At 42.4% G+C, this 69,868-nt stretch overlaps 7 protein-coding genes across 10 annotated transcripts; 4 read left to right on the top strand and 3 right to left on the bottom strand.

The window, feature by feature from the left end:
- Positions 1-3,254: 3,254 nt before the first annotated feature.
- On the bottom strand, positions 3,255-10,877 carry ccdc13 (coiled-coil domain containing 13). 2 transcript variants are annotated; one of them, XM_084006814.1, is made up of 13 exons: positions 10,829-10,877; positions 10,170-10,371; positions 9,781-9,935; positions 9,559-9,701; positions 9,296-9,364; positions 9,078-9,191; positions 8,894-8,998; positions 8,570-8,746; positions 8,317-8,493; positions 7,431-7,637; positions 7,210-7,310; positions 6,885-6,947; positions 3,255-5,374 (listed from the first exon to the last, which is right to left on the bottom strand). In XM_084006814.1, exons 2-12 carry the CDS (start codon positions 10,349-10,351, stop codon positions 6,935-6,937), a joined length of 1,443 nt encoding a protein of 480 aa, XP_083862940.1. In that variant the 5' UTR covers positions 10,352-10,371; positions 10,829-10,877; the 3' UTR covers positions 3,255-5,374; positions 6,885-6,934. The 2 variants fall into 2 exon arrangements, with proteins under 2 accessions (XP_083862940.1, XP_083862939.1); XM_084006813.1 differs by lacking the exon at positions 3,255-5,374 and adding an exon at positions 6,640-6,788.
- Positions 10,878-12,627: 1,750 nt separating this feature from the next.
- higd1a (HIG1 hypoxia inducible domain family, member 1A) lies at positions 12,628-16,245 on the bottom strand. The gene is made up of 4 exons (XM_084007847.1): positions 16,121-16,245; positions 15,549-15,623; positions 14,254-14,388; positions 12,628-14,116 (listed from the first exon to the last, which is right to left on the bottom strand). The coding sequence occupies exons 2-4, from the start codon at positions 15,616-15,618 to the stop codon at positions 14,043-14,045; spliced, it is 279 nt and encodes a 92-aa protein (XP_083863973.1). The 5' UTR covers positions 15,619-15,623; positions 16,121-16,245; the 3' UTR covers positions 12,628-14,042.
- Positions 16,246-20,187: 3,942 nt separating this feature from the next.
- LOC311011871 (5-beta-cholestane-3-alpha,7-alpha-diol 12-alpha-hydroxylase-like) lies at positions 20,188-22,778 on the top strand. Its single transcript, XM_084007055.1, has one exon. The coding sequence runs from the start codon at positions 20,237-20,239 to the stop codon at positions 21,767-21,769; it is 1,533 nt and encodes a 510-aa protein (XP_083863181.1). The 5' UTR covers positions 20,188-20,236; the 3' UTR covers positions 21,770-22,778.
- A 6,027-nt stretch (positions 22,779-28,805) lies between these two features.
- Positions 28,806-39,101, top strand: gjc2 (gap junction protein gamma 2). Of its 2 annotated transcripts, none has more exons than XM_084006819.1 (2): positions 28,806-28,980; positions 36,708-39,101. In XM_084006819.1, the coding sequence occupies exon 2, from the start codon at positions 36,737-36,739 to the stop codon at positions 37,985-37,987; it is 1,251 nt and encodes a 416-aa protein (XP_083862945.1). In that variant the 5' UTR covers positions 28,806-28,980; positions 36,708-36,736; the 3' UTR covers positions 37,988-39,101. The 2 variants fall into 2 exon arrangements, with proteins under 2 accessions (XP_083862945.1, XP_083862944.1); XM_084006818.1 differs by lacking the exon at positions 28,806-28,980 and adding an exon at positions 34,681-34,834.
- A 797-nt stretch (positions 39,102-39,898) lies between these two features.
- Positions 39,899-42,236, top strand: iba57 (iron-sulfur cluster assembly factor IBA57). Its single transcript, XM_084006823.1, has 3 exons — positions 39,899-40,360; positions 41,081-41,430; positions 41,568-42,236. Exons 1-3 carry the CDS (start codon positions 40,011-40,013, stop codon positions 41,951-41,953), a joined length of 1,086 nt encoding a protein of 361 aa, XP_083862949.1. The 5' UTR covers positions 39,899-40,010; the 3' UTR covers positions 41,954-42,236.
- Positions 42,237-42,248: 12 nt separating this feature from the next.
- jmjd4 (jumonji domain containing 4) lies at positions 42,249-44,651 on the bottom strand. Its single transcript, XM_084006815.1, has 6 exons — positions 43,977-44,651; positions 43,696-43,861; positions 43,477-43,602; positions 43,110-43,377; positions 42,846-42,992; positions 42,249-42,749 (listed from the first exon to the last, which is right to left on the bottom strand). Exons 1-6 carry the CDS (start codon positions 44,227-44,229, stop codon positions 42,420-42,422), a joined length of 1,290 nt encoding a protein of 429 aa, XP_083862941.1. The 5' UTR covers positions 44,230-44,651; the 3' UTR covers positions 42,249-42,419.
- snap47 (synaptosome associated protein 47) lies at positions 44,191-51,233 on the top strand. Of its 2 annotated transcripts, none has more exons than XM_084006817.1 (5): positions 44,191-44,211; positions 45,024-45,545; positions 45,718-46,226; positions 46,533-46,657; positions 49,435-51,233. In XM_084006817.1, exons 2-5 carry the CDS (start codon positions 45,049-45,051, stop codon positions 49,579-49,581), a joined length of 1,278 nt encoding a protein of 425 aa, XP_083862943.1. In that variant the 5' UTR covers positions 44,191-44,211; positions 45,024-45,048; the 3' UTR covers positions 49,582-51,233. The 2 variants fall into 2 exon arrangements, with proteins under 2 accessions (XP_083862943.1, XP_083862942.1); XM_084006816.1 differs by lacking the exon at positions 44,191-44,211 and adding an exon at positions 44,759-44,867.
- Positions 51,234-69,868: the final 18,635 nt, after the last annotated feature.

Genomic DNA, 69,868 nt, shown 5'->3' with positions numbered 1-69,868 from the left:
TTGCTGCCGTGTCGGAGTCCAACGTCTTCATGTCAACGCGCGGCGCGCCAAGAGGCAGGTGGTTGATGACCTGTGCAGTCAGTGCGCATGTGCAAACGATGAAACGTTTGGGGGAGGGGGAAGCAGTGGGACATTGTGTCACTGCCAGCCCTGCTCGCTGACTGACTGACTTCTGTTTAGATCCACAGTTTTGAATTGTTTAATTTACGATAAAACTACAGATTATGATATTTGTTTGTTGTAAACAATACAATTGGACCAATAATGTTATGTAAAAGCAATAAAAGAAATGAAGTAAAAACTTAGAGGAGCATTTTCCTCTGAAGTGTAAGGCTGTAGAAATAGGAAGTAACTTAACAAGAAAAAATATTATATGTAATTATATATATTATATGTAGGGTGTTTAAGTATAACAGTAAATGCACATAGTTACATGTAACTAAGTACATTTACTCTTGAAAAGGCACAAGTTCCCAGGACTTGGTTTTTCTAAATGAATACAACTTGAGCATACTGAGTTTGGAAGGTTTTTCAACCCCAAAGTACAAGTAACTTATTCAAAATGAGTGTTAGCAACATGTTAATAAAAACTGAGTTAGGTACACTTAATACCTTTTATTGAAGCCAATGTTTAGATTTACAGTGTGGCCACTGGGGTGGCTGGGGGTGGCACCGGCTACCCCTGGGATCTGATTGGCCACCCTCCCTGGTTACCCCACCAGAGGTGTCAATCAGTTTGTTTGGATTAGTTTCAAAACTTGAACCTCCTTGGACTACTACACAAAACATTTGCACCCTTGTGAATACTTGTGTTCAAGGTGCCATAGATTTTGTGTTCACTACATAGTTCTTACATGCTACACTGTTCAATATGTATTTTTTGGGTATATAAATTGTTCGATTTTTCATAACTTTGCCTACCATTACAATCAAAGACTGGAGGTCATTTTAAAAAAAAAAGTACTTTCAGTGTGCCACCCTTCCACAGTCTACAGTCTATGCCCCTACCTGGCCTCTCCAATCAATTCTAGACACGCCCCTGCTCAACAGTGCTTTTCACAACATGGTCTTTCATACTATTTGCCTAAATTGTTGGATAGAACAAGTAAAAAAACATTGTAGAAATAAAATTATTTTTAAAAGCATGAAGACAAATATATATATACACACACACATACAAGACAAGCAAATACAGTCCAACACAACAATCTTTAATAATTTCAAAATTCTATTTGATAGATACTTATGCGTTCATGACATAGATAGAAGCATGCACAGATCTAAAGTAAACAGAATGATGTGTTGGTCAAGAATGGGTTAAAAAGGACACTGAAGGTCAATTCACTTCTCTGATTCTAATACAGCGAGTGAAAAGGCCTCCTCCAGTGGGACACTGTGAGTGTCTGACATTTTGGTTCCTGTAGCCGCCTGATGTGCTAGATTCTGTGTGATAGAAGAAACACACTTGAAGCCATTAGTGTATCAGTGGGTAGAGGACAATTAAGGTGGTGGAGCTTATTGCCTGAAAAATGCGGGGTATTTTCAAAAATGTGTTGTTGTTTTTTTTACAGACTATCTTTAGTGTCAGCGAACAGTTACATAAGAAATAGAGGCAGACAGCTGACAGCATGTTCAGGATGCAGCAGCTGACAGAAATAAACAAACCATATGTACGTTTCCAGACACAGAGCTCTGTTTTAATAATGCTTCTCATTTAGGATTGTCTGGAAAACTTTCGAAACATCTTGAAATATCCGAGCATCTTATGTCCGGCAGCCGTGGGGGGATTATGTGTTCAGTCGTGTGTGTGTGTGTGTGTGTGCATCTGTACATCTGTCTGCCCACGGCTAACCTCGCATACTACTGGAACCATCAGCCTCGTATTTTTGGGGCTCATTTGGGACTGTACGCTCATGTTACAGTGATTCACACTCTTAAGTCAATCAAACATCACTCTTCCATATTTCATTTTTTCTTTATCGGGTCTGATAATATTTGATAACGACCTATAGCACTCTACATGAGAGTACATGAGCCTGTGCAGACATAACGAGAGCTAATTAATCATCGGATAAGATTGTGTGTCAAGACAAAGCTTTGTGCGTTTATATTAATGAAGCATAACGGGCATTTCTCTGTTGGCCTCCTGGGGGCGTCGAGGTGGCTCGGGTGGTCATCCACATTTGCATCCCAATTATTTCTGCCTCTCTCTACTGTGATCCATCGGATAAAGGTTAAAACTAGCAAAAGCAGCAGCCTGCGATCAGCGGCGCTTACGCACACATCTCCAGGAGGCGGCATATTCCACAGGCAGTGATGGTGTTCGTGAGCAAAATGTCAACGCCATGGTGTCAGCATGTGCAAAGGGACTTATGTCTTCTTCAAAGGGACTTGCACTCAGGCTCTGTTGAATCTGGAAGGATCTCCACACCAGTGATGATGGACACACATGACACAGCCAATGATTCAAACATCCAGCTCGGGTATTTGGATTTAAATATATATATTTTTTTTGCAAACGTACACACTGTGTGTCTTTCTTCCTTTATGAGTCGTCAGACGTGAAGTGGACGGTTTCCTGAAGATTATATATTATTTCTGCTTCGACATACTGTGGAAAGCAATTCAATTTTTGAGTCAAGAGTGACAGCCATTGGCGGGGGGAGTTCTGCAGCTGGAATATTCTAGGGATGTCACCTTCACAATATATTGCTGAATTCTTTTCTATATGAATAATTCAAATAGACAACATCAGGAACATCGCAATATAGGTCATCACAATGGCAAGTGTTGCAAAGATCCAGCACGGCTTTGCTTTGTGCTGATTAGGCATTCTGCATATGTTTGATTTGCGTCTTTGGCTTCAGACCTCGTTATTGCAGTACAATAACGAGTGGAGGACTTGTCAGAAAAACGTGCTTGATATGCAGTACATGACCAACCACACAAACCGTCCAGCTGAAATCAACAAAATTATGTTATCAATGCCTCAATGCACCTCAGCTGCTGTTTAACATAAGCAAACAACGTCAAAAGTTTGAACTAAAACAGCGAGAAACACAGATGAAAAGTAAACGAATAAATTAAGATTAGATAATCTGCTGACAGAAGTCATCATCCTGGATGACTGAGGTGAACGCCTCCATACTTCATTTTGGATATTAATGTCAGCAACAATTTTACTCATGCTGTAGACTTTGATCAACATTTCAATTGTTTGAAAAAAACACACACAAATGCTTCTCACTGCTTTGCCACTGTCTTAGTGAAGATCACAGCTCATTACTTTATTTCTACTTACTGTAAATGAGCACATTAGGACACCGCTGTTTATTTTCTTTCCATTACATGTAAATGAGAAGCACTAGGAGATGAATGGACTCATAGAGGCACAAACCGTTTTCTGGCCTGAGTAAAGTTCACAGATCCCTCATATACTGATGGCTAACTTTAACCTCTGCGTTCACAGCTCCACTATTTACTTTATTTTCTGGATGCAGTCAATGGTCTGCAGGAAGCATTGGTCCAGAACGAGGGAATACCTCTGAGGAGAAGGATGGAGAAAGGAGTCATTCAAACCTGGAATGACAAATAGGTGAGGCTGTTTACGTACGCTGTGTTTACATAAGTTTGTGTTTGGTTTGGTGGGTTATTGGGCATTTTGGAATAAATCTACACCTTACTGCGTAATACAGCTACATAAGACAATATTAAAATTGTTTGGCCGAGTGTAATTTATTTGAAAGTGATGACACTCTTTAATGGCCGAAGTCAACAAGAGCAGTCACATTAATCTGTGGCAATATTGGTTTTTAACTGGAATTACACAGGAAAAGGAGTAGTGAACATGCAGCAATAAACTTGATTTAAAATCCAATAGCTAGTAAGATCGGCCCCCTTCCTATCACCTACTACAAAATAAAAGCTTCGGCTTAAATATTTGGGAAAATACTCGACATGCTCTCCTGCCCTGCCTACATTTTTATATGAGGTTGTGTTATGGCAGATTTAAAAAGCAACCAAACAAGATTTTATGAAGTTAAACATTTTCCCTGGAATTGGACGCACTTAGGGTCCATGACAAGTATTCGCTCCATCAACACCCTTTCTGACGCACATTGCTCCATTTGATACACATTTGGCAACCCTGCAGGGCATGTGGTCATAAAGCGAATGGTATCTCGTCCGTTTCTCCAATGACACATCTGACTCCGCTACATTAAAGGGTGCCTCACCTTCTATCCAGGAGGTATTCAACACAAGCTGTTTTTTGTTACTCTGAGCATAAAGGCTTTCTTCATCACATCCAAACTCTGATATTTTTGTCTTGTGGCACTTTCTCGCTCAGTCCAATGGGGACCTGCCAATCTCCCACAGGGTACTGGAAGAAATAGTGCGGTATTTGAAGCAGCACACTAACTCAGCCATGGTTTTAAATTAAGCGTGATGTGGAGTGAGAGGAGAAGGAGGAGAGGGGTTGGGGATGGGCTTCTGCTAAAAAATCCTTTTGGCTACATCGGAAAAAAAAAAACTCGGATGTTAGTATGAATGTAGAGACTCCCAGCAGGCTGCGCGTGTCCGAAGCTAAGATCGCGTATGCTGTACTGTACATACGTGCCACATGCTCTGGGGAGTGTACGGAGGACTACAGTGGGAGTTTGTGCAGCATGAGCCCGCGTTCACTTACAACCACTATTCCCACACAGCTGGTTTCAAGTCAGAAATGATTAGCAGTAATATTTAAAAGGAATGGTATCGTTTTTGGGAACTTAACTTAGGCGTTTACTATTTGGCTTGGCCTGTCACGCATGTATGTACAACCATCTGGGGCCAAAAAAAACTCAAACGCTAGGAAGGTCATAGCCATGAATGTAAACAATGTATTCCAAACATTTGGTCAAGATTTGGTTACCCGTTCATTGATTAAATTGGACGTACCATTAGCTTACAAAAATGCTTGAAAAAGACATCGTTGCTCTCTATACCTGTAATGCGCTTAAGGTTAACATACGTAGATTTAACAAAATGTGACAGTGACATTTATAAAATAGCAAGCAGGCATCAAACATCTCTGTAATCAGTAGGAGCACTTGTCTGATGCTATCAGGGTTAAGCTGGTAGCGCTGTACTCAAGCAGTTAAACTGAGGTCGCCGGAACGCACAAAGGAACCGACACAAGCCATCTTTAAAGGACTCGCGTGGAGAAAAACATCGAGATCCGTGTGATGTTTGTGTGGCAGAAGAGGCGAGCCCGTTTCCTGCAGGCTGCTGTTTGTCACATGTGACAGGAGAAGGTAGGGCTCAGCTGGACGTGAGGTTGAGCAGGGACCTGCCAGTTCCCCTGGTTAGTGTCTAGTCTGGGCTGTCACCGAGCCTGCAGGAAAACATGCTTGGCTTGTCTCATCACGTCACTGCCGAGCTGCGGGGTCATGGTGGAGAGTGCTCTTTAGCAAAGCCCTCAGCGCCACTGTTTCCTCCAGCTAAATGACCAGCCACACAAGTGCAGCACGAACATGTCTTTGCAGCCCAAACATGCGGCTTAGAGTAAGCATAGTCCATGGGCGCCGTGTACATTGCCACCAATCATTATTTCTGTCGTCTGGTGTGTATCTTATAGTTGAAAGATAACAAAAAGGCTTTGTTTTCAGGCAAGGCATCTGCAGTGTTGCCACAGTTAAATAAATAAATGTTTACAAATGCCAACCGATTTTGGACAGTTGGACAGTATCTTCAGTCAGTCTATTCAGTTCCTGTTGCTGAGCTACTCCTGACACCCTGAGGGACTCAGACCTCTGGGAGAGTCGTGACAGCCCGAAGTGAGACAGAGTCAGAGACAAATATATGAAATTATTCAAATCTGCTTGGCATTGCCACATCGCATTGTCACTGACATTGGCATACCAGCTCCCTTATTACTTGCACAGACCTTAATTTCTACTAATCTAATCTACTTTTTTCATCCCCAGCTGCTGTTCCATGATCACCATCCTGCAGCTCTCCTCCCGGTGCTTCTGTTCTGCCTCGGCTACATCTCTTTCTCTCTGAGAGTTAGAAATGAGTTTAAAATGCTATTCCTCTTGACGATGACTGGAGTTGGATTAACAAAACTTCAGTTGGAAGTGAATAGATAGTATAAAATTGATATAAAAGTATATACTTCATATATTAAACTGGTAAAATATAGTAGTACTGAAGGCTGTCAAAGAAACTGTACATATCTGGGTTTCAGTGCAGTCCTTAGTATTTAGACTGAATACACAAGTAGAAAATGGCCTTGGAATGGGTTTTTACAATGGACCACCAATAAATAGAATATCTTTGTGGTGCAGTGTTGCAGCATTCCATCACATCTTATTAGAAAGTGTCACGTTGATGGCCGTGGTGAACCAAACCAAGAAGAGAATAAGAAAATTGGCAAATAAAGATATCCTACATGAAAAAGCATCTCAAAGGTTCAAGGCTCCTCTTACAAACAAACTCCCAGCACATGGATACTGTCACCTATGATGCACGCTGTCAGCAGCAACAAGAAAATGCTGTGCTTTTGGATAAGAGTAATGATGTGGATTTGAACAACAACAACACGTACAACTAACAATGTACCGTTGACAGATGAAAATTGAGAGCAATACGTAAGAGGAAAAAAAAACCCACGTGTACAGTGTATATTATTTTGTATGTAGGACGCAAACCATGTCAAGGAGTTGCGGATGCTTTTATATTCATTGTTCTGGGCCATCAGTGCTCACATCAGCTGAACATTGTGGACATTTGAAGAATTTGGTCCCCTGAGAACAAAAATGGTACAATACTAAAACATAGTTTTTGTGGTACATAAATTGATATGAAACAGTGCATCTTGAGTCACTTTGTTGTTCACTTACTTGAATTCTAGACTCCTTCCCACGGCAGGCAGAACCAGTTTATGACGACATTAAGAAATTGATCTGAAAACAAGTTGCCAGACGGTCATATTAACAGTAATCTCTCTTTGACTGCAAACATGTGATGCAGCAAACAAAATCAATAACCCGATGACAAGTCCCCCATCAACCAGAGTGAATTGTGAGGCAAGACACCTTAGAAGCCGGTCTTACAACAGTTAGCAGAGGAAACTAGTTTCAGGTGTAATTATAAGATGTGTCTGTGACGTATTGCATTAAAGTACGTTTATATGTATTCATACATAATAAGCATTAGCCCACATACCCTGTAGATGTTATTCTCTTGTTAATGGCTCCCTCTTCAGTGGGAAACTTTGAACTGCAAGTTGTTGTCTTGACGTTGGACTGTCTCTCCTCGCCTCCTTCCTGCAAAAGCATCCATACATTTTCAATTAAAATACTTTGAAGTCAAATACAACATTATTTTGTTGCTGAAGTTAGTTTATATGTAAATTTCATGATTTTTCATTGAATTGTTTTTATTACCTTGACAGAGAGTTGCTGCATTTCCTCCTCTAGTTCTTTGATCCTGGCCTCTTTCTCAGCAACTACCAGCTGGAGCTTCTTGATTACGTCGTTGTGCACTGAAGACTCACTGCTCCGCTGTATCGGGCCGCGCCGGGTCTCCTTGCTCTCTATGTTCTGCTGTTGGCTGAGCTGTCTCAGCACCTCCTGCATCTGACCCAGCTGCTTCTGCCAAAGGTAGAAGAGGCAATTCATGTTAAGAACAATGTAATAAAGCACTCAGACCTTCCTCCAACAGTCCAAAGACATGCAGGATGGGGATAGGTTAACTGCCTGTAGGTGTGGATGTGAGTGTGAATGGTTGTCTGTGTCTACATGTGCGATGGACTGGTGTCCTGTCAGGGTGTACCCTGCCTTCACCCAATGACAGTTGGGATCGGCTCCAGGTCCCCCGCGACCCTGAATACAGGATGAAGTGGTAGATGTGGATGGAACAAAGAGCTGAATTGTGTAGTTAATAAACCATGAAATGTTTAAAACATTTCATGCCTTTCATGGAGCATTTGCTACTAAACCACAAATTGTCTGATGGGCTTAAATTACGTTATTCAAACATATTTAACTCACTAGCAGAGAGCCAATATCCAATATATTCCGTTTACATTCAATCCTTCTACAACCAGTTTCCGCACTTTACTTGCTTGTCTGTGGTTAACAAAATTCCAGTCTGTTTGCTCTTATAAAACCCCAAAAGCTCAAGAAAGAAAACCCACAAACAAATATGTAAGAAAACCTCAAATGTCGTCTGACATGCTCCTCTCTATAAAACTGCGACATACACAACTTGTGTGATAGAAGACACATACGCCAAGTTGAAATGTTCTTCTTCTTTGATCTAATGCCTTACCAGCAGAGCTTTCACAAGCTCGTCGTCATGTTTGCCCTTCTCCAGGAGAGTGGAGATCTGGATCTTCAGACATTTCATCTCCGTGGACAGAGATGTGTTCCTGGCTTTAGACGCTTCCAGCTTCTTCTTCAAGTCTTCGTGGTCTTTTAGAAGGGCGTCATAGTCCGCTGAGATCCTCTGTGCAGTTGTGGAAGGAAAAAAGCTCATCAGTATATTCCTATATTTCAATTAATTAAGAGTTATGTATACTCACCTCTAATTCCTCCCTTTTCTCCTTCTCGATGGTGCGGATGTAACTGAGGTTCCTGTCTTGAGGAGGGGTTTTCTGGAGTGCCCCCATGCCCAGAAACTCTTCCTCTTCACTCAGGACACTCGGCAGTCTTCCCTGAGTTGACTGGTTCACCAGCAGCTGCTGCTCCAGATCCCGCACCTAAAAAACAGTTTTATTAGTGTTCAGTTCATTTGTTTTGTCTGTGGTCATATTTGTTTTTCATATTTGCCAAGCACTTTATTAACTTTCTAATGAAGCGATAACCTCATTTGAGAAGAACATTAAGACTTATACTTTTTAGCTTACCCTTATCTGAAGAGCCAATATCTGCTGAGAGCGACCTCTGAAACTCCCAGGGCAGCTTAGCAACTGCTGAAAGTTGACCTCCTCGCCAACCTCACTGATCAAAACCTACAACGACAGCAGCAGTTCATATTTTGGATTGCAGCTCACTGCTGATTCTTGAGGCGGTCAAAAAAAAAGGGAATACCTTCTGAGCCACTTTCAACTCGTGTTTCACCGATTGAACCTGATTGCGATACTCCGTCACTTTAAGGCGGGCCGCAGCTAATTTCTCCTGCAGAGATTTCACCACTGGATTGTCCTGCTTTTGAGAACAGACGATTCAAGATTGTGTTGTCAACATTAAAACTATGAAGACAGAAAATGATCCTTTAGGTGAATGTGAAATTTCACATCAGTAATTACCTCATCTTCAGATGACCTCCATTTCTGTGACTTTGCATCAGCCGGAGAGTGCACCAAAGCCTCTTGCAGCTGTCGAAAGGAGCATGAAATAACATTTGTTCATTTATTCTGTAACAATTCACATCAGTTTATTAATAGCATTATAAACAATCCATATTTAAGCAAATATGGAGCGTAAAACAAATTAGTAGTTGTGTGCGGAAAAGGTGAACACAGATCCAGAAATCAAATTAAATGATACCCCCAAAGCAAAACTTTGATACCTCTTTCTCAAGCTCTTTGGCTCTGTTGCTGTTTTGCCTGGATTTCAACTTTTCTCGCCCGATTTCAGCCATTAGCTCTCTATTCTTCTTGGACAGCTCAACAATCTTGGTGGCTGCAATATCCCCTGCCAAGTCTGATGTGCCTAAATGGGTGAGCAGATAAGTCACGAGGACGCTGTGGTTTGTCTTTAACGTTACTGTGAAGCAAATGTGGTATTATACCTCCAAACACCAGTCGTTCTTCTTCTCTTTTCTTCTTTAGGTGTTTCAGTTCAAAATCCCTCTCCCTTAGAAGTTTGAAGAGTCGACCATTTTCATCCTTAAGCTCCCTCAAACGGTCCAGCAGGTTCTGATTTTGATTCTCCTCCTGTGGCGGACTATAGGGAAGTTAATTAAAATCAACACTAAATAGATGAGAGTGAGTCATCTATTTATTATACTAAATAGATGAGAGTGATTAATTGTAAAACGGGGAAAAAACTTCACATCATATCTCCAGGGAATAATTCTAATATGTGCTAATTGATATGTTTTGTTCAATTAATAAAGTATAAAAAAACATTTGAGCTGGCACTGAGAAAAACGTTTATTTCAGCCTTTGTAAGACTCACCTGTGTTGGAGATTGTCTGCCCGAATGCCTTGCTTCGATAGATCCATGTCATCCCGGGGAACACTGGCATTTAACTCATCTGGCTCCATCTTCTGTTTCCTGTCCTGTTGTCTTTTCTCCTGCTGTTCTTGCAGTCTTTGGAACTGAAGCTGCCAGTCATTCAGTTCACCTCCATGCTCCATGATTCATAGCAAATAATCAACTTATAAGAGTGGGGAAATGACAAAGGAAATTAGCATTGTGACTAACAGTTGTGTGGGAATCTGGTATAGTAAGATCGTGATACATGAATATACATTTGAAGGCTGCAGTGCTGTTTAGTGACAGCCTACAGTTTTTATTTTAGCTGAAGGAAAACAACTGACCAAGTTTAAAAATGTGTTGTTTCAATAAATGGCGAAAAAGTGTGTCCATGAGTGTCAGACAGAGGCTTATTATTGATGACTCCACTGAACTAAATGTGACAAGTAATGAGCCGCAAACGCAAACGAACTAGTTAGCAAGAACAAAAAAGTAGCGTTAGCAATTAGCGAGATGACGTCGATGTTTATGATAACTTGAGTGTCTGTGAATACAACGAAAACAGAACTGTCATCCCAGGGTTAAAACTGCTTATTAAGTAGCATATTTTGATGTTGTATGGAGAGAAAAAAGCTCACCAGAAATGTATCCAACGTCGGGGAAGAGACTGCAGCAGCTTCATTACTGTTTGCGACGCTAGTGTAACCATAGCAACGGTACTCCAAAGACTTTGGACAAGATATCGCGATAAAGGGAATGTATGCATGGAAACTGCTACACTGTAGCAGATACTTTTGTAGCTGTTACAACTGACGGTGTAGCAGCAACACGTCAGTTCACATGTCTCTAACGTCAGTTTAAATATGTTTAAAATTTGAGGAACTGCAAGTGTCGCCTACTGTAAGCCAGTAGTTTACTTGTTTGTGAATAGTTTCAGAGAATTAGTTGAGGCGGTAAATGAGGAGTTAGCTAACATTTAACAGGTGATAAAATGTCAAATGAATAAGCCATAACGACCCATTGGGAAAAGTGTGAGAATAAACGTATATTTTATGAGAATATATAAACTAGTCAAGACTCAAGTGTTATTATTATAATTCGTATCATAATAATAATAATAATAATAATAGTAATAGTAATAATAGTAATAGTAATGATAATTATTATTGTTAATATTATTATTATTATATCATTGAGCAACATGACCACAAGAGGGAGACAAAGCAGCTTCTGTCAAACTGCTAAAGGTAAATAATCCATCCATCCATCCATCCATCCATCCATCCATAGTCTACCGCTTCTCCTTCTCCATGTGAAAAACGCCATCCACATATGTCCTTAGTTATTATAATGAACTCTGGAAAACGGAAAAGTTAAATACTAATCCTTGTTTACCTTATTCATCACTGGACCCATGTTTGAAGGTATCACAAACCACAAGGATGTTGATTTGTGTACAATGTATGAGTAATAAAAGCTGATAAACGTATAAATGCTTACACCCTCCACAGGTGGGTGAGTAACTGATGAATAATGATAGAGCCGACAAAATGAATGACTCAGATTTCGAAACACAGGACTTTTCTTTGGAGGGGGCGGAGGCCTTAGAGTCCATCACCACTACCTTTGCTTCTTCTTACTTACTGTTTTAGAAGAGTATGCAATAAAACCTCAATGGGGCCAGCCTGCCATCCTGCTTAAAAACTGCTCATCGGAACTAACTGCTGCATGCTGTCCTACCATTCAACAACCCTTGGAAAGTCACACTATTCCAGCTCTCTGCCAATCGCAGACAATGACTTTAGACCAGTAGCTATAACATTGAGTTGAATATTAGTAGTAGTAGTATCAAATTCAAGTTAAAATCAAGAATCAGCATAATGAGAGCAGTAATGAAAGTGATAAGAAAGAAAGACAGACATCCCTTCACTCTATTTACCATACATTTTGTATTCTGAATTCGAACGGTTACCTTCAGGTAGACAGTAGTTACAAAGCCAGAAATGTAATAGGAATACAAATAAACCCTTGTGTTTGTAGTTCACAAGAAGGAGGTGCTGTTGTATATTGTTTCATGTGTAACGTCTCCATGGCTTTTACGATTATCTCCTGTTTTATAATGCCTGTATCTTTATATGAAGTTTTTATCTCTCAGGGGATGGGCATCATTTTCCACGGTGCTCGTTTTTGGTGTATCACTCCGCCTTTGGGGACAATGAAGGGTATCTTGATCGGAACCAAACAGGAATGTGACGTCCATGCTCTCAGCTTGCATTATGTTGTCAGTGTAACCTGATTATTGGAAGTTGGCATCGTAGGACCAACAGAACGTGCAAAGTCACAGTGACACAGCAGTTCAGAGCATCTTGCATTCCCTGTTGAAATTGGATCTTAGGGTGGGACAATAGGCACGGAAGTATTCCAAAGCATAAAACAGTAAGATATCAGTGGTTTTATTCGATGGTGGGGCAATGTTCAAAAATGTGTAATGGTTTTTATTGTTTTTGTACACCAACTGTCACGAAACAGTTTCCAATGACAAGGAGTTTCGTATAGGGAAGTTTGACCTGACAAACCAGGAAATAACTTGCAATAAGCAGTGTGGACAGTGTACTAGGTGCATCCAACGAAAACAAATGCAGTCTGTTTTAATGTTCACCTGTTGTTGCAGCTACTTTATACACGTGAAGTTATTTTGGAGGCTGCAGGTTGTGGTTGAATTATGTTGTGTTATACTCAGAGGTGTTACTTTAACAATGTTAAAGTGTATTAGTTTTAGTGAGGTGTATATCATAAAATAGCTTTCCAACTTTGGGATTTCTTGTGAATAAGCTACAACGAGCAAAAAAAGTCTCAGTGTAATTTGGAGAGGTTTCAAAACATATACAATATCATTTCAGAGTTACAAGACTTGTTTATTTCCAGGGGAAAACATTAAAAACACTTTCTAAATAACTTAACAGTGCATCTATCTCAGCATATCACGCGGAAGGCAATATGATATAGTTCACTGCACAGTCAGTTGATGTACCTGTTACTTTATCTCATGAATACTTGGACCCCTGTATACCACAACATAATGATAAAAACACAAGAAAAAGAGGCTTTGCAAGCAATTCATATAAGAGGTTATTGAATGAAATAACATGTTTTATTTCTAAGATAACTCTATGGTTTTCTTCCTTTTCCCATTTCCATGTGATTACTTGATATAGTTGTTTTATGTGATAATCTGATACTGTGGTGAGTCACAAATCATTTATGTCCTTGTTGTTTAAATAATGTGAAAGCAAAGCCCCTTGTCTGTGGATCACATGTTGTCAGAACCTTCCACAACATACCCCTAATGCACTGGCACGCCCTTTAAAAAAGAAAAATAAAGTGGGCTAAGGTGCAAGCATTTCCATTTGGCAAAAATCCTTACATCAGTACAGAAAATAATATTGCTGGTGTTTTTTTGTTGTTTTTTTTAATCTAGGCTTAGCCTAGAGCAGAACAAAATTATGTTTTTAAATAATTTTGCTAGATGTTGTAGTTTTTCATATTTCACTCACACACCATTGAAATAGGAGGCAACAAAACTCTATCAGACCCCCCTACGCAGATATCAGATCAGCGAATGCACAGAGATCTATAGACCTACTCATTATAGAGGTGATAGCTTGGCCCTCTGGTATGCTACTTGAAGGAGAGGGAGTGCAATCAATAAGTTAAACCTATTTACAGTAGACGTGGGTTGACGAAGGGATGTGTGCATATAAAATTATGACACATCTGTAAAAATAAACTTTCCACACACCTTAATATGAGGTAATATTAAGGGACATAAAATAAGAGGGTAAGAGTCCATGTTCACTTGTTTTGCACTGCCTTCTGTTCTTCTCTGGGTTTGACAATGTACTCCTTGTACATGGAATACAGGACGCCTAAAACAAAGAAACGGAGAGATAAGTTACACAGTGACCATGCATCTACTCATCAAATGACATTTAAAAGCATCCCACTAAAAACAAAGGACAAATGCTTCGATTGAATGAGAAACACGACGATCCAAGCTACGTACCGATAGTCATGGCTCCGACCACAAAGCCTTGGGCAGCTACACGCATGTGGATGAGGTGAACTGACATTTTTGTATCTCCCCGACTTTTCATTTTCAGCAGTCTGTATCCCACGATGGCAAAGAATCCTGCCATTCCTGCAAGGAGTAAAAACAACAGATGAGTTTATTTAACGACTCACTAGAACGAAGTCAGCGTGTAACATCAAGTAATAACAGTGAGCTACGCTTCAAGGGACTGTGGGATACATTTCAGATGAATGGCGCCATGGTGACGGGTCCCGTCAACTTTTTGTTTGATGAGTTGTCTTTAATTAATCGCTAGGTATTACAAATTACACTGTGACATAACGTCTGTGGATGGATTTAAGGACCTGGGAAGGTTTTGTCGGGAAAATCCAAAAGGCTGTGACCTTAATGCACGCTCCCAAGTGCCTCACCTCTCTTCTACTCCTCTACAGCGCCGATAGTGTGTAGCTAACGTAGCAAAATACTGTCTTGAGTTAATATATTAACCCATAAATACAGACTCACAGATAATCTGGCTGGTAAATGTTCTAGTTTTGCATTTGCACATAACTTTGTCAGCTAAGGTTATGAGCTAGCTGGCTAACCGTAGCTTGCTTGCTAACTAACTAACGTGATCGATGCTCTTAAGTGCAAGGCACAGGTTAAAAAGGGTCATGACATCACTGAAGTCATTGCATCTTTGTTATCAAAAACATCAAACTGGAAATATCAAAAGATATTTAAATGTTAGTTTGTCCATCCTGTTGTTTTTGAATTGGCTACACAAATAAAGTTGACTATTTGACTACACTGTGCACTAAAACCTTGCAATGGCTTATGGGACCTGTTCATTACCCTGGGGAATATGGAATAAAACCAGCTTCTCATCTCATCTTCCCACCAACAGTCCAATTCTTAGCTTCAAAGCAGCTGACAAGTCCCTCTGGTACGTTTCTTGTTGTTTATAAATGTGCTATCCAAACAAAAACTTATTGAGACCGTTCTCTGTCTCAGCAACACACGTTCAAGATCTCAAGAGTAATGTGACTAAGGCTGTGGAATGCGTAAACATCTAATGTGAATAATAAAATATATATTCATGGGAAACATGTTTACTTTTCCCAATTGAGTCATTAGTCACAATGGTTTAAAAAAACAGTATTTTTAACAGCATACTTTTAGACAAAACTATTCTGTGAACTTAAATGTTCTTAAAAATCAATACCAGTTGCAGTAATTCAACTTGTATCATGATGTAACCTTTAGGGCAGAAGGGGTACAGTACTCACCCACTGGGACAAATGGATTCTCCTTTGCTTTTCGCATGAACTTGGACTCATTTTCATCATAGGTAGACATCCTGACTGAACAGAAGAGAAAGGGAAAGTTAGCCATCGTTGTATGTTCGATGTCATTCCCAACATGCAAGAGCATTCAGTATAAAGGGGAGGGATCCATCCATCGATCGAGCCACCTTAAAAATTAGTTGTAAACAAAAGATTACAGTTTTGGATAAGATCGACATTTGATGCTTCAAAAATACATATAGTGTTTAATTTGGTGCGCTAAGCTGTTTAGAACTCACTGTTCTGTTCTGATCTAATGTTAACACCACATGAGGTGGCCAGAGGTTACACATGAAGGGCAGAGGGGAGACATGTCCCGTTACAGGCCCAAATAACTTATCCTACATACAGGAAGACACACACACCGCTATGAAATGCCAGTTTACAGGTTTCATTTCAAGAGTCGTTTTGATCGCATAACAGAAACACCCCAGATAGTAAAGTCGACCAAACGAGCGAGGAAAACGGTTTTAACATCAGATGAAAACAATCAAATCGACTGAGCTGAGTCTTACTGGTTTGAAGAGTGAGTTGCTGATGAAATTGCCTTTAAATAAATGATCCGGAGAGGTTTGGCGACTCTTTAGAGGCTCGGATGTTAAGAGGAAGTAGCGAGCCGGCTTCGTGATGTAACTAGCATAACACGCGGGCTCTACGTCAGCCGCGTTGTGTTCAAGTCGTGAGAGAAAATTGGAAAAGTTGCGACTTTGAAATGTTTTCAAATTGTAATCTTTGACCTCAGTTCGAGTTCTGATTACATTGTCTGTTTGGACCACGTGTTTGGTAATTCATTTGGCTGGACCTTATGTAGCATAATGTTCCCTATTACACCAATATGAGTGGTCGCTGGTACAGTTAGTGCCTTCGTTATGTTACAGTTATACAATGATGTCAAGAATTCCGATGCATCATGAATGCAGCATCAGTTGTACAATCCCGTTGCAAAACCAACGACTGTGAAGCGACTGTGAGGTAACACTCCCGGCCCGGTAAGCGTGCCTTTCACGCTGCCAGCTCATTATATTACAATGTTAGCTGTAAATATAACATTACATTTATTTTCGGGGGAGCTAGAAAAACAAACACCTCTTTAATGGTTAGTTTTATAAAATCTATTCGTATGGTCTAGTTACGCCATACTCTGCATTACTCTTGAACCGAAGGTGGATGTTGGTGGAGGAGAATACTCTTGCTCCACGCGGTGATCTCTGGGATGATGTAACAGAGGGCTCGCGCAATGAGGGCTCGTGGACGTTCGCAGCTTCACGTTTCTTCAACGTGCTGCATCCGGTTCAGAACATTATAGCAACACGTGATTAAAATAGCCGATTTTTAAGAATAACCTTTCTATGACCCACTTTAAAATGACCTCAAGCACCTTGTCCTATTAGTGACTGATTGTCTCATTATTGTTGCAATTCTAATAGTAATAATATAATATTAATAATACTATTTATAAGGTTACTGTTATTACCACTATAAAACTGAAGGTATATTATCTCTTAAAGTACGAATTATGCTGGCAGTCTTCAGTCTGTCTATGTACATTGACAAACAAAAGTATATGATCAGATCTTGAGCATTTGGAGTATCTTGCTCATGCATGTAGTTTTAATGAAGACGCTTGTCTTTCTTAAATCCAACAACTTCTAATTCTCCCTGGAATTAGTTAAATACCCAAGTGGTATACTAAGAACGTTTGGTTGACATGCAGGTCTACCTAATTTTTTTTTACTTACTCTGCTTGTTTTTTTTTTTTTATGTATGTTGGTGTTTGTTTTCCTTTGTTGTTAAATGATACAAATTTGGGGTGCAATCGGAGAAAACTTGTAATAGCCTGTGACTTGACATTAAAGCACAGCAATAAAAGTGTTAAAAAAAAGGGTGGGGGGGAAGTAAAGCCAACTAAGGCTGGTGACACGGCCACCTGAAACAAATGTGGCCGTCTCAAGTGTGTAAAGCTAAAGCAGCAGAATAAATCCACTGTATCTTAATAATAGCACCTTGCCATGTTTCTATGAGGGGATCTGCATTGTGTTTGCTCATGAGAAAGGAAACCAGAACGGCCTTGAAGCCCTAATGGGCCTGTGGCATTTGCCTGACGCAATTATAGACCTTTTAGCTCCCACTTATCATGACCCCAGGCCCCAGTGTGCAGGAAGGAGTGCTGCTGCAAAAAAAAAAACACTTCCCACACTTCGGAATTGACTCTACAGATTGTATTTTAATTTTCCTTGTATGTTTTTAAGTGTTGTCAGTGTCATATTTCATACTGTATCATTTTTATATTCAAAGACCAGGAGAACTTATATTGTAATGTATCAGTTCATATTTTAATTCAAAATTTTCACTTTGCCATGACAAGGATATGTCAGAGTTAACATTTCAGAAGTGTTGTAAATTAAACACTGCTACCAAATTTCCTGCTTGGTTATTTCCCCTGACCTGTCTGACCTGCTGTCAGGGTGGTCTCTAGTCTTTTTGTGGCCAGAGGTGAGATTTTTCCCTGCTTCACATCTTAACCATCCAATAATATCCACTTTTACCAACGATAACACCGTGTGTAAATAATGTATGCAGCCTCAAGAGAGAATGACTTTAATTCATTTTAGTAAATAAATCGCTCTAACAAGATATGAACTATGATCGGTCCTGCGTCCATTTTGCTCGGTCTCAGCTGCTCTCTTGTGTAAAACTGCTGTTTGTGTTGTTTTGCCTTTTCAAATAATAAATACATGTAAATGTACGCCTCTAGCCTGTGGTGTTGAATGACAGAAGATGGATCATACTCACAGGGACCATGAGAAGATGGGCAGAAATGTTATCATAGTTGTAAGCAAACTGTGACAAAATGTCTTGAAATTTCAGACATTTTGGCCGTCACTGGTACTAAGGTTATGGATCTACAGATAGTGGATTAAATCAGATTTCAAAATAAGTCATTAATGGGTGCCTCTAAAAATATTTGTATTTTAATTCTGGGTAAGAATAATTCCATTAAAACAGTGCAACCTACAAATATGGACACATTCAATTGCAATATACTCTTATCTGCTTATAAAACACAATTTAAATCTGAAATAGTGAGCTAAAGTCACACATATTCTGTGTGGTCTGACGGTGAACACCCTGTTGCTGCTGCTTTTTACTTGTGTTTTTATTGCAGTAACATCCGTTCCAGCAGGGGGTGGTACATGTCCACTACAAAAGCAACACGCAGCAGACTTCAGATGGTCATCAGATTGTGTTCAAATATTTTTTTACTTTTCAAAAGATCAATACCAAAAAAAGATAAAGGGATGACTTCAGTCCTGTATTACTCTAAAAAACAATTTATTTTATATTCTTTATTATAAATATAACATATTTTATGCATGCACATAAAAGGTTAACAATGCGGCTAGAATAAAGCAAGATGCAGTTATGTCATTAATACTTTATATGTATTTCTTATCAACAAGGTCATCATGGTGACAGGAGCTATCTTTGTGGCTTCTGTTGGTCAAGGTCAGGTTTTATCCAATGAATTGTAGAGTTTGTTCGTATTATAACCATAAAAACACTTTTTAATGTGAGTATGAAGTCATTTTATACATTAAGGAAGTCTTTATATGACCAAATGATTACATGTTATGAAACCATGGTCTTCATTGGATGGAATTAAATTCAAATACTGAATGTTCTTGAATGAACTCAATGCCTTGAACCTTCCTGAGTTCATCCAGCTGCTATCAAAAAAATAAAATAAATGATTGCCACATTTAATCAACACAATGAATTATTGACAGGGTCAGGGTTCACAACCAATCACGTGTAGAAACTCCAAATGTATGTCAAAGACATTTCTTAAAGAGGCAGTGTTTAGCATTTGGTGGATCTATAAGCAGAAATGGAATATGATATTCATAATGATGTTTTTATTAGTGTATAATAGCCTGAAACTAAGAATCACTTTGTTTTTCTTTAGCTCAGAGGCTGCCCATACCATATATGGACGGCCTCTGCGCAAGGTGAATGGCATTACCACGGTCAAGGCTGCCCAGCTTACTGCAACAAACAGCTGGATGCCACCAAATCCTACACATATTTAGTAGGTATTTGTGACATTTAAATCAGTTAAGGAACTCAAAATTGCTCACGCAGGTGTGGAAATACATTTTACATCTCATTGTCAATATTAGAGTATTTTGGTTTAAGTACAAATAAGTGGACACCATTTAAAACAGCACATTCCTCCTCTAAGCACAAAAAAGAAGCATTGGGTCTGCTTATAACAAGGTTTCACAGTTTCATTATGTGTGAACTTTATTGCTTTTTCATTCATGAACTGCATCTTTACTTTTCCTTATTGTGTCAACAGCTTATGCTACAAATTAGGTCAAAGATATTATGTAATAATTAATTAAATAATACCTCGAATTTTCAATAGTAAAATAGTTGTTTCATGTTTCCTCTTCTCTTTCTCTTTCCATTTCTCCGTTTCCTCTTTAAATGGGACGGCATTGACTTGGCAGTTCCTGGAATGCTGAATTTGATCTCACATGCTCAGGGAGGAGCAACAGTCTGTTTAAGTACATGCAGGATGTGGACCTTAACTCCAAACTCCTGTGTGGCTCTCAGAGAAATCAGTTATGGGACTGCTGCTGCCGATCCTTCTTGGCCTTCTTGCCGCTCTGATTGGAGGGCTTTACCTCCTCGGGGTTTTCCGACAGCGGCGACCAGGAGAACCCCCTTTAGATAGGGGACTCATCCCTTGGCTGGGTCATGTCTTAGAGTTCCGCAGGAACACGCTGAAGTTCCTGGAGAGGATGAAGCAAAAGCATGGCGATGTGTTCACAATACAGCTAGGGGGCTTTTACGTCACGTTCCTCCAGGACCCTCTGTCGTTTGGGTCAATGGTCAAGGAGAGTCGAGAGAAACTGGACTTCAACAAGTTTGCTGCCCATTTGGTCCGCAGGGTGTTTGGCTATTCAGCTGGAGAGAATGGACACCACATTCTGCAGGTTTCCAGCAACAAGCACCTCAAGGGGGACGGCCTGGAGGTAATGACACAAGCCATGATGGCCAATTTGCAGAACCTCATGCTGCACGACATCAGCTCGGCTCCAGACCAAAGAAACTGGATAGACGACGGACTGTTCATGTACAGCTACAACATTGTCTTTAGGGCCGGCTACTTGTCGCTGTATGGCAACGAGCCACACAAGCCAGAAGGGAGCGAGGAGAAAGCCAAAGACACGGACAGAGCCGAATCAGAAGCCTTATTTTACAAGTTTCGCAAATATGACCAACTCTTTCCCAACCTGGCTTATGGGGTCCTGCCGCCGAGGGAAAGGATGCAAGCGGACCGGCTCCTGGGATTCTTCTGGGACAGCCTGTCGGTGCAGAAGATGAAGACCAAAGACAACATCAGCCGATGGGTGTGGGACATCCAGCAGGCCAAAGAGGAGAGCGGTGTGGAGGAGTCAATGATCAACAGGTACATGTTTGTGCTTCTTTGGGCCTCCCAGGGCAACACGGGCCCTTCTGCATTCTGGCTGTTGCTCTTCCTCATGAAGCATCCAGACGCCATGACAGCAGTGAAGGAAGAGGTTGATAAGGTTCTAAAGGAATTTGGGCAGGAAGTCCGACGTGGTGGCCCGTTAATCAACCTGACGCGTGAAATGCTGATGAAAACGCCGGTTCTGGACAGTGCTGTAGAAGAGACCCTCCGACTCACCGCTGCCCCCCTCCTCACCAGAGCAGTGCTCCAGGATATGAACTTGAAGATGGCCGATGGGCGTGAGTACTTAATTCGCAAGGGTGACAGACTAGCGGTCTTTCCTTACATTGTTCATATCGACCCAGAGATCCACCCGGATCCGCATTCATTCAAATACGACCGCTTTCTCCAACCGGACGGCAGCAAGAAAACTGATTTTTACAAAGCGGGGAAGAAGGTGAAGTACTACACCATGCCCTGGGGTTCCGGCGTCTCCATGTGCCCGGGGCGTTTCTTTGCCACCAATGAGCTGAAACAGTTTATTTTCCTCATGCTGGTTTATTTTGAGTTTGAGCTGAAGAATCCGGATGAGAAGATACCCGAAATTGACTTCAGGAGATATGGCTTCGGAACGATGCAACCCGACAGAGACGTTCAGTTTCGATACAGACTCAGATGTTAAACCAATCTATTTTTCCCATAAAGGGTTTTCTGATTTTGATCATATCTGTCAGCTTCTATTAGACAAATATTTAGAAAACACTAGGTCCCATGATGAAGTGTTATTTTTATTTAATATCAATTATGTGATAGGAATATTGTGGATGTGGCTTTGATTTTTTTTGGGACATAAACTGATCATACATACTGTAAGTAAGAACTACAGTTGATTCCCTCCAAGTGTACAAATGCACTACTATTTATCTATAATGTTGTAGCAATGCATATATTTACTACCGCTAATTATGAATTTATGACTCAGAGAGCACCTCAACCCAGTCCACAATAATTCAGTAATCCTTTGGCGACAAACATCGTTGCTCAAGAGAACATTATGTTTCAATGCACAGCTGTTTTCCAACGAAACACTGTAATGTGTCAATGTCTAGTTAGACATATTCAAACGTAGCCAAAACAAATTGAGTACAGTCAAAGATGAACATTATTTAATTAAATATTGACTTTGGTGATGTTTAAGAAGTATATGTTACCTTGGTTGAAAAAAGGTAATGATTGTGAGACCTTCAAGGCAGAGTAGGTCATTTCGAAACAACCAGAGAGACTTTGACTTTGAACACATCAGGATGTAAGCATTGACAGACAGACAGACAGGCTGTCCAAATATTTTCTTTTTTTGATTGGACGGGGTTTTCACAGTCCTGCCACGGCCACAGATGCCATTTTTTAAAATTGTTTTATGTAAGAGCATTTAATGTATTCATTGCTATTAGTATGTTACGAGGATTTCAAGTACTATAACAGAAAGTGTTTCTGAATAGAATCACCTGCTCAACCTTTTAATGGAAGACAGCAATCTCTGTTTTGAGGATGTGCGTGAATGGATTGTCGCTGGACTGGTTTCACTATAGGTCATGTTTGGGTTTTAGGTCCAGCTTGTTGACACGATAATGCTCGTCTGTTTTTAGATTGCTTTTTTAAACCTGCAATAAAGCCTTTATTTCACCAAATGAGACTGGAGTAGAACTAAAATGAATCTTCCTTGACTGGATTAATCTAGTACAATCTATTTGGGGTTCATTTATGACATCATTGTTTCACAATGTACTTTCTCAATTACAAGAAAACAAAGTGGAAAGAGGAACACTGACAAGACATGGGATATTTGCACAATTTGGTGGCTCACTACTTCCCAGGAAATGCATCATTTTACTGAGAATGTATAGAACTCTAAGAGGGGGTTGCACTCGATTGCGTTTTGTGTTTTTTTTACAGCAGCCTGTTCTCCTGAAAAGTAAGTTCTAAGAAATGCATTTTCTCCCAGATTACTCCCAGATTTGTCTTTGATGTATCACAAATCTTCTGCGAAAGTCTGCATATGGAGAGAAAGTTGTGACCACAAGCCTTTGACACAAGATTACCTCCTGTACATTTAAACTTTAAGTAAGAAAGATACATCTGCTGAGACCATGTTCTCACATTCACATTTAAATAACATTTTGCTTAACATTCCTGTCATATCAGGAAAAGATGTGTTCCTCTATTGGTCAAAATAAATAAAAACTAAAAATATTGCCATCACAACCCACATAAACAGAAAAAAGAGTGAAAGAGACTTTGGAGAAAGAAGATCTTAAACAGCTGGTTTGAATTGGGCCTGAATGCTCAAACACACAGAAACAAAGCCATGAACACATCTGGCACTAATGCGTGCCATGTGTGCTTTTATGTCGTCTGATAAACCATGAAGGAATCTCAAGAAAAACAAGCTGATGGCATGCTTTGTCGACCCCTATATTTAGCAGCTCCACTGTTAGACTCAGAGATCAAACATGAGAGATTAGGAACACTGAATACCTGCGATAAACCTGCATGCAGTAAAAAGGACTTCCAGTAATCCCTCCTACCAGTCATGTGGGATTGGCTCATTTGCAATAATAGTGGGGCAAAATATTAGAGGCACCATTCAGTAAACACACTTGTCATTTGTCTTTTTGTGCACAAAGGATGATGTCGAAACACATCAATCATGATGTGATGGCAAGACATGCCACAAGATCATTTATTGGTGTGGCACCAGTAAAATATGTGTGGCATGTTCAGTCCAGCTCTTTTCTGATGCCGCAGTGTTTGGGTGTGTGCGCATGTGTGTGTGTGTGTGTGTGTGTGTGTGTGTGTGTGTGTGTGTGTGTGTGTGTGTGTGTGTGTGCGCGTGTGTGTGTGTGTGTGTGTGTGTGTGTGTGTGTGTGTGTGTGTGTGTGTGTGCGTGCGTGTAAAACACACTTCATTCACACTCAATAGAAACAAAATCACTGGTTTCCAGCTCACTTCACAGCACCAGTAAAATATGCGTGGCATGTTCAGTCCAGCTCTTTTCTGAAGCCGCAGTGTTTGGGTGTGTGTGCGTGTGTGTGCGTGTGTGTGTGTGTGTGTGTGTGTGTGTGTGTGTGTGTGTGTGTGTGTGTGCGTGTAAAACACACTTCATTCACACTCAATAGAAACAAAATCACTGGTTTCCAGCTCACTTCCAAAATAATACATCTCTAGGTTTTATTTATTTGTGTGCTCTTTTTATTTCTTTTTCTTTTTTAAGAAATGCCATTACATCTATGTGACACACAGTTACTCATGTGGCTTTACTGATATGCCGTCAGCCATGATCAGAGCCCAAATGGTGCAGTGCTGATAAGATAGCTGCATGTGTGTGTAGAGGTCTCGCTTATCTTTATTTATTACTTGTTGGAAGCAGCCACGATGGGTGTGGCCTGGATGAGCATTTGCAACGTACCCTCATACGATGGTTTGCATTATAATCTAATACGTTATTTCGCTATTTTTTGCCTGTTTTCCTACGAATTTACAGCAACAGTACACCTGCAGACGCCCATATAGTGCGAAGGCAACAAAACAAAAGATCATGCTTTGGGTTGTGAACAACTCAGTTAAGTCCAGTAACGACTCTCAAAGCAGCGTGAGCATGACGATAAAGAAACGTGCCTATGTGGAGGTGTCAGCAGGGCAAACAGTGACACTTTAAAAGGCCTTGAGCTTGCAGCCATAACTGGCCACCCACAATACTTATAATAATAGTTTGCTGCAGCAGACCCTCCTGGTGGAGTTGATAATAATAATTAAAAAAATGAGTTCTAATGATTATTAATTCCAAAGTTCTAACCAGTCAGGAATAGGCGTGGTTTAAGATATTAGTATTTATAGACTTTAACAGCTAAAACGCACAAGAAGTGTATACTTTCGTAACTTTTAGGACTTATTCTCATCCATTTGTGCACATGTGCATCATGGTTCCCTGACATGGTGCAGTTGCTGGCCGCTATTCAGCTGATGTGTGAGAAGAGGTTGAGATCACCCTCTAAGCTGTGGGCCCCTCTGGCTCCACCTACACCAGCTGCGGAAATGCTGGTTTCCATTGGCAGCAACTACAGACGCACAGCTGTTTGTAGTTTGCTGTTATATGTTACAAGCACAGACGTAAGGGGCCCGAAGTTCCAATATGTCGCAATGGGATGATGCTTACCATGTTTCACGTTCTTAGTTGAGTATGTTAACTAAGCACTAATATTAGCACTTAATATGAAGTGCAGCTGAGGCTGATGGGAAGGTCATTCATTTTGCATCTGGTCATAAACGGAAGTATTCAAACAATAACATCGTCTGGACATGATGATGGAAAGTTGAGGTAAATGTGATGTGCCAATAGAAGAAAAGTCAGGAGTCATCAAAGTCATCAGGATTCATCATGTGAGAAGTATGAATATCAGTATTAAACATTGAACCCGTCTTTTTCATCATATAATGTTTTAAACTACATACGTTTTTTAAGAGTATATTATTTGTAATTTAGTTTTGGAGCCACACACTTAAATTTAGAGCCTTAAAATAATTGATTGAAAAAAATAATTCCTGTAAAATTAGAACATGATTATTTAGTATTATTACAGATACGTTTAAAGGAAAATGTTTGCTGAATGCTGAATTCAGCATATAATGTGTCAGCTCAATATCAGCTGATTAGTCCTGTGATAATTGTTAAACTCCTCACTTGTTTTTATGGTACAAAGTCTTTGTTGTTCCTTTGAATACAAGTTAATTATTATAACATTATCACAACAAAGTAAGTAACTAATGCAACCCTCTCCTGGCTGGACTCCCGGCCTCGGCGACCAAACCATTGCAGTGTATCCAGAATGCTGCTGCATGCCTTGGGCCCTAGTTTCGTAGACCAGCGCAGGGCGGCGCAGGGTGGCGCAGCCGGCGCAGTGCAAGTTTCGACCCGCGCAGCCTTGCGCACCGTCAGTTTGGCAGTTTGGTGGATCGCCTGCGCCAAGATGGGTGTGGCGGCGCAGCAGGGGGAGGCGTCACAGATTCAGCTTGGCGTAGCGGAAGTTTCGTGGCAAAAAGCCTCGCCGAGACTGCGCTGAAAGCTCGCCAGCTCCGACCTGGTCTACTTTCGGCGCAAGGCGCAAGGCGTAAATAAAGTCCATTGATTCAATGCGAATCACAGCTGGCGGATCGGAAGTTTGGCGGACCGGCGCGCAGTGCGTACACGTCACCGAGACCTCACAGGCAGGTTTCCACAGTTCCAGGCACATTTAAATGCAATAAATAATCACAACAAACACTATTTAATGCAACTAATTGAATCAACACGTGAATTTATATCTATATAGATTGTCCCGTCACATCTGATGTCAGATCAAAGGCGGATGGCACGCGTAACGGAAACTCAGCCTCTCGGACCAAAACATCTCCCTCTCTCTCTCCTGTTTTTTATAATATGGGCATTTTTATTATTATGATACGCGCGCACAGCGCGTGATGAGCGTTGTGGGAGCGGCGGCGCTGCTTCTGTCATCGGGTTGTCAAGTGACGGATCTTACACTGAACCTCCCCTAACGCATTAAAGGAGAGGAGAGGAGCTCATTTGATTGGTGAAGATCTGAATCGGCTGTATTAATCCCAGTCCACGCCTCGTCTCCTCCTCGTCTCCCACTCACGCCTTCTTCTCCTCCCTCTTTCCCACTTGCGCCGGTGGGCGAGACGGGAGGTGTGCCTGCGCGAGCCTGCGCGGTGCACGAAACTTGCAAAGTCCAGGCGGACACACCCCGTCGGCGCGGCGCAGGTGCGCTGAAAGCTGACTGCGCCTGGTCTACGAAACTAGGGCCCCTTGTCTTCAATCTACCCACTCAACTTTTATTTTCATACTCAATACAATGAGGGCAGCCCTCTTTTTCATATCAACAAGACAAAAGGCCTGTGTAGGCCACTATAACAAAATCATTGTAGGTGAATTCATAAAATATCAATAATGAAACATACAGTAAAATAATTAGTAAATAAACAATTAAAATATACAAATTGTTCAATAAATATGGCAGAGGTAAAAGCGTAAATTTAGAGGGTCAAGTACAACCCAAATACCCAAATTCTCCCATGTGACCCCCCTCCTCTTTGACCTCCACTGGCTCCCTGTTGCAACCCACATCCAATTCAAGATGATGGCACTGCCCCTCTAGGCCACCAATGGAACAGCACCCATCTACCTCCAAACACTGGTCAAACCACACAGTGGCGAGAAAAAACTGCCTCAATAGGCTTTTAGGCAGAAATGTCATGCAGCCCAGGCCATTGGGTTCCAACTGCATTTGGTGTTGGTAGTAGTATAGTAGTAGTAGCATTAACAGTAGTGGTGGTACTAACAGAAGCAATGGTATCAACATTAGTAGTTCATGGTGGCAGGCGCAGCCATGCCGAGATGGATCCATCCCAACCATGTCGCCGTAGACCAAAAAGCAGGAGTAGTTGAGCAGTGGGCAGGTGGAGCTACAATGTGATGTTCCCAGCTTCAGGCCAGTGAGCAGTCTGCATCGGTCAGGACCTCAGTGGACTCTGCTGGACCAGAAGGCATAGCCAGACTCCACTTAGAGACAGTAGAGATGACAATTTTAATCAATAGTCAGCCGCCTTAAAAATACTAGTCAAACAAGACCGCAGCATCAGTGCAGTCCGGATCAGGTTCCACCATGGTCTAGGGAGACCTGCTAGGTAAGAAAACATAGTATAAAGTATTACGACAGTCCAATTTAAAACATATGTAAAATGAAAATGTTCTATGATGAAAGATTCTGTAAATAAACATCCATCCATCCTGGACAACCCATACTAATTTCTAATCGCCCCTCGTGCTGCGAGGCCACAGTGCTAACCACCGCACAAACAATAAACTTACATATTTGAACAAGAATATGTAAGTGCGCTTGTTACATGCCTTCAAAAATAAATGGAAATCGTCACTGGAACTTAGGTTTAGGCCACAAAATGATGTTTCACCTCTTGTGTTGCTTTTATATTATTTCCGTTTTATTTCTACTGTAGCAACCATCACACAGTGCAAGCTGTTAAGTTCACGCCAGACACAAAGTGAATTATGATTCACATCTGGTGTGAACACACCTTTACTTTAACTACATGTCAAACTTGAAAAGCAGTACAGACGGACGAGAGGACAGCACAATGCAACAAAACAGAAATCTTTTGTGTTTGTGATGTTTTGGCATGCCAAGGCACGTCAAGAAATGTGGTGACAAACCATATTTCCATCACTTGATAAAAAAAAAAACAGCCCTCTGCAATCAGAAGAGGAAAAGCCTTCCACAAGCTTCCTCCACCTTAAAAGAAACCTTTGAAAATGTCGAAGAAAACACAATCAAATCTTTTTCATCACACACATCAGAAAAAGGGTTTAAGTGGAAATAATACATGTAGAACACCCAGAAATGCAACAAGGTTGACTAAATAATAATAATGTGATAACTTCTCACGGTTTGCAGACACACACACACACACACACACGTATCAGAATAACGAGGATTCGGGGGGCCTGAGCAAAACTACACTGTTTATTTCTGGGTGAATGAATGGGGTTGTGGTAGGAATCATCCTGAATTATATAAATAAACAGTCAGTGGCCATGGCAATGGAGGCGGACGGGCCGGGGAACAATGGAGCCTTTGGCAGGATGCTGGTCTCCTGAGTGTCCTGCCTGTACTTGGTGGTGAGGGGTTTTGAAGCAAAATGACCCATTGTCTCTCTCATCCTGCTTCTGAGCCTGAGCAGTGAAACGATGCCTCTGGATGCCCGCCCAGGATGACCCACCGTAGAGAATAGAATACGCTTCTGCTTTAGCCGCATGGACAGGTAGGCACAGCCGTCATTACTCTTTTGTCACTGTGGTGCTATGGATTATGATGCTCTTAGCAGTTGTTGTCTTGTGGCAGAAAATAAGTAGATTTGCTTGTTACACGCTTCAAGCATTTTCTATTCAATCTTAATAGAAGGTGGTGAAAGAACGCCATGCTGAATTTTAGTTGTCTTAGATTGTGTCACATGGTGTTTGTGTTCTGTATTATATCTTTGAAAATCCAGCTTGATAATTCAGCTCACTTTATGTTACAAAAAGAAAATGGACTGAGAAAATCTGAGCAAATGAGGCTCTAACTGTTTATTTATTTTAAAGTTACACAATTGCGACACAGATTGCACAATTACAAGGTTAAAAAAGGATAAAATGGTTACAAATGGATGAAAATTACTGCTCAATGAAGGCGATGAAATAAAGGAACCCAGATCAAAAAAGTACACAGTTCAGTGAGTTTGAGGGCTTTTTTTATTAAAAATTAAAAAAAAAAAAAATCTATTCCAGTGATACAGAAGCATGTTTAACAGGAAAGCAGTCGCCAACAGCTGAAACAATGAGCCCATAACAACACTTCCTGTTTTGACATAGCCTCCATGTGAACTGTTGATATTTTTACATTCCCAATATATCAGAATTAGATGCATCAAATGCCTTAAAATACTGTAACTCAACCTAAAAGTCTGTAAAGACTTCATGTCGTGAGGAACCAAAGGTTTGTTTTTCACCAAACTGGGCCATTGCTCCCAATATCAGAAATGTTATCTCCGCGGCTAGTCAAACAGTATAGGCTGGTCATTGACGTGTGTAGTAACTCAGTCAAACACAATATTTGTGAATGTCCTCCTGTAGTCTGTTTTAGCTGAATACGTGATCGCCATCTAGTGGAGGAAAACCTTCACTGAGAAACATTTAGAAAGGTAGATAAATGACATCCTAATGAGGACTTCAAAGCATTTATATGTGTTCAATAGCAGGTGTGTTTTTTTTCTTCTATTGAGTGAATACAGAAAAATGTTCTCTGCACAGATAAGATGAATATGTTGCCCAATCTGTCACAGAGCCTTTTGCTCTGCAGATTGCCTTTTGTTATCACTGGTTAATAGCCAAGCCTTAACCGTCACATGCTTCCTAGTACACTATACAGTATACATCTGAGCTTCAGCTGCGTCCATGTACACAGGAGAGAGTGTGTGTTGCTGTTTTCAGTGATCTCCTGGCGGCTACGCTGCAGGAGTTCACTGAGTTGGAGAAGGATGAACGGCACTAAGGCATCTGCGAGGATGGAGTTGCAGTAAACATATCTCTGGTAGTCCAAATGACCCTTACTAGGTCTGCTGCTCCTTTGGGCTTGCCCCAGATCAGCCCATGACATGGCCTGTTAAGACAAGATAATGTCAAAGATTAACACCCTGCAGCTCTGCAAGCACAGCACTGTTATTTTGTTTATTTGGGTGGGTAGAGATGTGTTGAATCTCACTGCCTTAATGGAAAACTTCATCAGCATGACTTAAAAAATGAATAACAGGGAATAAATCTATTAAGAAATACATGCATCTTCAGCATGAATATTGTTTTGTAGATTCACTTGAATATATTGTGCCCTGTCAAAGATACAACTCTGGTTATGAACAACAATTCACATTATCATCATGTCTCTTCCTTTTTTCTCATTTAAAAAAAAAAAAAGAAATTTGACAAGCAAATCTGAATTAATTAGCTCATGATTTACCATTATAAGCAAGATGTGTATCAATGCAATATTTTATTCTCAAATGTTATTATCACAAGAATAATTTTCATCCAGATATTGGCTTTAATCACTTTCTTTCAACTGGGCTTTTTGGTGATAGGGTGCAAGCGAGGTAAACAGCCCTGATGTTTCCCCACAATGACGAAGCCCACAGTCAATCATTTACTGTGCCTTCGTGCAGTTTTCCACTGCTTGCAACTGTTCTGTAAAATAATGCTGTTAATGATGTCTAAGGAAGAGGCGGCACTGATGCAATGCTTTGTTACTTACTGATATGAGCAGGAATGAGACATCTTCTCCACGTTGTTTGACATGCATTCTTTGGAAAAAAAGACGAGGGCGTCGCCTGTCAAGTTCCACATTTTGGTGGAAATGACGGCGTACTTGACACTCCTTTCGATTTCCTTCACATGTTTGAGAATATTAACAGAATAAGTTGTTTGTTTGTCTAATTGTACAGTAGCCTTGTGGCTCATTTTCAATACAAGTCACTTCGCTCATGTGGGAGACGCAGAGCCCCGGCTGAGGAAAGTTGTCGGCATCCACCTCAAGGCTTTTCATCTCAGTCGCTTCAGTGGAGTCCAGCCTTAGTAAAACTGGCACGGGACGCACTCACCCCGGGGGTAGGATAGGCTCGGCTGAGAAACTGGGAGAAAAATGAACAAATGAGATGGGACTGCCACCACTCTCAGGCTGCCTATGGGATAGCCCCCCCCCCCCCCCCCCCCCCCCTACACACAGCCTGGTAAGAGCAGCTTAATGATGGTAGCAGGAGAGATGGGAGAGAGGAGGAGACCAAGCACCAAGTTGCATGTTTTTGCTCTGGTGTCTTGTGTCACTCTTTTCTCTGAGGGGGGGTAGGGGGGGGGGCATCCAAGTCACATGGTTGGAGCTTGATCTGTTACATAAACACAGACCTCCACAGCCCCCAGTCTGCTCGCATCAACTTTATTCAGTAAATACATGTGGATAAAACTCTTGATGACATTGGCGGCGGCCAAGGAGAGTTGTCGAGATGTTCACTCCTCCATGTTGCATCACTTCAACACTCGGCTACGCTGCGAAGCCTCACAGCTCCCACTGCCCTCTTAAAGGTGAAACTGTCTGGGAACGACAAAACCATTCTATTCACATTTAAATAACCTTATGAAAGGATTCCATGCAGCAATTTTGCTGATTATTTTTAATCAATTAAGTTTTGTTTTTGTGTTTAATTGTCACCATGTTAAATTTTTTAAGGTGTTTACATGTTGCACAGATGATGCCACAACTGGGGGGAAAAAAGAGATCTGCTCTATTTTACATTTAATGCTTAATATAACCGTAACCTCATGAATATTAAACATTCTCATTTGGCTGTCACATGATGCCAGACCTTGTGACAAGAGCAATGTCAAACAATGTCTTACAGGGGAATACTGGAATATTTCCCTGGCTCTAGGCAGTCCAATCAATATTTGTCAACATGAACTACAGTTTCCCAAAGCTACAATAGCCTGAATTGTCAGAGGACAAAGGGACGACACATTCAAAACCAGACTGTCATTGCTTTGACTGTATGTATTTGTGCATTTTGTTTTTTTGATTCAAGTAACCGTGTGCAATTCAAACGTTTAATGCCATTTCAAAACAAATTATTAAAAAAAAAAATAATAGTATTTCATGAATGCTATTTCAAACTGCCCAGTGTTGGGTCATTTATTAATGATAATCCATGTTCTGAAATTATTACAAGTATGAACAATTTCTCAACAACTAACATTAAAGATACTGGCTGATCGTAATAAATATGAAAAGAGAGTTAAACATACTTGAAATAAAAAGTCTACCATAAATGTACCATCAAATCTAACTTTGATCAAACTGTATAAAGTACAGGGATGTAAATATGAACACATTTTATAAGATGAATAATGTATATTAATATCAGTGAGTGTTAATTGTAAATCCCTCCAAGTTCTACTTGCAACAAACTGTTGAGGGACAAACTGTTGTTGACTTTTTGTTGAATGTTCACTCAGCGACCCTCTTATGGACCATCTGCGTCTCTTGGAAGATGGGAAGATTTTGGATGGAGAGGAATGCGCTGCAACTTAAAAACACGTGCTTATCTGTCCCTTAGGGATAGCACATGTCCAAAGCCCAAATGCTCCAGTCATTCCAGCAGCATCCCCTCTCTTCTCTTCTTCGGCGCTGCACCAGGGGTGCTCGTTGCACCACATCTCCTCAGTCAGACGGAGAGGGGGACCCCGAAGGCGAGGCCTCGGGAAGGTGGGTCCTACAGGCCCAGATGGCCGGCTCTCGGAGCTTTCTTTCGGCCGCAGACTATTCAAACAGAATGAGTTTTAAAAGCAAAAGGCTTCTCGCTTGTTCTATATTGCATTCTTGACACGTCTCGCTGCAGTTGACTCTGCTCCTTACAGTCTTAGATCCTCGCAGTATATTTAGACACAGGAAGTCAAACATTTTTCCTTCCGAGTTGAACGTGTGATCTGATTGATGGCAGCCTTTCTGATGTTGAACGTTATTCTTGGCTTTATGGCTATACGGGTCATAATTAAGGGTTATTGAGGGCCTTGTGAAAGTAACATTATAATAATATGGTCACAGTGACAGTGACCAGACCCATTTCATTAATGCAAGCCAGACACTAACTCGTTTATCTGTCCTCTCTTAAAGGTAGTTGACTTTAGATCCCTTCCCTAACTTAACAGCTAGGCCTGGCACACACAATAAAGACAGGAGGGAATTCTAATCTTGCATGAATCACCTCCTTGTCTGTACTTTGTCCTGTTATTTCCGACTTTACATTTTTTTATGAAGTGTGTGTGTGTGTGAGAGAGAGAGAGAGAGAGAGAGAGAGAGAGAGAGAGAGAGAGAGAGAGAGAGAGAGAGAGAGAGAGAGAGAGATTTCTATCCACATACAGCAGCTTCTTCCCATCATGTGAAAAAAAAATCCCATGCCGAAAGTAAGAACGTGTGGCGTGCTACTGCCCACCGCAGGCCGGGGTGAAAGCTTGAAAGTATAAACATGAAGTCGTAGAAGACGCGGAGCAGGAGCGCACAGTGCGACCTGTCCACTGCTCCGTTATCTGGCCAACTGCCTGGACGGAGCACCTAAATATTATGACACTGGATATGACTGAGTGTACCTGCTGGTTACATTCTAGCGGATCTGCACTCAGGCAAGGTGGCTTGTGTCTGGATGACACTTCTGTCCTCAAACTCCCTGTCTCTGTCCCCTCGGAGTTGTTTTCTAATGACAGACACCGACTGTAAACTGACAAATATAGAGATTCAGGTTGATGTGTGAGTTAAGGGAGGGAGAGAGAGAGAGAGGGGGGGGGGGGGAAGTGTGGATGTTTTAGATCACCTTTTGCATTTGTTAAAATATGTGACTCCATACATGACCCTTTGGTTAGAGGGCACAACGGCTGTTGCTCTTTAAATGGTTGGAGGGCATGTAGACCTGCAAGAACAGAGATACAGAGATAGATGAAGATGTAAAGACAGAGAGAGAGAGAGAGAGAGAGAGAGAGAGAGAGAGAGAGAGAGAGAGAGAGAGGGAGGGAGGGAGGAAGCGACAAAGAAGAGAGAGACGGAGAGACCTTCATCATCTGTGTTACAAATGTTGCACATGAGCGTTGGGGGGAGGTCGACTGTGTCCGGATTAACACGCTCCCTCCGCTGGGTGTTCATTTCAATCCGCAGCGAGATATCCTCTAGTCTGAACCCTTGGATGAGGGTCACTTGCCAGAGGAGGATTTTTTCCTGCCTCTTTATTTTTTATACTTCCTTCTTGGGCAGGAGGCTGGTGTAATAGAAACCAGAAATAATCCAGAATGTGAGGCATTCACAGTGGATAGACTTCACCTCTTCACTGAGTGGAAAAACGGAATAAATACAAATTCTAGTCTGATATATTCCGTCATTGTTTTGTTTTTTTTGTTTGGGGATTTTTGCTATTCTGGAAGTGATCAATAAGAGGAAAAAAGGCCAGGACAGTAGGATGGTGGTATTCCATGGATCAGGCTGTGCGGGGGATATCTAGAGAGGGCACAGGAGACGATTCACGATGGGGAATGCATGTGCAACTTTTCCAGGTGGGTTATTGTTTCAGTTATTGACTTTCCCATCAAGAAACTGTTCATTAGTTTCTCATTGTTAATGCACATTTTGCTACAGTGAACGTGTGGACTGTCCGTGAAATCCCGTGTCTGAATTCACTCTGCTGAAAGATCATGCCATTGCACCAGTCTTTCAAATATGAATATTCTGCTATAAAGAGAAAGCAATTGAACCAGTGTTCAAAAAGCTGTTCACACAACATAATACGATGCATGATTAATAATATCAATTATATTGAACATGCATCTGCATTTATGGCGAAATACCGGCTCTTAAACATGTTCTTAACTATCTAATTTCTTAAAATGTATTACACTTTTATTTTTTTTAAGTGGCTATATTTTTGTGAATTTAAATATCATGATTTTTTTTTTTTAATTTTCAGTAACAACACTACCTCTCTAGCTTAAATCTATAAGATGTATTTCTGAAACATTTGAATCCTAAAAAGTATGTCTGTCCCTATTTTTAAAATACTATAAATGACAAATGAGTGTGCTTTGTATAATATTTCAACAGAGGGGCATTCATTTGAAATTCATGAACCCATGTTTGGGTTCATGAATTTTTTTCTTGCATTTACATTCCTGAGTTATCATCATTAAAAATCTAATATTTACTAAACACGCCAGTCCCATTTAGAGTAGAATCTCCTTTTAGGGTAGACCTGGTCCAAATGGTAACAGCACTGCAAATTGAAGACGGACAAATAATTAACATGACAAGCTGTAAAAAAAAACACACTTCGATGTGACGGTATGATGTTGACGCTGTACACAACAGATTCTTTCAAACTTGTAAACCCTCGTTACAGCGGCCCTCCTGTCATGCCATCCCGGGGCAGATATCAGTCGCCCACCATTGGTGCCATCTGTCTCCATGTGGCCGTACCCCCCCACCCCCCCTCCCCAGCGTCAGCAGTGCTGGATCTGCAAGGGGAGGCCTCGTGGCAGAGCAACAAGCCTCTCCTGTTCACTCAGATGGTTGGGGAGATGGCACATCCCACGCCAGGGAGCACAGTGTCGCAGTCATGATATCAACACGAACTGCGCGGCTATCGGGCCCCCATGAATGAAGCGACAGAAGCGCTACGCTGTCTCCTCGTTCACCTCGCAGAGTCAGAGTATGACACTGTGAGCTTTCGTGTCAGCTGCTATTCAGAGTTGGCTGAAACAGTATGTTTCTGAAGTGGCTCTCTGAGCGGAGCACACTTTCCTATATTCAGAGCTCTGTCGGTTTCAGCCTGTCACCTTATTGTAGATTTCAGCGTATTCTTTGGTCAATGGTGTAAACAGAATGGTTGTTGCTAGGTGCGGTTGTCCTTGGCTGTTGAAGTGTTTTTTCCTTTTTGTCTTAATCCTTCCTTTGTCATTTCATATAAACTAGTTAAATCTGTTAGAAGGGGATATAAGAAATACTGTGTGATGCGTGTTTAGATGACATCACCCGTCACTGACATGAATCAACATGAGCCATTGTCTTGTGTTTGGTTGGGCGATCAGTTAAAAATGAATGTCTTCAGAAGAAGCAGATGACTACGGTTGATGTTTGACACATTTGCAAAGTCCACATTTTCACATTTTCATGTTCATCCACACTGGATTATAGCTGAAGTGATGATGAATCAATTTCAGTGACAAATGACTAGATTATAGATAGATATTTTGAGATTATCTTTTTTTTAAATGTCAAGAATCTCATTCCATCATCTCGAATGTGATTATTTGCTTTTATATTTTTATTTTAGTCTTCTGTGATAATTAATTGAACATCTTTACATCTGCAACTTATAGCTTTCTCAAACTCAAACCAAATCCCCACTAAATCAATGATTTATTCTCTCTACAGATTCTAGTTGAAAAGGCTGTGAGAGCAACATGAGCTGGAGCTTCCTCACTCGTCTCCTGGAAGAGATCCACAACCACTCAACCTTTGTGGGGAAAGTGTGGTTGACCGTGCTGATCATCTTCCGCATCGTGCTCACGGCGGTCGGAGGCGAGTCCATCTACTCGGACGAGCAGACCAAGTTCACCTGCAACACCAAGCAGCCGGGCTGCGACAACGTGTGCTACGATGCCTTCGCCCCTCTCTCGCACGTCCGCTTCTGGGTCTTCCAGATCATCATGATCTCCACGCCTTCCATCATGTACATGGGTTATGCCATCCACAAGATCGCCCGGACCACAGAGGAGGACCGCAGGAAGCGCCTCCGCAAAAAGCCTCCTCCTCACTCCAGATGGAGAGAGAGCCACCATCTGGAAGATGTCTTGGAGGAGGATGAAGACGACGATGCTGAGCCCATGATTTATGAGGATGCGCTGGAGGTGCGGGAGGCCAAGCCCGCGCCAGCGAGCGGCACGGGCAAAGACCCGCCGAAACACGATGGCCGCCGAAGAATCATGCAAGAAGGCCTGATGAGAATCTACGTTCTGCAGCTCATGTCGCGAGCCATTTTTGAAATTGCTTTCCTTGCGGGACAATATCTCCTCTATGGTTTTCGAGTTAGTCCTTCATATGTGTGCAACAGGATCCCCTGTCCACACAGAGTGGACTGTTTTATCTCCAGGCCCACAGAGAAAACAATCTTCCTCCTCATCATGTATGTGGTAAGCTGCCTTTGTCTCGTGCTCAACGTGTGTGAGATGCTTCACTTGGGGATCGGCACGTTTCGGGACACGCTCCGCATGAAGAGGAACCGGGGCCGACGGACGTCCTACGGCTACCCGTTCTCTCGAAACATCCCGGCCTCTCCTCCGGGGTACAACCTAGTGATGAAGACCGACAAACCCAGCAGGATCCCCAACAGCCTCATCACCCACGAGCAGAACATGGCCAACGTGGCCCAGGAGCAGCAGTGCACCAGCCCAGATGAGAACATCCCTTCTGACTTGGCGAGCCTACACCGGCACCTGCGGGTCGCCCAGGAACAGCTCGATATGGCCTTTCAGACATATCAGACCAAAAACCCCCAGCAGACCTCCAGAACCAGTAGTCCCATATCTGGGGGCACCATGGCAGAGCAAAACCGAGTCAATACAGTCCAGGAGAAACAAGGAGCAAGGCCCAAGTCAGCCACCGAAAAGACTGCAACCATTGTGAAAAATGGAAAGACCTCCGTCTGGATCTAGAGGAGTCTGATTTAATAAATTAACAGTAAAAAATTTTAGGACTCCAGGACTACACTGTGACACAGCTGGAGGATTTTACGTGTATGTGTGTGTGTGTGTGTGTGTGAGAGAGAGAGAGAGAGAGAGAGAGAGAGAGAGAGAGAGAGAGAGAGAGAGAGAGAGAGAGAGAGAGAGAGATGCAACTTTAGACAATAACAAATGAGAATTCCAATCACCCGCTGAAGGAGTACGCAGTTTTGGGGGAAATTCAAAGAAAAACACATGAAGATATGATCAAATCCAGCACCACAAATCTTCTTTGTTACTGTGTTTTGTGCGTGCCATAGCTTCTGGACGTGGTTCCCATCTGCTTACTTAGTTAAACATCTCTAATTCCAGCTAAAATGTCAAAGCATAAACAGACTGCTTCAAACTATTTCAATGAGCTACCCTTGACTGCTGCTTGAACTGGATTAATCTCACTAATGTATGTGTGCGATTGTACCCTCAATCCAAATTGGAAATGCACAGTGAAGAATGCTGAACAAATGCACAAATGGCTCCGGAGAATGGTGATTATTGTTGGAATGATGCATGTTTGAATATTTTGGGAAGTGATTTTGGATGCAGTATGGATGTGTGTCGCGGACTAAATGTGAAATCTTTTGATAAAAGATAATAATAACAGGGCTGTGTCACTGCAGGCTCTTCTGGTGGACATCGGTTCAGTGCAATGATATTCAGTCATTGCCTGCAAAGCCTTTATCCAATATTTGCCAAAGCCTTGCAGTGTCACGTTTGAAGGTGAAGAGGTAAGTGGATAGAAAGTCAGATTATTGTCGAAACTAAAAGGCCGATTTTCTGCAAAGTGAGGCAGATGATGCATGTTTTACAACTGGGAACATATACACATAGGCTACAGTAGAAACCCCATCCTTAGCTATTCAATTAGCTCTACATCTATGTTTAGGCATGTTAGGTCTTGAAGATAACCGTTTCAGTTAATGTATGTTTCTAAAATTCTTTTTGCTGAGTAATATTTAATCCTGCCTTCACTGTTGTCATATCAAAGTGCCTCAATCTTTTAAAGACTGTTCTCATATTTTATTCATGCAGAAATAAACTTATTTGAAACCTGTGATTTCTTGCTTTGTAACACACATCTGCCTCTATGCTTAATCACACTAATAGTGTGTCTTTGTACCTGCAACAAGATTATTTTCTTTATTGAATTCTGATTCGATATTAGCAGCTTGCATTACAGTTTTATTGTTACAACAAGCATGTTGTTATAGCAAGAAAGTCTCAGGTGTAACAAGAAAAATCCAATCAAAGCCTACTCCCAAAAAATACAGTGTATGTCAAATTGTAAATGTTTCATTTGTACAAACCTCTTCTTTCTTCTTCTGTTCCTGACAGGCATATGTATGGAATCTTAATGTAGGAACTACTGGTAGATGCAGACTGGGCGTGGTTAGGTTCGAATCCAGGTCAGGGGTCCTGTCCATGAGCGGTGCTCGATAATTGATGAATGGATACTGCGTACAAGACACAAGATAAAAGTACAATCTAGTCCTCTCTGTGTAATAAACTTGTGTTTAGTGAATTGCAATTCCTTCTCTCAGAGCTCATGGGACCTTTTTTTATCTAGTTCAAACATGACAGTTTCTTGTTATAATGACATTAGAAAGTTCTTATCGTGTAAGAAGAAACGTTTCTTAACCACAGACTAAAGAACAATTCCAGCTGGTGTGTTGTTATATACTGTTGTTATATACTAAAACAAACACTTTACTAGCTAAAAAGTGAAGTTACGAACATTTCCTTACATGTAAATCCATATTATACACCGGTCCTTCCGCACGCGAGCAACAGGAGCAGAGCAAAACGTCACTCACTACCGACACCGATTGCGTGATCTTGTGGCAATGCATTGTGGGATTTCAAAATGGAGCCCTTGCTGTGGGAGTCAACTGCCATGTCCTGTGTTATGTAGCCGTCCACCGTTATAATAGGCGGAGTAGCCACTAAGTTTTGTATCAACATGTTCACCGTGGGGGCTTCGTGGTTCACGAGGGGGGCGACCGCCACGAAATACACCGGTCGGTATTTGTGCGTAACTTTTCTGTCCGGTGGTCCAACTCCGGTCGGTGTCCGAGTGAAAGCGTACAGCCGGGAGACGGCCCGGCCCCGGAGAGATGTCCCCGGACACTTCGTGTGCTACCGTCTGCCTCACAGGACTCTCCTCAAAGTCCACGGAGCAGACACGAGCCCGTTTCTCCAGGGGATCATAACCAACGACGTGGGGCTGCTGGGGGAGCCCGGACTCACCGCCATGTACTCACACATGCTCAACGTACAAGGACGGACTCTCTACGACATCATGTTGTACAGGTACAACACCTCATCACCGCGCTCAGACGCTCAGTAAACAGCCAGGGTGGGGCTTCTTATCTTGTGGTGCACTTGTCTGGCTCAAACGTGGCGAACGTTAAGTACAAACAAGAGTCCTTAGACTTTCAACTGAGCCACATTTAAATACAGTCCACCTTTGGTCAGTAGAAGTGTTAATGTGTTGTACTTTCAAAATGTGGACCTGTTAAACATTAGATCCCTGGTGTAATGTCTCAACCCCCTCCATTAAAGCTTTAAAACAGTTGTTTTTGCACTTCTAGAACAGCTTCTTGCGATTAAACTTGGCTACCTAATATATGAGCGGCGTATCTTTTATTATTCAGATGAAAATGGTTCTTCTTGAGAGATAGTCCCAGTCGGATAAAATAATGTTTTTATGAGCTGACCAAAAAAGGCACAATGAGCTTTAGTGAAACCTCAATTTTGCTGGTTAGATGGGAATATATAGAACATGAAATATTGTCAACATTGTTTGAAGTAATTTGACTAAATTACTAAGATGCTAGTATGTGACTGATGCCAAACATGGGAACTCCTGCCTGGCAAACTCAAAAGTCTCTCTGTGAAATCATTAATGCAGGTAGATCAGATGGATTGAGGGGAGAAACCACAAAAGTATGTTGTAATACTGAATTAGCTGATTGTATAGTTTTATTTGTTTTTTTCCCAAGGCATTAAATATTCTGTATTTCCTTTCAGTCTGAAAGAAGCTGATGCAGGACCGGGTGTTTTCCTGGAGTGTGACAGCACAATTAAGGACTCAATCTTGAGACATCTGAAAATATACAAGCTCCGCAGAAAGGTCGACATAAACCCCTGTCCAGAGCTCTCAATATGGGCTGTGCTTTCAAAGCAAATGAATGCAGGAGAAGAGGCCAGTAAGCCTGAGCTCTCCTCCCCAGACAAAGCTCTGGTATGGGACACCGATCCTCGAACTCAGGAAATGGGCTGGAGATTAGTGTTGGAAGGTCAAGTCGACCCCTTGGATGTCATTGAATCATGTCAGCAAGGTGACACAGCGGATTATCACAGACACCGTTACACAATAGGTAAGACCAGTTAGTATGTTTGAATATATACAGTTTGTATAAAAGGAATAACAGGATGAGAAGTAAGGATTTGCATGCACTTGCATTTGTGTGTGCTTTTGACACTTTCTGACAAGTTTTGTTTATTTCCTCTGTAGGACTTCCTGAGGGAGTGAAGGACCTTCCCCCTGGGGTGGCACTACCACTAGAGTCAAATCTCGTCTACATGCAGGGGATCAGCTTTAGCAAGGGCTGTTACATTGGCCAGGAGCTCACAGCCAGGACTCATCACACTGGGGTGGTTCGGAAACGCCTGATGCCAGTACGCCTGTCAGCTCCAGTCCAAGACCTGGAGGAAGGAGCTGCGCTGCAAACACAGTCAGGCAAGCCAGCTGGGAAGCACCGAGCCGGGGTTGGAGAGCTGGGCCTGAGTCTAATCCGCATGGCACACGCCAAAGAAGCACTGACGCTCAAATCTGCTGATGACACCACAGTGGCACTTGAGGCCTCCGTGCCAGACTGGTGGCCCAAAGACATGAACTGAAGAGGAGGATGTTTTATAGTTCCCTCAAATGTGACATACATGCCATCTGACAGACCTCTCAAAGATAGAACCCTGAAGTACAGTATGTTACGCTGTCATTGCTTAACAGCTATGTGGCACTCATCCATATTTGTGAGTATATTTGTTATGTTTGCACTAGAATCTGCATTTGAAGTGATTTCCCCAAATTATAAAGTATTATTTATCACAAATGTTTGCTATTTATACAACAGGATATATCTCATGGTATTGGTGGTTGTTGAATAAATATGCAAAAATGCAATACAAAAACTAATTACATTTTTTCTGTATTTATTTATCCAGCTTTAAGTGCAAAACCAAAATTCCAAACATTAATAAGCAACATTTGACATTGCAATAGATTTCAAACCAAAAAACTTAACAACACCTTCATCATCATCATCTTATTGGCACTTTTCATTCAAGCCGTCTACCACTGTTCACATCACTCCTGATAAAGGAGATGCTGCCCCCTTGTGGATTGTATGGTGTCCCGAATTTGCTGTAACATGGTATCTGGCTGCAAAGTTGAATGATCGAGCCGCTTAAAGTCTTCATTGCAGAGTAGGCATTCGATTACGTGAGCAACTCTTTGCAGGTCAAAGGCAGCATGGTAAGGTCCAAGTGTGGTGAGGGTCTCTGAGAGATGCCGCGGGTAATCGGAGGAATCCCCAGAGGAACAAGCATTCAGAAAAGCCATTCGGTGGTCTGCAATGATTTTCAGGAACGACGCAAATTCTGCATAGTTGATACCGGAGCAGGCCTTCATGATGACCTGAAAAGTAAAACAACAATGACTTTAAACGTGACATTGCAAACATTCGTGGCATGTTTTCCAGAAAGCCTGCAGATTGTCTCGTCTCTGAAGTACCTGGCAGTGCTGATGCCACGAGTCCATTGTGTTTCTCCACTCATCTATCTCTTTCTGAACAGATGATAACTCATTCTGAAGGAACTGCCACATGATGTCTACGTTGCAGCCATTCAACCAGTTATGATTAATAGAGATGGTGTCCTCCTGTAATAATGATGAGAGAGAGAATTCCCCATGTCACACTTAAATAAGGCCATAATGTATGCCATGTCATATGGTAGATATTTTCACTCTCTTTGTTGCCTTTTACATTTCTCTTACCAGATTATAAACTTGATGGTGCCAGCCACTGGGCACGAAAATGATTTCGCCCGCCTCTTGGATAATTTCAAGAGGTTGACAGGCTTCTTCGGAGTGTGGGAAAAGACCTCTGTCTCGAAGATCCGACGACGTCACGTCATAAGGGAGGTTACCGTGAGTGTCTCGTAAAAACTCCTCCTGACCTGGGGGGTACAGGAGCCATTTCTTCCTGCCACAGATATTTGCAGACCAACTGTAGGAGCGGAACACATCGGCGTGGAACGGAGTCCTGGTGATGGAAAAAGTGCATCTGATTATATAATATACAGACAACGACAAAAGAAAGCTGCATCAGGGCGTTGACAACATTATGTTGAATGTTTCGTACCACGAGCCTTTAGGCCCCATGTAGACAAATCGGTAGTCGTCCACCTCGAGTGTATCCCAGTATTCATTAAGCCAGTCAGAAGAAAAGAAGACTGGTGTGGTGTAAACATTATGCTCTGGAAAGTCCCTGTAACAACCAGAATATTGAATGCATCATGTCCAGGTAATTACATGTGTTCTACAACGTGCTGAATGAAGCTACATCCACATTCATTGATACCTTGACATGTGCCAGTCTTTAAGATAGAGACATCCTTTAGGTGAAGAGTGGCCATTCTGGATGTATTCCCTCCAGTACTGTATAAACTCCTTGAAAGGCATCACTTGTTTGGGGTTTGCATTGTACTCCTTGGCGTTGCAGTTTGCAACAGGGACAGGAGTCTCATCTGTGACAAAGGACAAACACATTGTTTACTTACAGTACATGACACCAGTCGGCGCAGCAGCTGGTAGGAAGGTTTATGGTAGTTAGCTATCGCATTAGTAATAAAACTTATTTACCAAACTCTTGCAGCAGTTTCCGGAAATTAGGCTTCCCTTCCTCAGACACCCACTGCTTTCTACACTTCCAGCCTTCCGTAAACCTCCTAGAGAACATACACGGGTGATTGGGAAGCAGGTATTTCTTGAAAAACTTCGAATAGCTCAGCTCCTTGTCGATGTAGTCAACAAAATGTGAAGACCAAAACTGTTCGTACGCCTGCCTTGGCATTTTGACCAGGCTGCAGCATTTACGGTACGTCTCCCGGTCCATAATGGCAAAGGAGATCTCGGCTAGCGAGCTTAGCTGTCACCGTTTGGAGCGCGAGGAACTATAAAAGGCGAAGCTAGCTGCGCGAGACGTTGGACGTTACATAGCGCGCGCGTCCTTTGTTTACGTTTGCTGTCAAACGTAGGCAAGTTTAGGCTGGAAAGCTAACATGCTAAGGCGTATTTTCCCCCTGTTTTGACAACAGGTCGCCGCGTATGACTCCATCCCAGAAGCAGGTTAAGGTTCCTGGACGACGCGCGTGTAACACCGTGGCTCTTGACTTAAATCACCAACGCCCGTGTTCACGTTTGAATGCATTTAATGCGAATGCTGTACGCCATTTTAATGCTAATATAGAAACCGCATTCCCAGCGAACAATAATGATGTTTTCCAAAATCTTTATCGCGATAACCTTTTCTCCCAACAGAAATTTCAAGTCGGACAGTAAATACGGCAGTGCTCCTGCGTGACGTCACTTCCGTAATCAACAACAGCGGTACTGATGGACGATACATACAAGAGGGTTTATTAGCGCTATGCGACGCATGCGTACTGCGGTCAGTTGGATAAAAGGAAGGTCGCTGCCAGTGTGAACGCCTCAGCTGAGCTCATCTGGATCCGTTATTACACTCTGGAGAAAGTATGTTTATTATCAGGACCGGGCGATGACTCGCTACTATGTCCTTAGTGTGTCATTAACAGCAACGGTGTGTGCACTTGTACCATACATGACGGTGTGTGCACTTGTACCATACATGTTGTGTACCCTAATACAGAAGCTCCTTTTTCCTACTAGGTAAGTCAGTGCATCTCCTCCCAGGATGAGCCGGGACGCCCCTATCCACAGTTGGTTCGGCTCCTATTACATCAACAGTGAGAAGCGGTGGGAGAATGGCACCCTGTCCCTCACCAGGACCATGGTGCGCTTTGTCTCCAACCAGAGTAAGGAGAGCCTGACCAGCTTCCGCCTCTCCGGGATTGTGGAGATCAAGATGGAGTCGTCCAGTTTCATCTTCAGCACTCTCACGGTGCTTGAAGAGGGCAACGTGAAACACTGGTTTGGTTCCCTTAAGCCCAACCGGGTGGTGGTTTATAATGTGTTGGAGCATTTCTGGAGAGAGCGCCTCCTGTCCCCCAACTCAGAGACCCGGGGGGCCGAATTTCAACCCTCTAAAGGCAGAGAGCTGATCAAACTGGTGGCAGGGGCCCAGAGGAGACTGGAGGACACTGGCAGAGTCCTGAGCCACCAAGGAGAGCAGTTTGACGATATGATGCAGGGACTGGAGAAGATCGACTCTGATCTTGGCGTGGCTGATAAGTAATTATCTGAATATTATTATGATATTGCATACTTTTTTTAAATTTGGAAGTCTTATTCATGTTTTAGTATTTTGTTGCTGGCTGCTATAACTAAGTAGCTGCAATAGAAAAACAGGCCTAATCTATTAGTGAAACAAGTTATACACCAATGAATTCTTACTCTATTGCAGACTATTGTCAGAGCTGGAGTCTCCCGTCTGGTGGCCTTTTGGTAAAATCCCGTGGAAGACTCAGCAGGAAGCCAAGGCTGAGGACGCCGCAAGAGCCGCAGTCGCCGCCGCTTCTGCCGCTGGCAAAGGATCTGGCAGAAATAAGGTGATTGCGAGCATTCCAGCCGTGGTGACCAAAGGCGGCAACACTGACTTAAAACCTGGATGCTTGTTGGTTTTGGTGTCCTCACTGGAGGTGCGAGACACAAACTGCCAACTTCTCCACCGCTTTGAACGGAACGAAATAGACGAAATCAGGGTGCACAGCCCATATGAGGTCACAGTGAGACAGCGGTTTATTGGGAAGCCGGATATATGCTACAGGTTCCTATCTGCCAAGATGCCAGAGGCGATGTCAGTGTTGGAGATGCAGTACAAGAAGAAAGTGGAGTTCACCGGCGAATACGCTGCGTTCAAAGCTACGCCAGCTTCATCTCCATGTGACACACAGGGGCCAAACTGGAGCGAAGGTAATGCTTGGATAATATAAATAAAGGCTCTTTCACTGTTTCCGTGTCTTGTATGTTATTGACCACTAAGTGGCAGTAACGTCCTGTGTTTCCACCTACTCTATATTTATAGGCGAGTAGCCACATGTAAAAATTTGGTCCACAGGATTTTTGGACATGGTTATTGGTGTCGCTCCTTGACAGAAATGTGTTTTGATGAGTCACTTTGCCCCCGATTGCCTCAGTTACTTTGAGTTTACTGTCTGGTTTCCTCATAAACAACATATGCACTCTGCACTTTTTCACCATCTCCACCCACGGAGTCAGGTTTGATGCTGAGGTGCCAGGAGACGGAGCTCCCACCGGAGGTCCCGGCAGGAGAGCTGTCCCAGTTGCAGGTGCACGTCCAGCAGCCGTCTGTCAGTCAGGCTGAGGCCCAGGAACTCAAACAGGTGAGACCTGTCAATACGTGACTTGCATTTAGATTTTTTCATATTTCTATGTATTACAGTAAACAAACGCAATGGGTTTTAATGACATGTATTTTGATAGTTCTATTCCAACCCATAATTCACCATAATGATTTTAATTTTTTCATCCTGTATGATTAAAATGTTATTTTAGAGAGCCCACAAACCAAAGTCCAGGTCCACCAGTCCTGGTTTTAAGAGAAGGAAAGAAACCTGTTCAGTCATTTGGTCAGACTTTACAGCGTCTTTCCATTCAGAAGCTCGCAACATGAGAAATGTTACAGACATGGTCTGTGGTGGCGAGACCTACACAGTGACGCAAATTCAGACCTGTGATGCAGACACATTTTTGTGTGTGTTCCATGTAGCATCATACAGCATTTAGATGACTGAATGAATGTAGACTTGATGAGATGAAGCCAAGTCTCTACAACCAGGTGTCAAGATTATATTAAGCTTACTGTATATATAAAATAATGTTAACGCCTCCAACACAGAAGTGATGCAAACAATCTTTACAGATCTGCTGCCAGTCAGAATCCCACCAGACAGATAGCATGTTTACTGGTCAATACAGATAAAAAATGTGTATATGTATGCATATATATATATATATATATATATATACACGCACATTTTTAAGAAAAGAAAATCGAAATATTATATATATTCTTTTTTTTTTACATAAACACATGACAAACACAAACACTGTTGATAAGGCTCCCAGAAATTATTATTTTTTTAAATAATTGTGACCAAAATATGTACCAATTTACAGCTAAAAAAATAAACTTGCCAGTGCTCTCTGGCCGACAAAATATTCTAAACAACACCAAATTTGTCTTTGGCTTTTCTGTTCTATTTCTTGTGGCTTAATTTCCCACATATATGTAGACACTAACATATCTGTTATAAGCCACTATCGGCCGATGTACAGTATATCAGTCCAGCAAGTTAGTCAGTCTAGATCAGAGCTAATTTGTTAGCTATAAAATATATCATCTGTGATGTGAATTAAGACATTCATGCCCACTTTAAAGGCAAAATTGATACATGTTTCACATTTCCTGACAAAGAGGAATAGCAGTCACAAGTAAGAACATTACTGCCGTATATAGACCATTGGGGCTGACGAGTACTGGGCATTTACTGACCCACCTTTGTTGTGGAGTTTTCCATTGTGGTTTAGTTCCTTAACAGTCCTATTTCACGACACCATATTTTGTCAGCACACTGCATTAATCTTATCTCGAACGAGGCATTGTTAACACTTTATACCTAATATTTAGTTAATTATTATACACGATAACAATAGTCTGTGTTTCACTGTTGTCTTTGTCTATATAATCATTTTTCAAACACATTTACCATGGCGGTGACAGCATTGGGCCAGTCATACGGGTTGGCTCGTCTATTGTGTTCATAAATGGCGTATTGTCTACAGGTGACAATGGTTCAGACTTCAAAGGCCGCCAACTTGGCCAGATTCAAATCTACAGTGGTTCAACTTGTACAGAGGGTCACTCAGTGTAATGCCCTGCAGTAAGTGCTTTAGCAAATATACCCTTTTGTCTGAGAATTTTTTATACCAGTATTATTGTTTGAGGTTGGAAATTCCTTCTTTTGCTAATGGCACAAACCGGTTCGCTCATACGTAGACTTCATGTTCTGTATTTTTATTATGAATTCAAAGTGCTGAAATTCACCCCACACATGCACAAGGTTAGCATTTTAGCATATGTGTTTTTCTGTCAGTTCTAGCCTAAATGTTTAATGTTAGGGGTTTCTACATGACTTAAGTCCTCCAGCCGTTGTATAAGCATCCAGCTAAAAATATTCATTTTCTGTGTTTTTCTATGACGCACCAAAACTTCTGCGAATGTTAACTGCAACGGTGTGATTCTGTCGCGTTCTCCCCAGTTGAAATAGTAAAGTCACAGACCCGAGCGAGCGGATTTCAGGCGTTTTCTCGGTGTGTATTGACACACTATCTGTTTTTCGAACTGCCGTCTGGTTTCTGTGCTCTGTTGCGATGTCCGGCCAGCGAAAACTGACATAATGTCGTTGGGTGTGTGAGAGCATGTGTAGCATAACATAATATTAGTTTAGAAAACTCGGTGGTGGGGTTTGGAGGAGTGTTTATTAGGTTTTGCTTGGCACATCATCTTATATTTAAGTTGCTCCCTCATCCATAACATGCAGTTGTTGGATGACGGAGATGAAGTCGCAGTGTTCCTTAAAACCACGGATGGCTGAAAACAAATAGTATTGCATGATATCAGTGATCCCAGGAGATGAGCCAAGACCTCTCTTTGAATACCTTCTCCAGCTTCATACACCGCATTATATGAAATATTGTTGTATCTGCCATGTGAGTAGCTCTTATTGCATCACGGTCGGTGTTGAATTGTTAAAGCTTCTCTCTCATCTGCAGACATTTAGCAGCCGGCTGTTGACTTTGCAGGCGAAGTTAGAAGAAGAAGAAGAAAAAAAAAAACGTTGAATGAAATTACATTTTCATTCTCACCTACTCATCTTTCTCGGTTTCACAAACGCACTCGCTTTCTAACTCCCTGACCCCGTCTTTGCACGTCGCCACATATGGTCCGCATGTTCCGCCCTGCAACCGCTCACTGAGTTTCTGTAGGTTTCGGTATTTAATCTTCTTTTATTTGTGTCTTGCTCCTCAGTTGTCCGTGTTCACTGGGGGCTAGTGTGTAATCACTTAAACAAAGTGAAGTGTGTGTGTGTGCGTACAGATGCTGATGCAGCTGAAGAACCTTGCCCTGGAGGCAGAGACGGAGCTGGAACGGCAGGATGATGTTCTGGAGGACCTGACCCGCTCCACCGACCGAGCCTCCACGCACATAGAGAAGCGCACCTGCCGCATGAAAAAACTGCTGTAGCTCATACGGTCCGACAGACACGTGCGCTCGACACGTCCCTCGTGAGAAAACGGCTTCGTCGTCTTCCTCACATGATTGGTACAATGTGAGAACGGCGGCATGCGGCAGTAGGGACTTGCATGTACACAAATACGTCATAGGATCTTTGTTGCGTATAATCCCATTGCTTCGAGTACCAGTGATTTCTGGGAAGTGCAGCTTAATGCTAAAGATGTTTACCAAAAATCCCTGAAATTTGCCTTTGTGCTTTGTGCAAATTTACATTTGTCTGTTTTTAATGTCATCCTTTTATTTGAAACAATTCAAACAGGTGTGACTGGGATTAATGAGCCATCTTTACGTAAGGTCGAGTCTGCACTCTTCCCTCTGCAGCACTTGTCAGCTGTGGCTTGCAATGTCAGTATTACATTTGGCTTAGATGCTGTACGCTGCACAGCTGTCGTTTTGAAAACACACTTATTAAAATGTTCTTATGATTTAGAGTTTAATCACCACTTGGTTCAGATGCTGTGGAAGGTGACCTAATCGATTCAGTGCCTGGTAGCAGCGCGTACAGCTTGGCTTAACCCGTTGGACCCCACTGGAAATGTTAGTGGTGGGATGCTGGTGAGGGATCACATCCTCATCAATGCACTAGAGACTCCTGCTGATTGGTTGTGGCACCTGAAGGGGGATTTGGGGGAATAGCTTTCTCATCTCATGCCGTCCCAGGCAAACGTAAAAAAAATAAAATAAATATGCTCCGTGCGTATCGGAGGACATGCAGCGGTTTACACCTTCCAGGTCCATTACCCTGGTTTGATCTTGTGGATGTATGTTGGGTAAATAGATTTTGCAATAAAATGGTTTGCAAGTGGTAGACAGACAGTTTTCTAGTGTCATCGCAGGGATATCTGTGTTTCTGCTGACGTACAGCCATCCTTCCTTTTTATAACTACTTCCTTTCCTGGTGACTTGCCTTTCTCAGGTCCTACAGAAGGTGTCACTTCTCTTCTCTGGACACAGTTTCCCATGGGGCTTAATGTTGCATGTCTTAATACTGCTGTGTTGTATTGCATCAAATGAAAATGTCCAATCATTACCAATATATGTAACACAAGACTATTAATGTGCAACTAAGTTCTGGGACAGAACACATGTTTGTTTTTAATTATTTATTTATTTATGCGCAAAAATAATCCATATTAAGGTTCACTTCAGCTGTTTCCTGTTTGCCTTGCTAAAGATTGACACTATTCTAACACTATCATCTCTACATGACGGACATGTATTTTAATTTTTTTTTTTTTTTTTATTGTGGGTATCACTGTCAAATTAGCTGGAATTTAAACTTGAAATATCCGTACTATGTTTTCAAATTAATGATCCGTGCTGTACGGAGTCGTCTTCTTATTTTCCTTTTTTTTTTTTTTTATTGCTGATGATGATATCAAATGTATCTTGACACTGTATACAACTAAATGATTAGCTCTCTAAGGGAAAAGTACACTGCATCTTTGTTATAGCAAACAAATTAATATGTGAAGCAACACAACTGGAATTGTTATGTAAGGAATGAATTCCTTTTCATGAATTCAGCTGGACGTGGTCACCAGTGAAAGTGTGTAAAAGCATATATTATCAATAAAATGAAGCCTCTAATTCTAAGTTAATAAAAATAAGTGTGTTTATTTGGATTTTTTAAATAACAACGCTTTAGCATCTTTGAGCACGTTGTTTTGGCTCACTCATCAGCATTTTCACTGCAGCAAAATACATAGCAAATGTATTTGAAAGAAAAAAATTGACACAAGTGTTCAGATCCTTTGCTCTCCCACTTTGAGCTCAGGTGCCTCCCATTACTCTTGATCATCTCTGAGACGGTTCTCCACCTTGATTGGAGTCCACCTGTGGTAAATTCAATTGATTGGACATGATTTGGAAACGCACACACCGGTCTATATAAAGCCTCACAGCTGACAGTTCGTATCAGACCAAAAAAACACGCCATGAGGGCCAACGACCTGCCTGCTGAGCTCAGAGAAATGTGTTGAGGCACAGATCTGAAGAAGGCTGCTGCACTGAATGTTCACAAGAGCACAGTGGCTCCATAATGCTTAGAAATAATCCTTAAATGAAGACGAGGTACACCTTCCAACAGGGCGCTGACCGTCAGCACACAGCCAAGACGACATGGCTGAGGGACAACTGTGTGAATGTCCTTGAGTGGCCCAGCCAGAGCTCGTATTTGAACCCAATCAAACATTTCTGGAGAGACCAGAAAATGGCTGGCCACCGACGATCCCCATCCAACCAGAAAGCCCACATCCATGTGTGCAAAGCTTTTCACATCATACCCAAAAGTCAAGGCTGTAATTGCTTCAACTAAGCACTGAGTTAAAGGTCTCAATTAAAGGTCTCAATTCAATGTGATGATTTATTTTTAATACATTTGGGGGGAAAGTCCAAAATCCTGTTTCATTAGGTGGTATCGAGTGAAATGAATTTCAAACAATCTCAGCATAAGGCTGCAACATAAAATGTGAAGGTGTCTGAAAGCACTATAACGAGCATGTCAGCATAGCAAAAAAGGAAAATATAATATAAGTTTATCACCTTTTTAACACCAGTTCAAGACGAGTGCCTTGGACATTTTTTTAAAGGCATGCTGAAGGTTTTTTCGAACAACCGTTTGACCCTTAATCCGCACAGATTTTGAGGTTAGATCCTGGCATGAAATGACCATTAAAGCCAAAGGAACATAATTTACTAACTGGAAAGCAAATTAGGTTTAGATTTGTTGGAAGAAAGCGGCGCCAGGGAAGTGAACCTCCTGAATCCTAACCAGGCTTTATTCCTTAACAAAAAGTCAACAGGCGACGCCCCTCATAGTCGGCTCCCATGTGACAAACTGACGGAGAATATCGAAACAACACATGCAAACTAGGAATTGATATTAATTAGTGATCCAGCCACTCTTTATACACTCCACAGCTATTATAACATCCTGTTGGCAGCAGGATGGCAACCCTAACCCAGGGGAGGGGGGACTACTTCATGTCAACCGTGGACCACATATGATTTGGCAAGCGGCTGAGCGCTCAATTATCAATCAGGAAAGACGCCTTACATAAAGAAGTTTGAAAGAAGACCGACAGCCTCACTCAACAGTCTGGTCCCAGTTAGCATGAACTTATCACTTCTGTTAAACAAAGCTCGCCATGAAAGACGTGAGGCTGAAAGCGCGAGCACATGCTGACACCAAAGGGACGCCTAGTTATGACATTGTGAAAAGTTCTTCCAACACGGTGGAAAATGTTTTCAGCATGGACTGTTTATTTTTGTTGATCCGAGTGATAAACAGTGCGATTATGGAAGTCCCAAACTCCAGAAGCACACCACATGGTTATGTGAATTCCAAGCCTTTAGAAGGGAGAAAAAAAAAGGTTAAGGAAATAGAGAAGCACACTGGCGTGGTTTCGAAGCAGCCTTGCAATACGAGGAAGTGGTGGCGGTCTCGTCTGACCACAGATACACGAGATCCGGCTTTGCCTTCCTAACGGATGGTATGGAGACACAAGGGATTTCGCTGGCCTTGACTTCCAAGACTGTTTACTTGATAGCTCTGCGGCAGGCGCTCTCGTTCGAGGAGCATGTCTCCATTGATGGCCAATCAATCAACTCTCGCTGGGGAAAAAAAGGCAGCCCGAGTTTGCGGGCTACGAGGGCACATGTGGGTTGCACTGAGCTCCAAAATATGGAGCCTTGTGACTGCAACACAAGTCGGAGTTGGAGTTGTCATGCACAGGACTGTTTTTCATTGTCTCTTTTCAACTATTTTATTAAATTAAAGCTAAAATGCACTCTTTTTTTTGTCATTTAGCATCGTGAAATGATGATACAAGTTTTATGCTTTCACTTAGTGTGTTTTTCACATTATTTGACATGAATTACTCTTATATATGTATGAGTAATCGCTGATGTGGAGCAGGCTTACAATATATTAACAATATCCGAGAAATGTCAGGTCCAGTGCATGATTAGACTGTGTCTCAGTCCAAGGGCCTGATTTTTGACTCACGTCCTGGCCAGCCTCTCACTGGTGCAGGTGTTGCTGGGTTCCTTTTTGCTGAGGGAGTTTCTGGTTTCAGGAAACAAGGCCTGTTGGTTAATGTTAGAACTGGGAGAAAACGTTCCTGGAAGGAAGGTGCTTGAGTCCAACCAGGGGGCGGATATGTCGTCTACAACAAGTGATACGACACCCAACATCATCATCTTGTTTCTGGCTGCCGCCGTGGCAATGTTTTCTCTTCTGCTTTGGCCGTAGACGAACATCGCCCTGTGGACTTACATATACATTCTTTGCACGTACATTGTTTGGTTGAGTCAAACCCTAAATGCTACGCATGGCTGTTACACGGTACTTTCCCAGATGCTGAGCTGCATGATGATATCATGTGCTCTTGCACTTATTGTTATGTTTTCCTTGGTCTTTGAGGCGCACTTTGGTTTCCTGGCTTTTGTTTCACAAACTTTTCTCATTTCTGTGCGACAGAATTAACAGCTAGGCAGCCAAACCCAACTTGTATTTTGACCACAGCCAATTGTATTGGCTGTGGTTTTGTACAGTAGTATCAGTCTCAAATCAGGTGAAATCCCACATTACAACCTACCTGAACTTTGCTGAAGTGCTTGCCTTGCTAGCACACATTGTGTTTGACTTCTCTGTCCAGTGTTATTGCTTTAAGTGATTTGTGCAGGTGTATGGAACGCATTTAAACCATATTAACATTGTACTGTTTCTAAAAACCTAATGATCACATGGGGTTAGCTTAACCCTCTTGGTAGCCAGGCTAATGCGTGCTCATTGGGCTCAGTAGAGGGCAGCAGTGAGTTGCTAATGGCGAGTCTCACTTCATTAACTACAAAAGATTATGACTTATTCACTTTGTGTGAGGTCAGTGTTATTGCACTTATACTGTCATATGTGGTGCTGGTCTACTTCGTATAAGGTAGCATGTAAACACTTCCAAAACAATTGATTTCCTCCCTTCCATTATAGTCAGGGTCATATATTTGATTTTAATAGTCGAAGTGAATAGCTGCCCCGCATGTTCATTTTTGCATATGCACAGTAACAGTAACCAACGACAGAAATTTCTCTGCAGATCTTGTTTATTTTCGTTGGGAACTCTCCATTTAAAATGCATCCCACTTCTCTGCATAAGGTGAATAAGAAAACACAACAATCCAGAGTAGCAACTTTGGCAAGTGTGAGGAGCTCTTATTTTGTAGTGACTGGATTATGTATTCATTAAAACCCCATCTATACAGCTCCCCAAACAGGTTGTCAGGCCGTGAGCCAGCTCACACTGCATCAGTACTTTTACAAGCGGGCCCCCCAGAAACCTTCAGTGAGTCTGTTTTTAGTGGCTCTCACTGCAAATGGAAACACTTAGCTCCCACAATAAATTACCCACCCGACTGATGCCGCACTGCACAGACCCCCAGCCAGTCGCAGACAGACTATGGATTTATATTCTAGCATTAAAATCTTTCGGAATCTGCTATACTATAGTGACTCCGAGTCACATGAGCTAGCACGAGCACAGGAAAGAAAAACGAATCACACGAAGGTTGTTGCACTAGCGTGCAGCCTGCAGGGGCCAGCGATGTGATTAAAGTCACGGATGTGTTGTCCCCCCCTCACCTCCGTGGGGTTGACACTGGGGTCATTCCAGGATAAAAATAGACTTTCTTGGTTACTTATTTTCCCTTGAAAGTAAATAGCCATTAGTGCAGCAGGCCAGTGATCTCAAGGGCAACGCTAGTGTTCAGTCTAAACTATTGTTTACGCTGAAGCCGGATGATTAAAAGAGACGACGGGGTATAGAGCCCTGCTGTCAAATAGAGCATCCCCCAGCACAAAACCAGTAATGATGGCGCTCCTGTGAACGCAGTCCAGCGGGGTCAAGTTCAGACACTGTGAAAACACACTTAAAAGCACTTGACTTAAACTTCTGTATTAAATGTCGAGGTGCGTTAGGAAATAAGAGCAAGCGTGGAGGACCCTGCCCCGCGAAATAATCCTAATTATCATTCCAGCAAACTCAATGTGTTTGACCACCTGGTGATGTAATTGCAGCTGACCAAATAGATTGTTGTTGAAATATTGCCCCGCTGTTCTAGCTACGTTGTGACAGCGTTGTGTGTTCGCCGAGGGCCGGCGCAACCATAACAAACACAGCTGAATCTGGGGTTTACATTTCAGCAGGATGACGGCGCACGCAGCGTCTGGGTGGAACTTGGGGAAAAAAAGGAGCCCGGGCCAGCGGCCTCGTCTGGCGCCCTGCCAGCATGGTAAGAACAGCCTTGACAGTGGGACGTGTGAAATCGTTGTCCAGATGCAAGTGAATGAATGGACAGCTTTGGTGCTATCTTTGCATCAACACAATAAGCCAGGACAATAGGTTGGGCCTATAATAAGGGTGTGGGCCATCAAGTTCAGGTCTGTGATGGGCTCTTTGAAGAACATCCAAAAGAAAGCCGCCAGCCTAATACCATGGGATCTGACTTTTAAAGGCAATGCAACCAAACGTACAAACAGAAAGACTAATTGTAACCATTTTGTGGTCTAAGAATTTAGTGAAGAATTTAGAACAAAATTTAATTTCTGTAATGGTATTCGTCCAGGAATTCCTCTCTTCTTCTTTAGCCTTCACATTTTTTTCTCTGTTTTTCCTTGACTTGCCTGTTGAAAGATTTTGCCTCTTAAATTCTTCCACTTCTTCGCCAATATTGGCGAGGATAAGATAAAAACAAAAGAAAAAACGAACCCAAATGCATGCCCGTAGGCTCACGCTCTCTCCTTTCCCGAGCCTCTATATCGCGTTCTCTTTTTGTGGGTTTATTTCCATAACTGTGAGGAATTTTTGGACAACACCTATTTTGTGGAAACTCCTTCCGCAATCTCAAACAATTTTTGTCCACGTAACCTCAGGGGAGCAGCCAGCAACCATGTAATCGGAGACGATTGAGTACACATGGAGAGACCGTAGCCTGGTGAGCTATTGAGGAGCTGAAACAAAGATTACCAGATGTTTACCCGGCCCCGCCATATGTGAGGTGGTTACTGAACTTATGTGCAAAGTGTGTGAGTGGCAGACAGAAGGAGTGTGAACCTTTGACCCAGTGTCCATTACAGGTACAGAAAAAAAAACGGCAATTCCAATTGACCATGAAGCCAATGCAAAACAATGACGTGTTACCCTGTTTGGTTTTCCTCTAAAAGGAAATCTAGTGTTCCTCAGGAATCCCCTTTTTTACTGATGGAAACCATGGAGCCGTCAAAACAGGGCTCAGCCATTCTGCAGCCTATGGTTTCAATTAAAGCATTGAATATCAAAGACAATCACTCCATTTTAATGTGCTTTTTTTCGTGATCCCAGTTTATTTTGATGTAAAATTAGTGGGCGGAGCGCTTGCTAATTGGTGTGGAAAACCTGCACCTGTGGTCCAACGTGTTGCGAGTCAGAAACATTGAATATTTGTTGTTGTTTTTTATATTTTTTCTTGTGAGAAGGAGTCCGACTTTTATCTCGAAAAAACTATTGCAGACTGGAGCTGATGGGTAAAAGTGTCTGGAACAATACAGACACATTAGTCGGGAGCTTTTTTGAGGCACTGCGGTGTAATTTGTCACTCATCATGAGCATTTACCAACCGTTCACTCACCGGGAGTTACTATCATAACAAAACTTTAAAACCACACTCTTTGATTCCAGACGCCTGAGATCTTAGCAAATGCAAAACATCGTATTGATGCTACACTCGTGGTAATAACAGTTAATGCCGGTGCCATACACGTGAATTGAATGTTGACATCTATTATGTCATTGTTTTTCCAGCACACATCAGCTTCTTTTGACACATCCTGTATTATGTCATAGCACGAACGGAGGGAAGTCTGCTACTCTCAATACAACGTCTATCCAAAACACACTTCACAAGAAGGTGTGCTATTGGCGTGCCGGCTAATCGTGTCACTTTGTGAAGGAAGTCATTATGTTTGCACCTCACAGCTGCTTCTGCTGCCAGCCTTTAGGACTCTGTTCATCTCCCACTTTTCATAATCTCTGCAGCTCCTCACCTCATGCTTGAAGCCAGAGTTTCCTGTCTGTGCTGCCGTGACAGATGTGCTTATTGAGTTGATGTCTTGGCTCTCTTTTAATGGGTGTTGTTGGCAATATTGCAGAGATGAAATTATATTACCGTCCCTCCCGAGTTCTGTACACGTGCTGTTTGTTTCACATAATTACTGTATCGTGACTGCAATTAAAGGCACGTTTAATAAGCATTGCATGTACAGGGACGGCTGCACATTAATTTCAGGCTCTCGTGTTGGCGCTATATGTTTTTGTATGTGTGGGGTGAACGTATCAAGACATTCCTTCCATTCTGGCGAGAGAGAGAGGTGGAATCACCATGTCTATATATATGACAAAGTGCGTCACTCCCCGCCCTCCTCTCCTCCTCTGTGGTTTTCAAGACTCCAGGGAGATCTATAAGTTACTGCGGTGTTCTGTCATTAGTGGTGAGCTTTAATCTCCCAAATGAAAGGGGTAAATCATTAAATATTGCTTACATCTGCAAACAGGAACACGTATGATGAGAGTTTCCCTTTTTAATAAAACAGCCGGCTGACAAGCAGCTCATGCGTTGCGCTGGCTGCTAAGTGACTTATGACCATTCTGATATGAGCATATTACTTTTGCAATTTTGCAAAGAAAAGCCAGAAAGCTCACTCGCTGGGATTTATCGCATCATTAGTATCAACAATGGTATTAAATCAAGTCGCTGATGATGAACATCTGCTCAAAAGTGAACATCTGGGTGTGAATTGTGAATTATCTCAAGGACATTCGTTATGCAAGGTTTCAAAATAAGCCAACTGCATAATCACGTTTGACCGTTCAACACATAAGAGTTATGACCTATAATATAATCCACCTTGGGGATAATTATGTTAAAATGATAAACTATAGTCAACCTAATTGTCTAAATTTTGACCCAAAAAAATAACTCCACACTAAATCCTGATGAGATGCATCATCAAGTAAATTTGTTTTTATCATCCGTCTGATTTGCTATTGATTCAGCTGAAAAGATTTTCAGATCTGTAATTGTGTTTTTAAAATGAGCCTGTTGAAATGTATCATGACATAGGTGTGCAGCTTTATACAAAAAGAGTCATAATTTAATTATTTCATTCATGATCGCATTAATCTTAATTGTTTGTATGACTTTTCAGCAGGTTGCACAAGAATATTATTATAATTATATTAAAAATCCAGTTCACATCACATTCGAAAAGACACACCGACTCATGTTCTGTGATTTAATTCTTTCTCGAGTGAACGACCCGAGTTTTCGTGGATCACTAACTTAGCTAACACCCATTGTTGTCACGTTCCTTAACTTGATTTGTGTAGATATATAACATATTACGATGTATTAGAGCTAAAATGTATTAGTTTGGTGCACGCAATTGGTTTTCCAGGGAGATATGACGGACAAAAAGTCCACTTTTGTTGTTTGTTAGGTCAGTGGCAAAGAGAAGTGATGCAGCCAGGGCCGTCGGGGTCTACGGTCCTCGGAGCACAGAAACACATCACTCAATGACGACATGAGAACATCACACCGAGGCGATACCTAAACCAATCACCTCATCGCAATTACATCATGTCTCCCCAACGAGCGGGCCAACATAGATGTCACAGCTTTGCGTAAGCAGAAAATTGGACCTGACCGTCCTCGAGAAAATGACTTACTTTGTTGTAGACTCGCACGATATCCGAACTGTCTTGGACTGCTTTACGATAATATTTCTCTTCATGGCTATAGACCCCTATTAACCCCCTTGGATGATTGTTTCAGTTTCATATGCCCACTGCGCAGTATTATTACCATTTTTCTTCCAGGTGTCGAATAAAGTTACTTAATCTCTTCGTTTCGCACAGTCGCATGCCGTGATTTTGTTGTGGTTTTTATATACGCACACCTGCTCTTGATGCGTTTTCCTTGAGGTCTTTGGGGAGGTAATAACCGCTATCGATTATGTGAATTCATGTGACACGCTCCGCACTTTTACAGTCCATTGAAAAGGCACTGAGAACAAGAGAAGCAGTAAATGAGTGTTCAACTATGACACCATGTCTGGTTTTATTATTACCCTCATATGTCAGTTCACACAATACTTTCTCATAGCAAGTGTCATTGATTTGCACATCATTTAGAGTAAATGCTATGCATCAGTTTTACTCTTCGGATAGATTTCCCTGCTTGGATCGGAGCCAGCTTCTCTTTCCTCCTCAATGATCGAGGGATTCGCTCCATTCGGTGCTCTTAAGGAGCGGCGGAGAACAGCCCTTCCTCCGTAGAGTGTTCGGAGTGATCGAGTGTCTTCTCTCCGTTTTCACCCCTCAAACTGAAGCTACATCTGGGAATATTTCTCTACAGTGACCGAGTTGTAATTTAAGACTAGCAACTGACTATTGGAGATGGTGACCTCTTGTGATTTGGGCTTACACTGCAGCTTACACAAGGCCGCCGCACTAGAGTGAGGGGGGGAGGGGGGACATGGGTTTTACAGGCCCACCCGCAAGGAGAACGCAACTATTTCCTCTCCATAAATCAAAACGGACATGCTCTGTCTGGGGGCTTTCAATAGGAACAAAGTATGTTCATTTTTAAAAATAAAAGAAGCTGAAATGAACTATTTTTGTGCTGCAGTGAATCTGGCCTTACACATACACATGCCGTACATGCAGTATAGAATCTTACTTATTTTTGCACAAAATAGTGAAATATTTGAATGAAAGATTTTGTCCACTAGCGAAAACAACAACAGATTCCTTGAAATACTCTTGCACAAGAGAACAACTCCAAAATGGATGTGAAAATCTGTTTAAAAAGTAATAATGCATGTCCATTTTAACAACATAGGTTATATAATGTCCACTCGTGTGCAGCACAACAAGCTGTAAACACAAAAATAACATTTATTCATATCACTCACCTTTTTAGCTCTAGTTTTGGTCTCCACCGAAAGTGTGCATACAGATTCATGGGAGTTTCACTCACGCTGGTTTCAGATCTCTTGTAATGTCCAATGTTCTTCACTATTTTATCAAGTACAGATGTCTCCTAATTAAGTTATTGGTTGTTTTTTTTCACATGTGAACAATAACAGTGTAGTTCAGTTTTTGTTTACCTTACAGATATGATCTTTATTTGAAAAATCCGAAACACACCTTTCGATAGATGAGCTGGATTGACGTCGCCTCTAACACGGCAGTCTTTTTGGTTATGTCTGGTGATTAATATTACTTCCACTCCGCAAACTTTTCCAACACGGTGTTCGTCTGTGCTTTGACATATCTAGATTCCCCCTCCCATCGCAAAAAAACAATCACCACAATTTTCCTTGTAATGAGATTCTCTGCAGGGACCAGAGGTTATGGAACACGCATACGGACGAGTCATGACATGACTCACCCCACCAAACAGCGTCTACAAATATGTGCCTGATGTCAATGACACTATGTGTCGGATACTAAAAGCATTCACATCCCTGAGAAAATATCAGGGAGTAATTACACATTTCCTTTGAGATACGGAAATTATTAAAATGTGTGTTTTTGGACGCGATGTGTCACCGAATGCCCCTTTAGTGATTAGAAAGGACAGGAGAGGAAAGAAATGAACGCATGGTTCTTTGCACAATGGGAAATCTCTATTTGCTAGAAACGCTCTGAGAGTGGCATGTACAAAATCAATCCCCTCTCTCTCCTCTGTGTATCGGTTAGTTGATGAAAAAATGTCAGTCGGTGGCAGTCCATATTTTCAAAATGTGAACCCACAGGAGGATGTCCTGGAAGAATTCAGCCAAAGCGTCTGGTTGAGACTCCGCAGAGCTGCGTGCGTGGGTAATTGGTCGAGCAGCAGAGGAATGACCTTAAGTTTAGATTCAGGCAGTTAGGAGACCTTGGAGACGGCCTTGATCCCCCGGCTGTCCCTCACATGCTTATACTCTGAGACTCTGCTCCGGCTTTGCCACTGGGGAAGTGCATGGAGACGTTATAGTGCCTGCGCAATGACAGCACAAGGCCTATATGATATAAGCACTGTAATAATTCCTTTATTAATGAATTCTGAGTGCCTACTGAATGGCAGTGGAAAATTTCAGTTTTCATTTCTTGTGCTGCGGCACACAGCTCCCCTGGTGTCTGTATGGGCACATTATCAACTCCAGCAAAAGAAACGTCCATCATGCAGGAGGGGCGCCCAGTCCTCCCAGTGAACAATGTTCGTGTCTGTGTTGAGGAGACCAATTTCTCCTGGATGACAATCAATGTGAGGCGTTTTTACAGATGCAACAGACGGTTTCATACAAGGGAAACTGGCTCCCACTCCCAGTCCAAATCTTACCCCCACAGTACCCCTCCTCCCCATCCGATTCAGTCAATATACAGCACCACTGGTGGCTCTAAGTGCAGGGAGCTCCCCATTGATCAGTAGTGGAACAGAATCCAGATCCAGCCAGCTGGGGCTGTTAGCTGGGGAAGCCGTGTTCTTTGCAGTGAGGTAATACCTCAGACATCTGCAGCAGGTTCTAATTATGCCAGAACAACTCAGCGTCTGGCTGCGTTTGGCTGGAGAAATAGCCAACACAAGCCATTCTACTCCTCTCTGTGCGTAAGACATAAAGGCCAAGGGGATGCCCTCACACCGCCCAGCGGCGTCATCAGCCGTGTGTGAAATTCTCAAGGAAAAGTTGCCTTACGTGAAAAAATTCATAAAAGTGAACATGAGATGTATTTTGTGCCTTTATTCTGTCTTTTAAATGTTATTTATGATCTAATGTTGGACTTTTACATCTCAGTCTAGTGACTATTCTGACATAGTCTGGCTGTTAAATGTTAAGTTAGATAAGGAATTAAAAAAGAGGGTAATTTTGGAGACCTTTTAACCCCTGACTATGACACAACACAAGGTGGTGCTACTGTATCTCCCCGTTGTGTTGCTGTGCGGCAGCACGCCTGCAGCACAGCCAAAACAGGCGAAAGCGGTAAAAGGCCACGTGTAAAATCAGGACTGTTTCATAATCTCTGCGCCCAAAATTTGACTTCCCGTAAGTGGGGGAATGATTAAGAACATCATCCTGTACTCAGGACTACACGGCCGGAGGGGTGATGCATTCCCAGCAGCCGCTGCTACATCCATTTTTTTTCTCTTCTTCTTCACAGTTGACTCAATTATCTTTGATCCCCACCCACCTCGAAGGCTTTCCTCATAAAAGCATAGCATGGAAAAATGTAGCATAATTAAAATGATATTTCCTTCCATGAGACAAAATGAAAGGTTAGTCAACAACACCCCGCTTTTAAAATAAGATGGTAATAAGAGCAAAACTGCACTTTGCAGTGGAACCCTTGATTTAAGTATGCTGTAAACTGTAAGTTGACAGTGATTAACACAAAAACATTTGCTGCTATAGTAACCGATCGGCACAGCGTGCAACAGAGATGCCTGTGTTACGGCACAGACATACCAGGCAATTATGTTTAATCTGTTTTAACTGTTCTCCGCGAATTACTATAATTCAACTTTATTAAAGAGTTGTAGATTTACTGTCAGTCACTTGAAAAGTTTTGCCGGTCTGTTACATTTACTGGCTGCCCTCTTTGATCGGCCAGTGCAGGGATCCATGTGAGCAACATGTGCATGCAACACCTCCGTATGCGCGTGCCACTTCCTTCAGCTCAACAGTAGCTGCAAATGCAATCTTGACTTTTGATTACACACACACGCACACACACACACACACACACACACAGCAAAGTGGCTGACTAACTTCCAGTCTCATCATTAGTGCTACAGGGGACGAGAGAAAGCCCTCTGTAGTCCCACCGCAGAAATAGAGTGGTGACAGTTTAATGGTCTCCGAGCTCAGAGCACCACGCCCTTGCCACTCCATATTAAAGACCCCGCTCCCACCCCCGGCACGTGACGTCAGGTGCTTGAACCTTAAGCTTTCTGGGATTGTTAATCGACAGGGGGGTAAAATTCCCTCTTAGCGATGACATTATCGTGCGTGACTGCAAATGGAAATTTCGCAGCCCTCCATCACTGTCGAGGCTCCTAACGCTAACATTTACTTCTCATTTATTTATGCTAATCAGTAACAACTGGAGTTTTTCCCTTAAAAAAAAGAAAGATTTGCAATTTGATATGTCTAAATGATTCAAAAGCTGGAAGGACATGTACACTTTTATCATGCTTTGGGAATTCTTTCTCTGCTGAGATGAGAAGCTCATTCCATTGGAGTAAGTTTTTTCTACACCCGTCCCCTACATCCACTCTGAATATTCATTAATTTCCCCCTTCAGGGCATTTCCAAATAATACGACCACTTTTTCCTGTGCGAGCCATCCATATGGAGAATCCCAACCCACAGACTCTCTGTCTCTCTAAGTGCCTTCCACAACACGGGGACCTGCTGCGAGACAACTGTTGAAAGTTAGCTGGAGCCTCGGCAGCCCCTGTGGCCTGACAGCATTTTGTGTGAGACACTCCAGATGGGATTGCGTACTTTGAGCTGTCCTAATGACCGGCGGTATCACCAGAACCATACGTGAAACCCTCTGATGTGACAGAGAGGGAAGGAACATCATTAATAAAGATAATGAAGCAGATGGGTGCTCTAATGGGTGGCTGTAGTTAAAAAAGAAAAGAAAAAAAGAGTTAGGGGTGAAGGCATGGGGCGTGCTTGTTGAGAGACACTCGGATATAGAAACCGGATGTGTTTTTGACCTTGAATAACCACAGTAAACACATGACAAGCCAGCTTCGCCAAAGATGAGTCAATGAATATGAATGTCATTGTCCCGATGGCCACACAGAGCTGTTTCTCTGCTATGAACCAGTAGAAATGCTGCCGAGGTGTTCAGCTCAGAGCGGGAACTTTGTTTCAAAGGAGAAAAAAGCCATCACATGACTTCCCATCACTGGATGCAGGTTTCGGGAGCCAAAGAGGTCACAGGGTCCAAAGAGACAGCATCTGTATGACTTGACTTTAACATTTATAGCTGGAGAGTCAAATCCCTTCATCAAGTCCTTCTGAAAATCTTTTAAGATGTCACATCAGAGAAAGAAAAGTGGGTCCATGTGGTCCATCAACTCATGATCCTTAATAAAGTGGCCTTCATAAAGGTATTTCCCTACAGCTATGCAGCAAAGTTGTTTTCTTGCACAAGGACATACATGCATGAGTACATGTGCGATTCACTTTCTTATCAACAGGTGGCGCCGAGAAACGCAGCCATGTGCCAGCCGAGGCAGGGAAGAAGGAGCCTTCTTGGGGAGTAAACATGGATGTAAACAACGCAGGGTTTCCAAAGTCAGCTTTGCAGATGTTTTACGAGGAAGGAAACAGCACTCAGCACATTTGTTCGACCTCAAGGATACACGCGATGTGTTTTGGTGACTAATACTGGACGGTAACAGAAGCTTTGTACGTTTACAATAAAACTCCACGGGGCACCTTTTAAGTTTGTGATTTCCATTTATTTGCACTTTGGATCAAGGCCCTTCTCCATTTACACATCCTACCAAGGTAATTACATGGCTATTGTCCCAGCTGGAGGTATTGGGTGAGTGAAACTGAAACATCCAATCAAAAGGAACGTGACATAATACCGTTGCATGAACTGAACGGCATCAGCTGTTTGAGCTTTGCAATTGCTGTCTCATTAACCATTAAAAGAAGACTCTCCAAACTATCACTCTACTGACAACAGAGAGTTTTTTCAAACAGACTTTTGCTATAAATGATCCATTCCTTGGTGCAAGTGTATCAAACTGAATTTCTATACAATGTGACGATACACATTTACATGACAGAAATCATATGAAGGTTATTTCATCAGCCGAACTGATCTTAATAAGCGTTCACTTTGAAGCCACGTCCATGTTCCGAGCCTTGATACAGTACTCCTTCACATTTTTAGCCCCGAGCCCGGGAGATAGAGTCCTCTGAGAAGGGAAGCAGCGTGTTGATACGCCCAGGGGCAGTGGAAAAAAAAGCCTGTGTGAACTGTCAGCACCAGATAGACACAGGAGCAGCTAATCTGCTCCCAGGCCACCATCCACTACCATGTGCCACTTGCACTCTCACTGACCGACTTCCTCCGTGTGCGCGCAGACAGAGGCGGAGAGGGTCTGGGTGTACCCGCAGCTGGAAATCCTGAGCACAGATACGCATGCACGGGGAGACAATTTTCCCAAACATCAGATGCAATTGAACACTGGGAAACGCACTTCCTGGCACAGGAACCCCCGTTTCGGGGAAAACCACCTTCGATCGCAGACTGGAGCGCGGGTTCGCCTACAGATCGAAGACGGCATGTGAACACACGACTGTATTATCTCATTCTGCACACGAGGGGAAGGTGTTGACATGCTGCTTGTGCTTTAATTAAATATACCATTTATCAGACAATGGAAAAATGGATCATTTAATCAACCACTCCTGGCAGAATGAGAAGAGCAAATAAAAGCTTGTTTGCTCAGTGACTAAGATGTGGAGATGGATTGGAGATGGATCGCTATGAAGGAGACCAAACCCCATGATATCATATCCTTCGCCGTATGAAACTGACTGCACGATTCATTAGTGCCGAACAAAGTCTCTGTTGTCATTAAGACTGTTTTAAATCCTTTGATCGCTGCTGAGTGATCAGTGATAAATGAGACTTGATCCGGATGGTGGTAGGGGAAGTTGTCATGACGCTGAACAACATGATATCATGTGTGAGTCGGGATGACCTGTCAGTCATTTACAGTGTAACAAAGGTCAACAGATCTGGAAGCTGCGCTGCTTTGACTGCACCTGCTGCCGTGTCACTGGACGCTGGAACGTTTTGTTTTTTGTTTTGCCTTTTCAACAGGTGCAGGCCGGGGATCACGCCGGACCCTTGTGGCTGACACAGTGACCTTATGGCTTCTGCTGCCCACAAGGCGATCCAGGAGCTGGTCTGGAGACAGATCAAAGTGTGGAATCATGCCCCACCAACAGAGATAAATACACACTTCCTCTCTTCCCTTTCACACTGGTTTTTCCCACACTCCTCAAACCCCCGTGCTGCAGCGAGGCCAGCTCAGAGGAAATGACAGACCACATCAAGAGGCTCGCCGTTGCTTTGACAGGAGTTGCTCGCGCCAGCGTTTCGGGAGAGAGAGGCAGACGCTCTCGCATTCATCGAGGGGTTACGAGTTATTTGTGTTCGCAGATGTTGGCAGTGGCAGCACATCCACGTAAAAAAAAAAATGCGCTTCACTCATTCTGAACCATGCATGACCTAAATTCACCATATTCACACCAGATGCTATAAAGGAATGCCATCACAACCTACGCACATTTTTGTCAGCATGTATACACTGTTGTCAACATAATTTGGTCATCAATTGTCCATAATGGTGTTTAATTCATCATGCTGTTCTGTGCTCTATACATTACACCCATTGGGAAAATATAGAGAAAATCTGGTTTTGTTCACCTCCTCATAATGTAATTTTCAAACCGGTGAAGTCAAGTTACAAGAGCTGACTGCCTAAATCAGTGAATGATGAAACATTTAAAAGTGCCTTTATTGAAAAACCACTGTTAGCTCATCATTTAGATATGCTTATGTAGATGAGATGATTCATACCATTCTTGTTAAGGGAAGTGGTAACATTATTCTCAGCAAGGAAGTCAATAAAGCATAGTTCCTAAAATGTGGAGTCATTCCTTTTTTGAGCTGCACGTTTATTTGAGATATCCTATTTAATTCCAAAAGAAACCACAAACTGAACATTTGTTATGTGTGTCACCTGTTTTAAATAGTTTACTGACTTGACCCCTGCACTGGTTGGCTGATGTTCTTCCCACTGAGTGGCATATCACCGGCAAACACCCTCCAAACAGCTTAGTTTTACTGCCCATTAGGCTGCTGGCTCTTCCTCGGCATTGCGATGTAGCACACCAGAGTGCATTTAAATAGCATGTAAATCCTACACGTCCGATCTCATCTGAGCCTTATAGACTCGAGGGCCTTACTGGGAAACTTGGCAAACTTGTGGTGAAAAAAGAAAAACTCAAAAATGATCTTTTTATCTTTTTATCATCCATCCCAGTCTCACTTTCTCAAACTGTCCATCGGCGACCACTTTGCTGCAGACATGCCTCATCCTTGACGTCAAGAAACAGGAGCTTACAAACAAGTTGTTTTTCTGGGTTTTGGCCTTGATACTTACCTGTTTCCTCAATCTGTGTCCAGCAACAAAAAGCTCCTCTCATTTTGAGGAACTTGTGGAGTAAATCAACCGTACTTCAAGCCAATGTTTCTCCAACATGAGCCTTCTGAGACATGTGCTTGTCATGGCAAAATATGGCAGCTGCGAGGAATAACCTCTCCTCAAGCAATGAATTATGTTTGGGCATTCCCTGAACAGTGGCTGTTTATATTTTCTTGGGGGGGGGGGGGGGGGGTATGCAGGGCCACCCAAAACAAAACCGTCTAATGTTATATTATTCCACTGCTTTACTACAAACAGGAGAAAACGCCAGATCCTCCTAATAGGGCTGCGCCGCTTTTCCAGTTTTCTGCTCTATTTTAATGCTTCTCCTTCAGGAAATCCACCCATGCTCATAAGTTTCTCCACCTGTTTGGAAATATCTTTGAGTCGTTTGCCGGTCCCTGTGAACGCTCATAACGCGAGGCCCTTAATGAGCAAATAAAGTTTGGCAATGCTTTGCGACGAAAAATCGGAGGGAATGAATCACTCTCACACGCGGATTCATCTTCTGCAAACACCTAATATTGTTTGTGATTCATGTCGACATGTCAAAGGGAACGCGTGGGAGAACGGGCGAGCTGAGACTCCGTGTCCCGTTGCTGGATCCAACTCTGTTAAACCAAACGGAACTACAGAGTCATTAAATCCAACTGTAGTCGAGTCAAATCTCACAGCAGTCCAAGTCAATTCTCCTGTTTGTGACTTAAGTCTCACTTGAGGACAAATCCAGAACACTATATTAACAAACACTGCGCTTGCATAAAGGCATAACATGACTATTTCTTTGAGTTCCTGCGCCTTTTCAAAAACTCTGATGAGCTGCACTTCTGCCAGCCAGGTTTAAGCCTTTTGAGCAGAGCGGCTGCCTCCGCTAAGAGACGTGGAGGGATACCAGAAGTATGTCTGGCCAATGAAAAACAGGTGGCTGGACATAAGTAAACGAGTTGTAGGGACAAGTGTAAATTATTGTTGGCAATCATTGAAGGACTTTAAGGCCGGGGTGGGAGACGTCCAGAGAGACGAGTCATTCAAGATAGGACTCCGGCCTCGTGGATACACTGATGCCGACTGTTCAGCGTCTTCCTCCTCCTCTCTGCTCCACAGCCCGCTGACCTAATGGGTTTCATGTCATGTCACTGCTCATCATCAAAGAGCATCAAGAACCTCGGCTACCTCTGCTGTGACAGTCAAGGGAATGTCAGGGGAAAGGAGGGCCATGGCTCTCCAGCAATCTGTTTGTTTATTTTCCTTCTAGTTCCTTTGTGGCTCTTTTAAAGCCGTTGGCACGGGATGATTCCGCCTGGCAGCCCCCCTCCTCTCTACCGCACACCTTCCCTCTTGCCATCCGTAATTACCACACTGTTCGAGTCCTAGCCTGTCCAAAAAGCCACTGCAGGTCTGATTTTTTTTGGCTTGGCTCCTCTCTGACATGCCTGGGAAGGGCAAGGAAAGGAAATGGGTGGACCAGCCGCTCTCCGTTCCCCCAGAGCAGGCCTGCATGGGAGAAGCCAGCCCAGTGTTTTTCGACTCGGCCGAGTTTGTAAGGGAGCACAGCACCATCTGGTTCTAATAAATCCACCATGCGGCTTCACAACTGGAATTGCCTGACCTGTTTGGGGACGTGATCACTGTCTGATAGATTTTTTTTTTTTTTTTTTAGCAAAACAACAGGGAAGAGCTTGAGAGCAGTTGCGAACGTCATCAGACATCGAACATGTTTGTACTCCGAAGAGAACAAAGCTCACACTAAGCAGACCCCCAGAATCCTACAGGGCTAGTTGATGGATGGTGCAACGGTGACCATATTGTAAATACGCATTCCTGCCAACAGTGGGCAGCGTATCCCTGTTCCTTGCTCCGTGACTCCTGGTTATTCATCACACAGGGACTAAGGGGTCACGGTCAGACC

The sequence above is a fragment of the Eutrigla gurnardus genome (assembly GCF_963514095.1).
Source record: "Eutrigla gurnardus genome assembly, chromosome: 4".
In the NCBI taxonomy this organism is placed as follows: domain Eukaryota; kingdom Metazoa; phylum Chordata; class Actinopteri; order Perciformes; family Triglidae; genus Eutrigla; species Eutrigla gurnardus.
The sequence above is the reverse complement of the archived record's forward strand: the minus strand, read 5'-3'. Positions and strand labels throughout refer to the sequence as shown.

Coding starts and splice junctions, on each gene's coding strand:
- LOC311011871 (XM_084007055.1), top strand. CDS start 20,237: ATGGGACTGCTGCTGCCGATCCTTCTTGGCCTTCTTGCCGCTCTGATT.
- ccdc13 (XM_084006814.1), bottom strand. CDS start 10,351: ATGGAGCATGGAGGTGAACTGAATGACTGGCAGCTTCAGTTCCAAAGA. Junction 8,747..8,893: donor TATTGGCTCTTCAGATAAGG/GTAAGCTAAAAA, acceptor ACTGTTTTTTAG/GTGCGGGATCTGGAGCAGCA. Junction 7,638..8,316: donor AGCTTGTGAAAGCTCTGCTG/GTAAGGCATTAG, acceptor TACCTTTGGCAG/AAGCAGCTGGGTCAGATGCA.
- jmjd4 (XM_084006815.1), bottom strand. CDS start 44,229: ATGGACCGGGAGACGTACCGTAAATGCTGCAGCCTGGTCAAAATGCCA. Junction 43,862..43,976: donor GAAACTGCTGCAAGAGTTTG/GTAAATAAGTTT, acceptor CCTTTGTCACAG/ATGAGACTCCTGTCCCTGTT. Junction 43,603..43,695: donor AAAGACTGGCACATGTCAAG/GTATCAATGAAT, acceptor TGGTTGTTACAG/GGACTTTCCAGAGCATAATG.
- higd1a (XM_084007847.1), bottom strand. CDS start 15,618: ATGTCTACCTATGATGAAAATGAGTCCAAGTTCATGCGAAAAGCAAAG. Junction 14,389..15,548: donor GAATCCATTTGTCCCAGTGG/GTGAGTACTGTA, acceptor TACTCCTTGCAG/GAATGGCAGGATTCTTTGCC. Junction 14,117..14,253: donor GGTCGGAGCCATGACTATCG/GTACGTAGCTTG, acceptor TCTTTGTTTTAG/GCGTCCTGTATTCCATGTAC.
- snap47 (XM_084006817.1), top strand. CDS start 45,049: ATGAGCCGGGACGCCCCTATCCACAGTTGGTTCGGCTCCTATTACATC. Junction 46,227..46,532: donor GGGGCCAAACTGGAGCGAAG/GTAATGCTTGGA, acceptor CCACGGAGTCAG/GTTTGATGCTGAGGTGCCAG. Junction 46,658..49,434: donor AGGCCCAGGAACTCAAACAG/GTGAGACCTGTC, acceptor GTGTGCGTACAG/ATGCTGATGCAGCTGAAGAA.
- iba57 (XM_084006823.1), top strand. CDS start 40,011: ATGTTCACCGTGGGGGCTTCGTGGTTCACGAGGGGGGCGACCGCCACG. Junction 40,361..41,080: donor TACGACATCATGTTGTACAG/GTACAACACCTC, acceptor ATTTCCTTTCAG/TCTGAAAGAAGCTGATGCAG. Junction 41,431..41,567: donor CAGACACCGTTACACAATAG/GTAAGACCAGTT, acceptor TTTCCTCTGTAG/GACTTCCTGAGGGAGTGAAG.
- gjc2 (XM_084006819.1), top strand. CDS start 36,737: ATGAGCTGGAGCTTCCTCACTCGTCTCCTGGAAGAGATCCACAACCAC.